Source organism: Caretta caretta, chromosome 4 (genome assembly GCF_965140235.1).
Source record: "Caretta caretta isolate rCarCar2 chromosome 4, rCarCar1.hap1, whole genome shotgun sequence".
Classification (NCBI taxonomy): domain Eukaryota; kingdom Metazoa; phylum Chordata; order Testudines; family Cheloniidae; genus Caretta; species Caretta caretta.
The window spans coordinates 150,423,202-150,495,027 of record NC_134209.1 but is presented as its reverse complement, the minus strand read 5'-3'; the positions used below and the strand labels follow the sequence as shown (position 1 = coordinate 150,495,027).

General features: G+C 48.4%; 1 long non-coding RNA gene across 1 annotated transcript; it reads left to right on the top strand.

Annotated features, from left to right (window-relative positions):
• The first annotated feature begins 12,886 nt into the window (after window positions 1–12,886).
• Window positions 12,887–20,906, top strand: LOC142071797 (uncharacterized). The gene is made up of 3 exons (XR_012667990.1): window positions 12,887–14,031; window positions 20,019–20,129; window positions 20,823–20,906. It is a non-coding gene; the product is annotated as an uncharacterized LOC142071797 (long non-coding RNA).
• The last annotated feature ends 50,920 nt before the right edge of the window (window positions 20,907–71,826 follow it).

The following is a 71,826-nucleotide window of genomic DNA, read 5'->3' as shown; positions in this document are numbered from 1 at the left end:
CACACAAACACACTTTGCTGGGCTACTCTGAGATAGATCTTACACAGAGCCTTACAGGTGGCTGCCAATGGGCAGGACATACTAGGGCAAACGCATATAGAGCTCAAGGAGCTCACATTAGGCCCACATTGGAGGTCCACCCGGAGATCCATTGGTAGGGAATTCCATAGCCTACAACCAGAACTCACTCCTTAGCCACCCTGAGGAAGGCTGCCTACAACAAGTCTGCTGAGAGAGAAGCATCTTCTGAAAGAGCTAGGCCATGCAGCACGGAGAGCTATACGGCGAGAACCATGACTAGAGCTGGAGAGGGACCCAGTGCAGAGCACCAGTGTCACAGGCTGCCCTTTGCCTCTCCTCCCCACTGCACATGGACCCACAAGAGCTTCCATGTGCTCTTCTGGGTCAGTCTCAAGTAGAGGGAACTGCAGCAAGTTCTGGAGCAGGAGGGACAAAACTGGTGACTTTGAGACAACCCAGACAAAATTAGAAGCTGCAATACCAGACCTTAGTTTCTGGAGCCACTGCTATATTAAGGGGAACTCTAGGCTCCAAATCAGGCATTGCATTGAACAAAGTGGTTTCCTATATTTTAAGGCTAGAAGAGAACATAAGAACAGCCATACTGGGTCAGACCAAAGGTCCATGTAGCCCAGTATCTTGTGTCCCAACAGTGGCCAATGCCAGGTGTCCCAGAGGAAATGAACAGAACATGGAATGATCAAGTGGTTTTTTAGGTCAGGCTTGACAAAGTCCTGGCTGGGATGATTTAGTTGGGGATTAGGTCCCTTCCAACCCTGATATTCTATACTTCTATGATTCTAAGTGATCCACCCCTGTCGCCCATTTCCAGCTTCTGGCAAACAGAGGCTAGGGACACCATCCCTGCCCATCCTGGCTAATAGCCATTGATGGACCTAGATTGATAAACATTCTGATCATCTAGTTTGGCCTATATTACACAAGCCATAGATCTGATCCGGCGATTCCTGCATCAAGCTCAACTGGTTGAACTACAGCAGACCTTTTAGAAAGACACCAAGTGTTGATTTAAAGACTTCAAGTGATGGAGAATTCCACTGCATCCCTTGGGAATCTGTTCCAACGGTTAATAACCCTCACTGTCAAAATGGACATCTTTGTTCCAAGTTTGAACTTTGCTCTTTTCAACTTCCAACCACCGCATCTTTGTATGCTGTTGTGTGCTTGGGGGTTTTAAACTAAAACAATGTAAAGTATGAAAGATTAATTGAAAATATTTTCATATTTTTTTACTTTTTTAAAAAATTGGACAGAAAACAGGATTTTCTTTTCATGTCAACATTTTCCTCCAGTGTTGGAAACACCCAAAATAAAAAAAACCCAGTGGCCAGAAGAGCAGGGAAGGGATATGAAGAAAGGACAGGAAATCTCCTACAGCTAGTTACAGCCTGCTCTACACAAATGTGACTATTTTGGCCCAGGGTGTGATTTTTTTTTTTATTCTGATCAGTACTATCCCTAGGGTGAACACAGTTATACCAGTATAAAGGTGCTCATACCAATGTTGCTTATTCCTGTAAAAATCATGCCCCTCACTGAAATAGTTAAATCAGTATAAAAAATGTATAAACAAGCCCAGTGTGAAAATACTCCCATGTTATTCTTACCTTGTTCACGCATCCCCAACCCCCTGGTTTTAGTCTTATTCACCTCTTGCATTATCCAAGACTCTTTGCGTGAGGGACTGTCTCTCCGACTGCATGCTTGTGTAAAATCCACAAAATCCATCGGAGCCTCTAGGCACCATGATAATTATTACAATTTGTCATTATTATTAGTGAAATTGACTAAGCTAATATCAGTGTCCAAGCTGAACAAAGTAAATATGCTAAACAAAACACCTAGGTGGTGAAAATTCCTTAATTTTAAGCAATCTTGTTTAGTTTTAATAAGGTTTTAGTAGCACTGACAAATGCTCGTTGTCATCAGGTACTGAACCCAGCACCAAAACACAGAGCAAAGAGCTACCTCCATCAGGTACCAGCAGTAGTCAGCTGCAATTTAGGTCCACAGAGCTGCCGCTAGAATGGAGCCATGACATAGTCTTTACCAGTGTATTATTTTGGCAGCCCAAACATTTCAGCATTGAACTCCAATAGCAGCTGAAAGCTAAATTGATTAGAAATGATCGATGAACAAAAAGGAAAGTGAGTAATTTGTCTCCATTGCTCAAGTGGATTTAAGGTGCCAAAAGTAAACTGAAAAGTTGGAGGGAGTGCAAATTAACTAGATTATAAGCGTGAAATCCTATTGCCGCTGAATTCAGTGCCAACGCCCCCCCTTGACTTGAATAAGATGAGGATTTCACCCTAAAAGTCTTTAATTCATGCTGTTGTGAGCAACACAGATACGGACTTTTTAAAAAGTATCCAGGCACTGCCTTACTCCAATTGCCCACCGGTATAACTCCCTTGAAATTAACAGGGTGGTACTTATCTATGTTACCCTTTTGCCAAGTGGTGTCGGCAGCAACAAGGGCCAGGTTCAATATCTCAGGGTTCCTCTTAACAAGAGATAAACAAACTGTCTTGAGCCTCCACCCGATAATCTGGGAAAATTTAACACCGCCTCCGGGTGCCTCCCCGAGGCAACACTTCCCCTTTTGCAAGCACTGAGTCTGTGTATAACAAAGGAGAAAGTCATTATAAAGCAAAGGGAACCCAGCATTAATTTGGGAAAACACCACAACCGCATTCAAAAGTGTGCGACCATAAGCAAACCTGACCCCACAGCGCAGTGGGCAGCGTCCTTTGCCTCAGTTTCCCACCTTGTGGCGGGAGAGTCCGACAAACCAACATCCCTTTAACACATCACTCCCCTCTCCCTCCACTGCACCCCACTCACAGTTGCTGGTGTTGGTTAGTGAAGACTCAGAGTTCAGAGGTGCATTCACAGGGCTCACCTCCCACCCCGGGTGGGGGTTGCTGAGCAATGCATCTGCTGCTGTTTCTCCACGGCTGGCCGCTATCTCTCTGCTGCCATTACCCACTGCTACTTACTGCTCCCAGACCAGGACGTTCTCAGGTTCCAGCACACAACTCAGCACTGAGTGATTTCAGCAAACAGAACCTCCCAGCCAGGATAATAGCAGTCACCTTTCATTGTCCGCACACAAGGTCTGAGGCTTAGCTCCTATAACAACTCCAGAGCACTATCAAGCTCTAGACACCAAAGACTCTCAAGTTAGTCTAATCAGCTCTGCCATCAACTGCTAAAGATGAGCAGGTCAAATGGTATCCAGCACTTTTTAGAAAAACTCCCCACCCACTCTCATCTCAACTGGGATTCGGCATCCCTACCTGCTTAGCAAGTGACATTCGGTTAGGGTGACCCCCTCAATCAGAGCATGCTAAGCACTGTTCTGCTGCCCTTTACTTGTACAATAAGGATAGCAACACTTTGTTACTCCTGCATCCAAACCCTAGAGTGATTTATCACCCCAAACCAGGCAAAATGGATCATTTTGGCAAAGCAGCTCCATCAGCATCAGCTGCACACCTACGGCAGAGTAGGCGTGTCTATGTAAATATGGTCTGCTCCTGAAATCTTTTCCCCCAGCTCAGCACTAGATGTCAGAGGAGAGCTCATTCAGACCCTGCTTACGCAGATCCATAGATTTCATAGCCAGAGGGGATCATTAGACTTCTTGTGTCCTGCCCTCGCCCGCCATTATGCACCTGCATAAAGGCCATGCACAACCAGACCTCATTTCAACTGGTGTGTCAAGACCATAGGTCGGGACCAGAGAACTACAGAGACACCATCAGGGTGTGAGCCATATATTAGGATATGCCCATCCTGGGTTATTACCACCACCCACCCCTGCCCCGGGCTATTCAGGAGCAAGGATATTTAGAAAAAAGAAGTTGGGTGACTTCTTCCATGAGGGACTGAAGCAGCAGCTGAAAGCATCTGCTTGAGCAAAGGTGTCCAGGCTCATGCCCACAATGGATCAGGCTCAGAGGGGGATGAGTAACAAGCCAAACAGAGGGATAGATCTATTGTTCACCAACTGGATGCTGCTTGTTTCCTCACTGCACATCTGACTCTCCTTGGGAGCTGAATCTCCCTCCCCTTGTACCCAGGCTTAGCATGCCCCGTGGGCTGCTTGGAGAATGAGGGTATGGCATCTTCTGGGAAGGAGCAAAATCAGGTCCTTAGTCATTTCCACGCATATCAGGGTTTGAACCTGAAATGTTTCTGTAACCCCCTGGTCAGTGTGTGCTGGTTGTGCCTCACTGGGTCTTGTCAGGAGAGGGTGTGGTCTGCTGGAGGCCCAGCGAGGCCACTTGTGACTCAAGCTTTTAGCTCTAGAAGTACCCGGTTCAATCCCTGTTGTGTCTACCAAGATGGAGGTTGTCAGACAAACCAATAGCATACCATCAGAACGGCCATACTCGGTCAGACCAATGGTCCATCTAACCCAGTCTCCTGTCTTGTTCTGGTCTGTTCATTCCCTTTTTTAGTCTGCTGTTTAGCCACGGTAGCATTTTTTTGGTCCTCTGACTTTTTTTTTTTTTAATTAGGAATATACATTTAGTTTGAGCCTCTATGATGGTGTTTTAAAATAGTTTCCATGCAACTTGCAGCATTTCACTCTTGTGACTGTTCCTTGTAATTTCCAGTGAACTAACTTCCTCATTTTTGTGTTAAAAGCTACTACGGTGGGTTTCTTTGGTATTTTTCCCCCTACAAGGATGTTAAAATTTAATTACTTTATGGTCGTGATTACCAGTAGTTCAGCTATAATCACCTCTTGGACCAGATCCTGTGCTCCACTTAGGACTAAATCAAGAATTGCCTCTCCTCTTGCGGGTTCCAGGCCTAGCTGCTCCAAGAAGCAGCCATTAATGGTGTCTAGAAATTCTACTGGTGCATCCTGTCCTGAGGTGACATGTTCCCAGTCAATATGGGGATGGTCGAAATCCCTCAGTATTATTGGGTTTTCTCTTTTAGCTGCCTCTCTAATCTCTATGAGCATTTCACAATCACCATCACCATCCTGGTCAGATGGTCGGTACAATAACCGTACTGTTATGCTCTTTTTGTTCCAAGATGACATTTCTATCCATAGAGATTCTGTGGTATGGTTTGGTTCAGTTAAGATGATTACTATATTTCACTCTATACTTTTACATACAGTGCTACTCCCCCACCAGCATGACCTACTCTGTCCTTCCGATATATTTTGTACCCTGGTATTACCGTGTCCCATTGACTATCATCATTCCATCAAGTTTCTGTGATGCCTGTTATATCAATATCCTCATTTAAAACCAGGCATTCAAATTCACCCATCTTAATATTTAGACTTCTAGCACTTGCATACAAACAAACATAAAATTTGTCAATATTTACTTGTCTGCCTTCATGTGATGTAACTGAATGGGGCTCTGTTTCATTTGACTGTCTCTCTTTAGTTCCTATCCGTACTTTATCCACTTCCATCCTCCCCTTTTTACTAGCATAAAGAGTATCCCCTTTAGCAAATCGTCTCCTCAGGGATACCTTTGTCCAAACTTTGTCGGCTTTGCTCCAGCCTTTAATTTAAAAACTCCTTTATGAGCTTTTTAATTTTACATGCCAGCAACCTGTTTCTGTTTTGGTTTAGGTGGATCCCATCCTTCCTGTGTAGGGTCCCCCTTTCCCAAAAGGTTCCCCAGTTCCTTATAAACCTAAATCCCACCTTCCCAACCTCATCCACCCAATGAGACTGTGCAGTTCTGCCTCTCTAACTAATCTTGCACGTAGAACTGGAAGCATCTCACTGATTGCTACCCTGGAGGTCCTGGACTTTAATATCTTATCTAGAAGCCTAAATTTGGCCTTCAGGACCTCTCTCCTACCTTTCCCTAGGTCATTGGTACCTATATGTACCTTGACACCCAGCTCCTCTCCAGCACTGCTCACAAGCCTGTCTAGCTGTCTTGAGATGTCCACAACCTTTGCACCCTGAAAGCAATTTGAATTCCCCATGACTATTGCCTGTCTCTTCCTATTAACTGGGGTCCCCCCCTTCCCTCAGTGCGAGGACACCATGACATCATCTGGAAGGAAGGTTGCAACTGTGGGATCATTTCCCTCCGTTCCAGCTTGATGTTCTGCTTCCCCAAGACTTTCCTCCTCCTCCACAGCCCAGCGGCGGTCAGACTGAGGGAGGCGCCGCTCTGCCGTGTCCCTGAAAGTCTCCTCTGTGCAGCCCTCCGTCTCCTTTAGTTCCTCCAGTTCAGCTACTCTGGTCTCCAGAGTCGGTCTCTACAGGCCATAAGTTGCTTGCACTGAATGTACACGTATGCCACCTGCTCACAAGTAGCCGTACAGGCTGCATTCAGTGCAATAAACTCGCTAGCCCCCACCCCGCCGCTCAACTTCTGCTGGCGTTATTTTTCACTTGTGCAGAGCTTTTTTTGTTTATTTGTTTTGTCTTTTTTTTGGAGGGGAGTTACTGGCCTAAGTTTAGAGAATGGTTATTAGGTATCTAATGCCCTTTGCACTCCCTCGCAAAACTCCCCCGTTTGCTAGCTCCTCTCCAAGAGGGGTATACATCACCCTGCGCCACCCAGACAGCTCATCCCACTGAAATAGGCCTCTTCTGCTTTGCCCGTTACCTTCATTTGGGAAGAAACTACCGAGAGTTTCCCAAAAGCTCCCTCAAAGGGAGCCTCCAGGACGAAGCAGAGAGAGGCCAAGCAGTGGTCCTGCCCTTTTCCTTGGGTTGCCAGCCCCTTCGCACATGCCTTCAACCTAGCCCTTGGAGAGAATCCATTTATACTCAGACAAAGCAGGTCCTTGTTGGGAGCCGGGTGCGGGGGAAGCCGCGTGGAACTGGGTCCGCTACCAACTCCCCCTCTTGTTCATTGTGCCCTGAGGTGGGAGCAAGTTTAGTCCTGTGATACCTCTCCGATTGTCAGGGTCACAGCGCTGCATCTGAAGAGAAGATGCTGCCCTCTCTTCTCTAAGTGGGTGGCTGCATTTTTCAGGCAATTATTGTATTTATTTTGCCCCTGTCAAAAGGGAAACGGGTCGCCTTTTGCCAAGTAACTTTACACCTAAGTATTTCCTTCTGCTTGTCTTAAATACAGCTTTGCCTGGATGTTACCTCTGGGTCGTGGGGTCGCTGGGGATTGGCAGAGTCTCTGAAGTGCTCCGAGAAGTGCAGCTCACTTCTGCAGGCCTGTTCCTAATCGGCCAGCGGAGACAGGGGGTTAGGGAGTGAATCCAAAAACCGCAGCGGTGCAGAGCCAGGGTCTGTCCACTCGGCAAAATAGGTGAGTGGTGATGTCTGTTCAGCTGGCTGGATCCCGAGGCAGGCGCAGGCTGGAGGAGACGCCCGGGGTGCCTGGCCGTTCACTTTTGAAAATAAGCCCTGCTTTGCAGAATTGGGAATAAAACTACACGGCGCAACAATGCTGCCTTTCAGAGTGTGGCAAGATAAGGGATCGCTCCTTTCCAAAACCGCTGTCTGTTTATTTGAAGGGAATTTAGTGCTGCTGAAAGGTTCTGGGTTGACAACCCCGGGGAACCAAGCGCTGTTTATCCACAGGACGGATACAGCCTGTGTGACCAGGTGGCCAGCGTGTGTTGTGTGTGCCAAAACCATAGAGGGTGTGAGTCGGCTATAGCTCATAGCCGTGGAGCCTGGCTCTTTAGTGGTGACTTACACCTTTAGCTCTAGAAGTTCCCCAGCTCAGTTCACAGAGCGGCCTAAGATAGCAGCTGTCACACATGGACAGCTCGATAAAGAGTGGGAGGGGAAACTGAGGCACAGAGTGGGAAAGTGACTCACTCAAGCTCACACAGGAGGCCAGTGGCAGGCAGGTCTGCTGAGGTGCAGTCTGGTGTCCTACCCACTAGGCCATGCTGCCTCTTTGAAGCCTGCTTTCTCATCTCCCCTTCGCCCCGTTTTGGAAAATGTCCCTCTTTGATCTTTTCTGCTGTCAGATTCGACCACAAAGTGTCCTGAGTGTTTGGAGGACAGAGAAAAGATTTCAGATGCAGCCCTGAAGGACAAACACACCAATGTAACAGTCCTACAGCCCCAGACACGGCTGCTAGCCAGCCCAAAGAACCGTGACAAACAGCTGTGTTCAAAGAGCCACCAATCCCAGATGGGAAATTTCCAGAATAAGGTTTTTAGATACAGATGGGCTCAAAGCAAAACACTGCATCTATACACAGTGGATTTGGGGATAGGGTGAAGTTTGGATCTCAGGTGCATTCAGATCTGAAGCGCTCACAGAATGTGCATAGAAATTACACAGCAGCTAATTTGTAACTACCTGTGCCTCGTGAAGCTTTGTCTCTTCAGGGCCAGGATTGCCTCTTGCTCTGTATTTGGACAGTACCCAGTCAATGGGGCCTCTAAGCAGGTGAGAGGCTATGTCTAGGCACATTCCTCAGTACGGAAATCCCACCTCATCCCCCGCCCCATGTCCTGTCCTTGTCAGCTCTCGTGAATAGCGCTGCGTGGTACTTGGTCATTTACTCCCTGGCTGTCAGGAATCAGGGCCAGCAGCAGATCCAGGCTCTGAGTGGCCTAACGAGCAAGCGCAGCTGGCCTGATTGGCTACGCTGCCTGATTGGTGGGCAGGGTCAGCAGGCCTGCTCTTAAGCCCTGCAGGAGCAATTCAGCGGCTTCTCAAAGCCTTTGCTGTGATTACTCCTGTGCCTGCGTTGGTGAAGCCCTGCCTCGCTCCAGGTAACCCGGCTTTGACCCTTGGCTCTGGTTTTGACCCCTGGTTCTGATTCCTGGTGACTGACTTCTGCTCTCCCCACTAGTCCTGACTGCTCCCATCCAGCTCTCTGACACCAGTCCTCATAGAAGATGAGGGTTGGAAGAGACCTCACGAGGTCATCTAGTCCAACCCCCTGCTCAAAGCAGCACCTACATCAACTAAATCCTCCCAGCCAAGGCTTTGTCAAGAAGGGCCTTAAAAACCTCTAAGGATGGAGATTCCACCACCTCCCTAGGTAACCCATTCCAGTGCTTCAGCACCCTCCTAGTGAAAAAGTTTTTCCTAATATCCAACCTAGACCTCCCCCACTGCAACTTGAGACCATTGCTCCTTGTTCTGTCATCTGCCACCACTGAGAACAGCCGAGCTCCATCCTCTTTGGGATCCCCCTTCAGGTAGTTGAAGGCTGCTATCAAATCCCCCCTCACTCTTCTCTTCTGCAGACTAAATAAGACGAGTTTCCCTCAGTCTCTCCTCGTAAGTCATGTGCCCCAGACCCCTAATCATTTTTGTTGCCCTCCGCTGGACTCTCTCCAATTTGTCCACATCCCTTCTGTAGTGGGGGGACCTAAACTGGACGCAATACTCCAGATGTGGACTCAGCAGTGCCGAACAGAGGGGAATAATCACTTCCCTCGATCTGCTGGCAATGCTCCTACTAATGCAGCCCAATATGCCGTTAGCCTTCTTGGCAACAAGGGCACGCTGCTGACTCATATCCAGCTTCTCGTCCACTGTAATCCCCAGGCCCTTTTCTGCACAACTGCTGCTTAGCCAGTCGGTCCCCAGCCTGTAGCGGTGCCTGGGATTCTTCCTTCCTAAGTGCAGGACTCTGCACTTGTCCTTGTTGAACCTCATCAGATTTCTTTTGGCCCAATCCTCCAATTTGTCTAGAATGGTCAGGGATGCAACCATCCTAGGATAGTGAATTAGCAAAGATGGTCAGGGACGCAATCCCATGCTCTGGGTGTCCCTAACCGCCAACTGCCAGAAAACTGGGACTGGATGGCAGGGCGTGGATCACTTAGTAAATGGCCCTGTTCTGTTCATTCCCTTTGAAGCACCTAGCATTGGCCACTGTCAGAAAACAGGATAATGGGCTAGATGGACCATTGCTCTGATTCAGTATGGCCCTCCTTATAGGGGAGGGGGGAAAAAGAACCTACACCTTTGTCAAGGGGCCTTTTCCCAAGAAGGCAGGAGAGATGGTTACAAATACCCTGCCCCTCCTGTGGGAGGACACACACTAGGCAAGGAAACCAATCACTGTGCTGTGTACATGGATGGCGTTACCATCAGAGAAACACCCTAGCTGGCTGGGGACACACCGAACTCTGGATCCATCCCCTAATCACCTTTGCATCCTGTAATTGGTTTCTTTTTCCCAGCGAGGACATTGGTGGTTTTTGCATTCCACCCCTCATTTCGAGAGCATATTTGTGAATTGCATCTAGTCTCCTGTAAAGTGAATTTACTGCTGGTTGGGGCTGGCGGGCCAGGATCAGTAACAGGGATATTAATTGACCTCCCCTTGTTAGATAACTAGAGTTTAGTCCCAGGTGACTCCTAGCATAATTTCAGGTTCTAAGAAGGAAAGGGTATAACTTGTTTTTGTCATGGTTTGTATGTGAGCTGTGACTGTCTGCTGGATGGAACTGAAACTGCTTAACTGGGTGTAACAAGCCCTGCACAGCCGCTCGCGATTCTCTGTTAGCTCAGGTGCTAGGGGTGCTGAGCTTTTTATCTATGCTGCTGCTATGGATAGCTATAGTTACAGAACAGTGATGTCGTAGACGGCCAATGATTTGCTACAATATGATAAATCCTGTGGGCCTGGTGATCTTTCGCATTTTTCATTAAGGGACCACTAATTATTTACAAACATTAGTTAAGCTTGCACCTGCCACCTGTGAGGTATAAACCCTAGTTTATAAATGGGGAAATTGAGGCATGTGGGAGGTTAACACATGAGTTACCTATGGTGAGACCATCAGGCTGAGCAAAAAATAGAACCCAGGAGTCCTGATTTCCAGCTTCCTTCTTATCTAAGCACTCTGCTTACCAAAATGAGATGTGCATTCTGTTAATCTCATAGTCTCAACTGTACGTATGTATCCTCCCAGCACCCCTGTGAGGTAAGGCAGTGCTGTTATCCCTAATGTACAGATGGGAAACTGAGGCACAAAGAGACTTGCCCCAGGTCACCACTGACAGTCTGGGTCAGTGCAGGGAATCAAATCCAGGTGCTTGAGTCCCAGCCTAGTGCCCTAATCATGCCCAAGTAGCCATCTGTCCCTGTTCCCTTTTCTTTTTCAGTCTCTGTGACATTCACCCCTAGCATGTGTTGGTCCCACTGAAAGTTCAGAGGGACAAGGTGAATTTAGCCCTTGTACATGAGCCAGTACCGTTTTGCACCATACGCCGGTTTCCGAGGTTTGCAGCATTCACCTTCTGCAGCCAAAGAACTCCAGCAGACAGCCCTGAAACATGGTCCCAGGGCTGCAGAAGAGATCACCATGAGCCGAGCGAGCCCAGCGTTTTTGCTACATTGCTTCCAGCTCTGAGCTTGAAGGCCGCTCCCGGTGAGCTGCAATGGAAGCCGTCCAAATGCCATCCAAGACCCAAACAGCATTGGATTTGGGGTCAGGGTCTGGCTGCGACACATCAAATCCTGTGGTGCTGGGATTTCTAGGACTGCCCCAGCACCGTTACACTGTTTATCAGAGGGCAAATATGCTCTAGCTCAACCACGAGGTATGGGCTGAATGCAGGAGTTGCTGGGTGCAGTTCTCTGGCCTCTGTTATGCAGGAGGGCACCTAATAAATGATCACCATTAGCCTTCATAGCATTACAGTGTATGACTCTGTGAAGTTTCTTTCCCCCCACCCCAGGGGAGGGGTGTAATTACCTATTCAAGGGACACCCTTGGCTGGGCTATGTAGGAGCCCTACCCCGCCCTGGGGCTTGGCTGTATAACAAGGAAAGACAGATGAGCAGGGGGAAGGGATTGGAAGCTGAGCTGGCTGTTGCAGGCACCAGGTCAGCAGCCTGCCATGGGCCTTAGAGACTTAGCTGTTCCGACTGTAAGTCTGGTTGCTCTGAACTAAGAGCCTTTAGTGGGTTAAATGGATTCCCATCCCCACCCCACCGACCTGACACCCTGGGGGAACGGGGAAAAGCCTGCCTGTCACCTCGAATGTTAAGGAAACTGCACTCTGCTGGCTGGTTTGGGGGGGCTTCTGAACGGGGATGTGTTGGTTTGTTGGTCTCCCCTTTCGCAGCTGCTGTCCACTGTCCCGTTTAGTTTATTTCCCTGCATGTTAGTTCGGAGTCACCAGGTGTGAGAGCCGGTGCCTGATGACTGGCCTCTGCAGCCGTTTTGAGGGTGCAGCGAACAAGCCAGCGGGCAGCTGTGCTTGGCTCTTTGTTGGGGGCATCTCCTTTAACTCCGCTGAGAGGTGTGTGTGTTTGCAGCCCCTCCGGCCCTTTCCACCCTGCCAATACATGCTGACTTGCGGCACCTCGCTGCTCCAGCCAGGAGGCCTTAACCAGGCTTACCAGCGCCCTATGACTCTGTCCTCCAGCATGCCCTGCTTGTGCAGTCCTGAACCTGCACGCGGCTGGGCCAATGCACCTGGGTCCTGACCTGCCGTTCCAGTGCTGGGCTCTGCCAGTGCATTGCAGTCTCAGCCTGCAACCCGCTCCCCAGCCCTATTTCCCTCCCGGGCTGCCCACACGCAGCTGTACGAGTGCCCCTGCCTCAATCCTGACCTACATCCTGTCTTCCAGCCCTGGGCTACCCGCACAACCTTGCTGTCGCGGCGTGGGCCCCAACCCCCTTCATGCCAGATCTAGGCAGCTCTGTTAATGCACCTTAGTTCTGATCTAGGACTACCCCTCTTCTCTCCCCCCTGCAGCTCTGCGCACACGCACAGATCTGCTTACTCTCCTCCTCCGCCTTCACCAGCAGCCAGTTGCTCTAGTCCTGGCTTCCTGTTGCGCAGAGTCGGAAGGCTGTGCTGAGCCGTTTTCAAACCACCACGCGTCTTGTGCTCGGCCTCTGCCCGTTCTCCTGATGGGAGTTTCAGGTGATTGTACTCCAGACTCGCAGGCCCAGACCCTCAAAGGTATTTAGGCTCCAAACTCCCACTGAAATCAGTGGGACAAAGCTGAGTGAGGATTAACTATTGGACTAACTTCTCTCGGTGAGAGAGACGCTTTCAAGCGAGACGAACTCTTCTTCAGGGCCTGGGTAGCTCGAAAGCTCTTGTCTCTCACCAGCAGCAGTTAGTCCAATAAAAGATATTCTCTCCCCCACCTTGTCTCTCTCATATCCTGGGACCCACAAGGCTGCACTAACTGAAATCAGTGGAAGTTATGAACCTAAATAAATTTCCCAGATCTGGACCAGTCTCCTAAATAACAGCGAATGTGACAAGGAAAACCACCCTTTTTCCCTGCATTTCTGTCTTCTAGCATAATAATTTTGTTTGGTGCTTAGCTACCAAGGTGTTGGGCATCTTTATTAAACAGCTCACTAGGAATACAGGCCAGTGAGGCCCCTCCTGGGTCCTTGCGTCCAGTCCCTGCTATTGCAGGCAACCCAGAAACTTGGCAAGCTTCATCTTCAAACTAGTCCGGTTGTTTGCTTCCACTGCTGCTATGCAGAGGCTGTTCCCGACCCTCTCTCCTCTGATGGTTAGACACCTTTTAATTTATAGCTTCAGTTGACTCCTGGCCAGTTTATCCCCATTTGTTTTTGTGCCAGCATTGTATTTTTTTTCAGTGTATGTCTCCGTGTTTTCTAACTGGCCGGAGGGTATCAAAGAAGGCCAGAATCTGCTCCTAGTTACACTGGTGTAGATGTGGAGTAACTGCACCTGAGAACTGAATCGGGCTCGGGAGTCAAATTTTGCCGCATTCACTGTTGCCTCACTAGAGAAAAGTGGGAGTCGAATGATTTATGCCTGTAAACAAAGGCCATTGTTAGAATGTAGTTAACGATTTTCCTGGAGGCAGCATCAGGTGTCCGGCTTCCTGCTACTAAGTAAATGCCCTGCGCTCTGCAGAGGCTGCTGCTGTCTCAGAGTGCGCCGAAAGAGGAATTGTTAGTAAGTTAAAAATGTAACCATGATCTTCCCTCCTTGCGGTATCCACTTGCCTCGAACCTGGGTCCAACATGGGAACCAACCGAAGAGAAACACAGATGCGAGCTCCGTGGGGTGAAGACTGTCTCCAGGCTCAGCGATCCGGGTAGGTGTTCCCGGCACAGATCCCCATCCACCTGGGCTATGTGGGCCAAATGCAGTGGGGATGTAAATGGTGGTGTGAGTTACTCACAGCGTGTAATTGGACAGGAAATGGGTGTCGGTGGCAAAGAAGAGTAAATCGAGCCTTTTTGGCATGCAGTGGCCATGCAAAGTGAGCCAGTGGGGGTTGTGTCCATTTGCACCAGGGTTGCATTTGGCTCCAAGACTGGGGAATAACGCCAGCGCAAATTAAAGTCGGGGTGGGGGGAATCTACCTACAGCCTCCTCTGAGCTGCTTCTCTTGCTAGACCCCTCTCTGCCCCTCTTGGTGTGTAAGATGTGCACCTTCCCCCCTCGCCCCCCCAATGCCCTGTTAGCACAAGCTGTGGTAGGAAGGGAGGCAATGGAGAAGGCGCATCAGGGTGCAGGAAGGACTTAGTTCGCTGTGACTGGGGGGGTCCGGAAGGCAAGGCCAGGCTGTTGCTGTGCAAACAGTAGTAACACGGGCCTCTCAGCGGGCTCAGTAAAGATCTCTCTCCTCCAACGCTGCTTGCCGGCCCCTGCGCCCACTGCTGATGAAACACAAGTGACACCGCAGGGCTGAGAGGCCTCAGTGGGAGTTATGCCACATTTCCCCCCTCCTCCCTCGCTGTATTTCACTGCTCCCAATGCATCTGAAAGACCCCTGTGCACTAAACCCAGAGCGGCCGCATCCCTCTCTTAAATCCGCTGGATTTAGGAGCAGCCTAGCAACAGCCGTGAGGTCACACATTTGTGCTGGAAATGGCCCAACTTAATGATCACTTTGGATGAGCTATTACCAGCAGGATAGTGAGTTTGTGTGTGTGGTTTTTGGAGGGGGGTGAGGGAGTGAGAGAACCTGGATTTGTGCAGGAAATGGCCCACCTTGATTATCATGCACATTGTGAAGAGAGTTGTCACTTTGGATGGGCTCTTACCAGCAGGAGAGTGAGTTTGTGTGTGGGGGGGTGGAGGGTGAGAAAACCTGGATTTGTGCAGGAAATGGCCCAACTTGATGATCACTTTAGATAAGCTATTACCAGCAGGACAGTGGGGTGGGAGGAGGTATTGTTTCATGGTCTCTGTGTGTATATAATGTCTTCTGCAGTTTCCACGGTATGCATCCGATGAAGTGAGCTGTAGCTCACGAAAGCTTATGCTCAAATAAATTGGTTAGTCTCTAAGGTGCCACAAGTCCTCCTTTTCTTTTTGAGGTCACACATTGTTACACTGCTTACCTGCCTCAGGGGGATGGGATGAGGGTTAGTGTTTGGAAAGCACTTTGAGATGCTTAGAGGAGACTCTACAAAAGGGCAGTGTGCTGCTATTCTTTGTATTACCATAATTAGATACCCCCACACAAGATTGGGACCCCCATTATGTGGGGCACCGGCCATAAACTGAGTAAGAGACAGTGACTGCTTTGAAAAACGTACAGTCTAGACAGACAAGACACAACCAGAGGCATTAAGATGTGACCAAGGTAACACAACTGAGCAGCAAAGCTGAAAACAGACACACACCTTCCCTCCCCTCTCCCCCCAGCCTCTGGGGTGCCAGCTCTGTGCCCTAGCCACTAGGCTGCGCTGCCTCTCAATTCATTTTCCCGCGTTCGCTGTACTTTCTCCTCGTCTGCTTGCAGGCCAATATTTTGCTCAGGACTGCCATGTTTTCCTGTTGATTGCTAATACTGACCGTAACCTTCTGTCAAGGGTACTCACTTGTGGCCTCTGAGCAAAAGGCTCTGTACAGCTAATACGTCCACTCAGTTCACAGATGCCATCACGCACTAACAGGCCTGCACTGTGGCACAGCAGGCGATCTGCCTCTGAAATGATTTCCTGAGCTATCCCTTATTAAGGGTCTGGTCCAACACCCAACGCAGGCAACAAGACTCCCCCTTGACTTCATTAGGAGTAGATCCAGGTGTTATTTTTACGATTATTTATAGTATAGGAGTGCCTGGAAGCACCAATGGAGATCAGGACCTCATTGTGCTAGGAGCTGTACAAAGACGTAGTAAAAAGCAGTCCCCAGAGAGCTTACCATCTCAATAGACAGGAGGTAGAAGCGGTTATCACCCGTATAACACTGATGGGGAAACAGAGGCATATAGCCATTAAGTTAGTTGACCATGGTCAAAAAGGGAGTCCGGACTAGATGCAGGAATTGAATCAAGCACTTCTGGGTTGTAGTCCTATGCCTCTCACACAAGACCATCCTTTCTCTCTTGCCTTGCTTAGCTGTTTGCAAGTCTGCCCGTGACACTACTTTGTACAGTGCCTGGGAGAGGAGAGATTTCGGGCTGTGTAAGTGACACATCATCCAATGGTGCTTAATTTCCCATGCTCGCCACTGGGTCATGTGTTTAGTTTCTCCTGCGGTGCAGCTGCCGGTCAGCCCGTGACTGTCTGCCAGTCAGAGGAAGTCTACACTTCCAGTAGACAGCGAGAAGTCTCCTGTTTGCTAGTGTAACCCACACACCTCCTGGGTGTGGTGTCTGTCCCATCTAGTGGCACCGAGACCACTTAGAGAGAGAGATCAAATGAGTCTGCTTTACTGCCTGAGCTAACGGGCAGTTGGCTTTTAGCTCATGCGGTGGAGGCTCACGCACTAAGCTTCAGAGGTCCCAGGTTTGATCCCACCTGCTGACGACCGGGGTCTGTTGGTGTTACACTTGGATGGATTGTGATTTATTTCACTTCTACTTGAAATATAAAGTGAAAGTTGATGTGGGGGTGAAGTGCTGTTCTGTTTGTCTATGTGTACATCACCGGCAGAGGCCCTGGACAAACTCAACAGCCTGCAAAGTTGTGTTCACAGGTCACACTGGGTGTGTCGTTGTACATAGCTTGACTGAATTTTCGTGTCTCGTAACTGACCGAATGGAGCTCTCCCTGGGCCAGGTGCATGGAAGAAGCCAGCGCGGTCTGTAGCATGATGCATTGAAAGCGAGCAATGGTAAATATCAAGGTTAGGGTTTATCTTGCTGCTCATCACAGGATCTGTGTACCTTCCATGTAAAATCAACAGCAAGAGCGTGGTGGGCTTCAGGAAATCTCTGGCCCGTCTCCTGCTTCAGGGCCAAAACTTTGCTTGGGTAGGGTTTTCTCGGGGGAGATGTAGAGGGTGGGTAGGGTATTTTGGGGGAGGAGAGTGGCAGGAAGTCTGAGAACAGCAGAGCGTGTCTGTATGGTGAGCGTGACTTGTGGTGGGAGGGCGCTCTCAAAGGGGAAGGCTTTGCTGTGTTTCTTAAAGTGGGTCAGATTCCAGGTTTGCCTGATCTGCTCGAGAGGGGGCTCTTTGCTGCCTGGTTCCGTTCAGGGCTTTGCAGTCTTCATTGTCCCACAGGTGTGCAGCTGTCACTGAAGGGCTCAGAGTTAAAGCTTGGTCTTGGATGTAACCGGGGCTTGACCCAAATGAGCTGAAGGGCCAAGTTCTGCTCTTGTTTGCCCCACAGCAATCTCATGGGTAGTAATGGGCATGGGGAGCAGACCCTGTTACCCTAACACTGACGTTGTCTTGTGATGCAGTGGATGGGAAGCAGGGGCACTGTGTCCTTGAGTTCAAACAATACATGATTTGGCCTTGAAAGAGTCTCGGCCTCTGAAGAGAATCAGGGGTGGGTGGACACGGGTACTTACTCGTTTTCATTAGGAGACCCACTAAAGGTTGTAGGGGAGAAGGCTGAGAACAAAAGGTTTTGACAGTCTCTTATCCTTAGCACGGAGAGGGCCTAGTGTCCCTCTTGCAAGCAGCACAGGGAAGGAAACCACAAAGTAAAGCCAAAAGAGGCAAGACAACATCCCATGGTTGGGGGCTGAAGTGTAGCTTGGTGGTTAGAGCACTGGAGTGGGATTCAGGAAACCCAGCTTCTATTCCCAGCTCTGATATTGGCCTGCTGGGTGACCTTAGGCAAGTTGTTGCTTGTCTTGTGCCTCAGTTTCCCCAATTTCCCCCAGCAGATTGAGGGAAGTGATTATTCAGCACTGGTGAGGCCACACCTGGAGTACTGCATCCAGTTTTGGCCCCCCCACTACAGAAGGGATGGTGACAAATTGGAGAGAGTCTAGTGGAGGGCAACAAAAATGATCAGGGGGCTGGGACACACGACTTACGAGGAGAGGCTGAGGGAACTGGACTTGTTTAGTCTGCAGATGAGTGAGGGGGAATTTGAAGGCTGTTATCAACTACCTGAAGGGGGGTTCCAAAGAGGAATAAAAATTATTAACATTAACCCCTAGAGGCTCCAATGGAAATCAGGGTCCATTGTGCCAGGCGCTGTACGCTCAACTAGTAAGACACACTCCCTGCCCTGAAGAGCTTGTAGTCGAAACAGGCAACCCATGGGAAGGCAAGGCAAGAAGCACAGACAGGACTAGAACCTGAGTCCTTTGAATGCCTGGCAGTGATCTACCCACTGGCCCACCTTGCCCCTCTCACTAGTCTCTGAAGAACAAGTGGGTGACGCTTGTTATGCAGGGAGTCAAGGTGTGAAAAATAAGAACCAAAACACACCTTTGCCCAAATCTCCAAATGAATCCTGAATCTGTTCTGGGGTCCTTAACTGATAACAAAGCCCAATGAGGGGGGAGTGTGGCATTATTTGCCTTTACACTTACCATGAGATTTTTTTTTAATGCTTCTGGGACCGAATTATGGGATCAAACTAACTTGCAGTCCAGTCTTTGTGGCAGTTCATGGATGGTGGAAATACCTCATGCAGACCAGACCTCGCATTTTCTGTTCCATAAGTGGCTCTGAGGCAAGACAGTCTCATGAAAAGACAAAAATGCATTTGGGCTCATGCACCATGGAGTTGCAGCCACCTCCGGGGTGGAAATCAGCAGCTGTCTAACAGTGCATTCCAAAACCGCACAGCAGCAAGGAGCTGTGAAATGAATTGTACGGTCTCCAACTCAAATATCAGGGGGAAATTTTAGGGGGGCCAACTAAAATGCCTCAAGGGACAGTGGGACAAATGGCAATGTGCTTGTGAAAAGCGCCACACCATCTTTAATAAGGGGCATCAGTGTTACATCGCTTCTTCAAGCTGGTCAGCATTTCCAAAATAGCACTTGGAGACACTTGAGTGTGCATTGATCCAAAGGGAAGAGCGCTGCATGCTGGATCCCCCATACAGCTTCCTGCGGCACCCAGCTGTTTCTTGGACATGTTCCATGTGACTGCTCCTGCAGCCTGATTTTTGCTTATCCAGAGGAACCTCAGGACAAGTATCTAAGTGCTTAAAGCAAGACAAAACTGTCTCTTTAAAAGCCCCATCAGCCCTGATCTAAACCACATTGGCTGCTAAGACATGAAAGTCCCTACTCAGTGAAGGACAGCATGAGCAAAAGTGGTGGCATTTTTTTTTACTGGTTCTCAACATTTGTAACCCGCACCTGTGCGGGGTTAGATTCGATCCTGCCTGCTTAACAGCCCCTGGATTTGTGCAGCCTCTTTCACAAGGGGTTTAGGTTTCCCAGTGTCTTGAAAGGCACCATCAATCATTCCCCAAGAAAACACCCCCTGAATCCAAACAGTGTCCATAACTGCAGCTGGAGAGCTCATCCATTAACCCCCCTCTGCACGAACAGAGATTCTGTTGTATTTAAAAAAAAAAAAGCCCCAAACCCAAGATCCTGCGAGTTCAGTCAGGAGACATGCTCAGTCTCGTAACATGCATGTGGCAAGCGTCCAAGTCAGTATGACCTATGGACCACTCCCTCAATGGGACTAACCATCCAGTTCCTTCCAGACGGCACCATTACCGCTTGACACCCATTGATCATCCTGCCAGCTCGCCCACCGTGTGCTCTGTGCTCTCCAGTCTGGTTGTTCTCGACGCCGGCAACCACAGTTCCCCCTCCCCTGCTTCATTGCTCCAGCTCCAAACTCTTCTCCGCCGGGCATGGAGCTCATCCCTCTTTCATTACACGGTTTATTTTCCCTTTTCCTTTTTGCTCCCAGGCTGCTGACGCATAGATTTATAGCCAAATGTCAAGTGCTCCGAGGCTTGGCCCAGGTCTACTGACCCTGGGAAACTTCTGGAAAAGAATTCATGGCTGAAATTCATCCATGGTAAGTTCAGCTCCTCGCTGTTAGCACCCTTCAGAATAGTTGAATTCTGGCCGGTTTTGGGTTCCGTCCCCCGCTTTCTCCCCAACAAAAAATATTCAGCCTCTTTAGGTTTTCATTCTGTTCCTTTCATTGTCAAATCACAATCACTTCTAAATCCTTCCCTTCCCACCTTGGACAGCCTCCCTAAATAGGTTCTGTTGCTCCTGTGACTTCTCTCCCACTGGGTTGATGGTGGGAACGGCTGATAGCCATTCCTAATCCACTCTTGTTTAGGCAGGTCTCAAGTCCTGGCAACTGTCATTTGATTCTCCCTGGCCTTTGTGGAAGTTCCTTCAAAAGCCAAAGAGTGAGGGGCTCCCAGCTGTCAGGGTAATGACCCAGAACTAGAGTCACCATGTTCATGGATAGTTTATTTTGTTTCCAGAGTAGCTCTCTCCTGCACAGCTTTCAGAGATTCAGAGAGCGTATCAGTTCATTTTAACCTGTAGGGAAAACGGGGTTATTTTTCCCCCCAATGTCACTGCCAATAAAACCTAGGCTGTGCTCAACCCCCCCCCCCCCCGACCTTTTCACCTACTGGAAAGATGTGAATTAATGTATTTAAAGATTCTGGACCCAATTCTCCATTTCCCTGCTCCTTGTGCTGTCATTGGTCCCTGTGCAAAGCGTGTGTTGTGTGGTGTTCATCCTTAGAGTTCGAAGATGACCACGACATCACTGATGGGTTTGGTTTCGGTGAACACGTGAGTGGCAGATCAGGCCAATTGGAGCTTTGAACTGTCTGTGGCATCCTGAACAAGAGCTGCCGCGATGGTTAACAGCGGACAGGTACTTGATATCATGACTAGCGCGGGAATTGGATTTAAGTGAGGGAAAGTTGTGCAGAGTCTCTCTCGTGCTCTCTCACCCAGGCCTGTCTGAATCCAGTAGCCTGAAGACGTCAAGGTGTCTGGAGACAGGTATGGGTGCAGTGGAAGGCCAACAGGTCCTACTGCTCCTGAACTGATTTCCTAGGCTGTCCACACAGCTCTTAACATCCACCTTCACAGCCAGGGAGATAAGCCTATCTGCTTGACTGCCTTGTTCACCAGAGAAGACTTTCCAGAGGGAGCCAGGTGTCACTCTGGTCAACAGTTGCAAGTAACAGTCTACTGTTACTTACGGTAGCGGGAGTAGCCTGACCTGTCTTCAAGACCCATGCAAAGTAGATGTTACTTGCTATCCATCAGAAGGGTAGAATTTTCCACTCAGTTTGCATTGGTGCTCATGGCCACAGAAGGAAACTCCGGCTCAGAGGCAATAACAAGACCCAAGGCTTAACTTCTCCATTCCACCATATTGCTTTTGAAGTTTTAATTTTCCCTTCCTTTGGCCAGATTCTGAATCTCTGACTCTTCTTGGTGAGCAGCTACTGGCATCATCCTGACTCACATGAATAACTGCTCATCGGCAGGAGTAATAGGTTCACTGTCTGGCCCCTTGTTTATATGTTGGCTCTTTAGAGCCAGATTTTTTCCCCTTTCACTCATGCTGAGTAGTGTCTGACTCTGCAGATAGTGCCTTCTGGTGTCTCTGGGAAGCAGTGTAGCCTAGCTGATAGGGCAGTGACCTGGGGTATTAAGCACTGTGGGTTCTGTTCCTGCTAGTGGCCAACTGAGTGACCTTAGGCAAGCCATTTTGCCACACTGTGCCTCAGTTTCCCCATCTGTAAAATAGGGATAATACTGACCACCTTTATAAAGCCTCCTGAGATCTCCTGATGCAAACCTCTGTATGAGAGCTAGATGCCATTACTTTGGATGTGGGGTACTACTCATCCAGAGTAGGGGGCCAGAATCTGGTCCTGGGGTGGGTAAACTTTTTTTGGCCTGGGAAGCACCTGGCATGCTGACAAGACAGGAATAATAGGTAGATTTGGGTTCACAGATAGGATTCACTGTGTGAACTGAGCCTTTAGCACATGCAGGGACAAACAGGTTCCAATAAAATAAGAGATTTGAGCCTTTGCCCCAAACTCAACCTGAATTGAACCGTTAGCCTGCTTTGAGTCAACCAAGACTGAAAATTCAAATCCTTTTAAAATGTTCAGCCCTGGTCTCCAGCAGGAGTAAATCAGCATAGCCCAATGGGAGTCAATGGGCCAGATCCCCAGCTGGAGTCCACCATCATCCCGATGTTGACCTCACTGGAGTTATGCTGACTTACACCCACTGAAGATCTGTCCCTGCATTCTCCAGTGCACCTCTGCATTTTCTGCCTCTGGCGGGGAATGGAAAGCTATTCCTGTCCTGAGGGTGTAGGAGGAACTAGATGCACAGTATGGTCACCATAGATTGGCATTGACGTGAGGCTGACATCATCATTTCAGGAACGGCAAGAGTGAAGGTGAAGGGAAAGATAGGACACATGGGCCACCTCTCCCTCTAGCCACTCACGGATCCAGGGATGATACCTCCGCACCTCCAGGAGCCCTAGAAACCATCCAGCATCCTCCCCACTCCAAATCTGTGGCCTTGAGGAAGAAGGAAATTCCACAGAGGAGCCAGCCCCAAGGGACAAAAGAAAGCGAAGAAGCAAGAATTGGCACAGAAGCAGCCACGGCAGGTTCTGCAGCGGGGGCCACCAGTTACTGAAGGTTACTTCATTGCCCTCCATACACATGACCATTGCACTGTCATTGCAAAATGGCCTCCATGGCTTGATGCAGTATTACAGTCACCTTAATGTTATTTGTGTTGCTGGAGTATCTAGTAGCCTCCATCATGAAGCAGGCCCCCACTGCTCTGGGCACTGTACAGACACAACAGACAGTCCCTGCTCCAAAGTGCTTACAAGCTGAGCATAAGACAAGGCACTAGATGGAAACAGACAGGCGGGGAATGCAAGGAGATAATCAGACCAGCATGATAGGCTATGGTCTCTGCACACGAGCGCTCTAACCATTGGATGTGAGCAGGACGAGCTGGCCTGGGTGAAAGTCTGTGAAAAGGAGACACTGGTGATTGAGATGCAAGACCACCACCTGTACAAGCGTTTTAGCTGTGTGGCTGGATCAGAAAGGCCGTATCTTAGAGGCGTTATGTAGACGGAATCTGCAAGATTTAGACATAAGCTGGATGTGAGGACTAGAGAGGGGTCCAAGTTGAAGATGGCACCCGGGTTATGGGCCTGAGTGACAGATCGGATGGTGGTGGTGTCCTCCAGTGGTTGAGGAAGGAGGTAGCAGGGAGGGCTTTGAGTGGGAGGGGAAGACTGAGAGCTCTGTTTTAGCCGTGTCGAGCTTGAACTGATGACTAGACATCCAGGAGGAGATGTCAGAGACAGGCTGAGATTTTAGTTGAGACGGAATTCAGAAACACGGCTGCAGTAGAGAGGTAGATCGGTGAGTCCTCAGCCTAGAGATGTTAGTTGAATTTGTGTGTGTGGATGAAATGACCCAGAAAGAAAGTGTAGAGGGGGAAGAGAAGAGGACCAAGGACAACCCTGTGGAATCACCACAGAAAATTGGAGGGGGAATCCTAGAATATCAGGGTTGGAAGGGACCTCAGGAGGTCATCTAGTCCAACTCCCTGCTCAAAGCAGGACCAATCCCCAACTAAATGAGGATGGATCCTGCCAAGGACATGCTGAGGGAGTGATTAGAAAGGCAGGAGGAGAAGAAGAGCCTGGCTGAAAGAGTTGAAGGTGGCTGACAAGTCCAAGGATGATACGCATGGAGTGCTGGTTCTAATCTTTGGCTAGGTAATTGGTCACTAGTGACTCTGAGAGCTGTCAGTTGTATGCCAGGGACAGAAGACAGACTGGAAAGGGTCTGGAATGGAATTGGAGGAGAGGAACTCCAGACAGCAATCCCAAACAGTGCATGCAATGAGCTTAGAGGTGGAAGGGAGGTGGGGCAGTACTTGAAAAGGCAAGTGGGGCCCGGGGGGTGAGTTTTGTTAAGATGGCAGAGGCTGAAGAATGCTTGTATTGTGAAAAGCAAGAGTGACCACTTCAGGAGAAGGTTAAGGGAGGGGAATGAGAGTGGAGGTGCGGGAGACTGGAAGATGGGATGGGGAAAATGGAGGGGTTAGAGGAGCAGAGTGGATGAGAAATTTCGGTGTCGGTGACAGGGAAAGGATTCCTGATTTGTATCTCACATCACTCTAACAGTGTCAGGTGGTCACAACATAGTTAATTTTCCCCTTGGTATCGGCCATTTGGATCAATCAGGAACGTACCAAGTGAAGAATTAAAAAAAAAAAAAATAGTCCAGCATTTCAGCTGCATTATAAACCCTCCTGAGGGCAGAAGCTGATGGCTACTTAATGGAGATCAGGAAGAAACGTAGCCTGTAGGCAGGCTATTCTGTAACTGCAGGGTTTCTTGCACCTTCCTCTGAAGCTGCTAGTGCCAGCCACCGTTGGAGCCAGGACACCAGGCTAGATGGGCCTTGGATCTGATCCAGTCTGGCAGTTCCCATGTTCCGAAATTCATTGAATATACAGATCTACAGCTGAGGTGAATTGACATCAGGAAGGTCCCACAAGGTTTTGAACGGAAATTGAACCATGTTCCCCATCACCGATGGAAGTTGCACTAACTTTTCCTTTGCAGCAAAAAAAAAAAAACGTGGGTCAGGTTTTTTGCTGGTTTTGTGACCAGTTCACTTTTTAAAAAATCAGTTTCCCTTGATACGGTTTCATGCGTTTTTGCCACAAGCCAAATGTATTTATCTGCCTGCAGATCTCTGGAAATGGTTCATTTTGGAAAAAATCATCAAAAATCTGGGAACAGGAGCATGAAATACCCAAGCTGTTTTCAACTACCTGAAAGGGGGTTCCAAAGAGGATGGCTCTAGACTGTTCTCAATGGTATCAGATGACAGAACGAGGAGTAATGGTCTCAAGCTGCAGTGGGGGAGGTTTAGATTGGATATTAGGAAAAACTTTTTCACTATGAGGGTGGTGAAACACTGGAATGCGTTACCTAGGGAGGTGGTAGAATCTCCTTCCTTAGAGGTTTTTAAGGTCAGGCTTGACAAAGCCCTGGCTGGGATGATTTAACTGGGAATTGGTCCTGCTTTGAGCAGGGGGTTGGACTAGATGACCTTCTGGGGTCCCTTCCAACCCTTATATTCTATGATTCTATGATTCTAAGAGGAACACCACCGACCAGTTGTACTGTGGTTGTGTTACGCTTAGCACAGTGGGACCCATGACTGGAGCCCCTAGGTGATAAGGCTATATAAATTAATAATAATCCTCTATTAATCTCGGCTAACTTTGTGCCACTTAGCGGGTATAAAGAGACCGAAAATGGGCTGGATCTCCTCTGTGGCATGGAGGAGTCTTCTGCTGGTGTAGTTCCCATGCTGCCCCTCTCCTCCCTCACCTAGAGCCAGAGTAGGAAAAGGCATCTGAGGGCAAAGCCAGAACGTTACTTCACTCTAGCTACTCTCAGCTGATGGCCGGACCCTAAGGACCGATACCAGCACCCTGTTCTAAACTACAACTGTGCTGGGACTGGTGAATAAGGGAACTGCAGCCAGCTCTTCTGCACTGGCTCATGGGTGCAGCAGAGAATCCGGACCAGAATGCACAAGAAGCAGCTGAATGTGCTCCTTTTACAGACTGTGGCTAAACTCCCAGGCAGGATTGATCCCTTCAGCGCTTAGCTCCTCCAAGGTGTTTGGCTTGTCCATCACCAAGGACAGTATCTGTCTCTAAGAAATCAACTTCAAATCGATTCTCCTCCTCCTCCAAGCCAGGCCTTGGCTGCTGAGCACTCGGTGCAATTCCAGCCAGGGTTCTGAACACAAACAGCTGTTCTCGTTTCATCCACAGCTGAGCTGTTTCAGCCTCTCGAAGGGAAGCAGCAGGCTTTGAACCAGGGCCACATTTCCATCCACAGGGAGACCAGGGGCGTCCCGTACCATGTGCATGTTACATTTGTGCTTTTTGATGTGTTCAGATACATTCGGACCAGCAATAATTTCCACCCCCCTCTTCTCAGGAACCACAATGAACAAAATGAAAGGGAACCAGGCATTTGACTTCAGCTGATGCTGTTCCATCCAGCCCGCATCTGTCTCCACATCTGAGGCAAGCCTGTCTGACTGGAACGGGCCTTGGTTCCCCAAGCGACTGCGTCCAAAGTACCAGCAGCCACTACCTGCGTCCTCTGTGATGTGTTAATCGATAGCCCAAGTGTGAACTGATTGATTCCTAACGACAGCCCTGTCAGCATCCCAGCCAGCTTCCACAGAGGGAGCCGGCTTATTTCAAACCAACCCACACTTGCACTTCCGCCCAGTAGCTGTTGCTAATGGCGGTGCTTGGCCTGAGCCGCTGGGCTTGATGGATTGATTTTGTATTTATTTATTGCTGGGCGCACACTGCACCCGGTTCGGCTTTCCCCTGCCCGCTTTCACCCTCTGCTGAATCCACCTTTCATTGCGCTGACATCCAGAGGCGAATTTGCTCTGCCCGTGACCTTGCTCTTTCCCCTCCTGATTTGAAATTAGCTTACTAAAACATGTTTTCTTTTAAGACTCCACAGCCTAATCCAGAACAAACAAAACACATTTTTTTGCAAACCAACTGCATGAACTTCTGCCCTGGCCTTGACCGCACATATGCGCACACTTCCCCACCCGCTCCCCAACCCTCCCTCCTCCCTGCCCATCACCATCCAAGTGCACTTTCCAAGGCATTTTTTTTGCCTGACGAATACAGTTGCAACGACTCAGAAACTGGAATTTTTTGGCAGCAGCCAGAGAGCTAACTTTATTTACTTTCCTTCTGCGTGCCTGGAGCGGGGGTTGGGATCAGAGACGCGCAGGAAAGGGGCGGATTTGCACTCCTCTGCTTTATTCCAAAGGCTGCACTGCATGCAGGATACAGCCAAAGGTGGCATATCGTGTGTGTGGGGGGGGGGCGGGGAGCTCTTCATTCTTATTCACGTTAGGTCTTAGGTGGTTTGGGGCTTCAAGCACTGGATTGAGACTCAGGTGAAGTCGGTTGGATAATATCCAATATTTTAGCAAGAATTTGCTGTCTTTAGTTGAATTTTTTTTAATTTCCCCTGATTTTTACTCCTTTTTTAATGGAAAAAAGCAAAGTCAAAACTCCAAAATGTTCAGTATTTGAAAACAAATTTTAGTGCAATTTTTTTGGTTTGTTTTCAATCAAAATTTGGTTTTTTGAAATCCAAAACTTGAAAAGTGGTACTGAAAAACTGAACCGAATCCCACTGTTTTTTTTTTTTAAACCAGAACTCCGGTTTTCTACTGAAAACAGAACCTTTTCAGTAAAAGTGGAATTTTTTCATTGTAGTCACAAAGGTGCGCATATGTGTGTGTGTGTGTATATAATCAAAAGTTTTAACAAATAAAAACAAAAACTCTAGGCTCAGAACACCTGAGTTCAGTCTTGGCTTTGCCAAAGAACTGCTCAAATAACAACATATTTTTAAAAAATCAAGGTTGGATTTTTTTAAAAAAAGGATATGCTCTAGTTCAAACAGGAATTAATTCCAGGAAGTCCTAAGGCTGGTGTTGTATTAATTAAGTGGACTATATGATTCCAAAGAATCAAAGACCTGTCACTGTCCAACATTAAACTGCTTTAAACATGGGTCAAGGTTCGGTATACAGAGACATTGGTTTGCTGAATTCCATGGCAAACATGAGCAAATTCATGCCAAAGTTTGGAAATTTATTGGTTAAGGATATGCAAGGGCTAAAACAAGTTATACAGCAATTTAAAATGGGTGTTAAATGATCCTATCCAAACCCAGTCAAACTCCCCTTTGAAAGAGAGGAAGGATATCCGTTCAAGTTTCTTATTTGTTGGACAACTCTTCTTGGTGGGCAGGAGGTTAGTTTTGTTGCTCAGGTCTGAGATGTGAAGGATGGTCACTTTGCCTGCTCTTGACAGACAGATGCAAGGGGGAGAAGGGACGGGATCATAAAGGTGTGGGAAATGCAGCTTTGGTTGACATTCTCAGGTCAGTTCCAGGTGCTCAGGGTTGGCAGGTCAGTCACGTCAGCAGTTCCCCTGGCCTGTAGCTCATCTCTTGATCTGGGGTCTGGGATCAACTTGATCTGGTCCCTCTCCTTTACTGGTCTCTCTCACGGAGGCACTGGAGGGGCCATCTTGTGTCATTGTACAGATGACCTCAGGCTCAAATGAAAAGCTGAGAGAGAGAGGATAGGAGGAAAAATGGGTGTGTGGAAGACAGGCAGAAAGGAACACATAAGGCAGGGGAAACAGAGCAGGCTCTTGCGTGTGTCTGGTGCAGTCTCGGCTGGTGTGGGCGGTGATGGTCAGGTGTCCCTGCCGATGTGCTGAGGACTGCACGTCATGATGCAATGACTTTTGGGATCCACAAACGAAGGATGAAGTCCCTGGAGCAGAGCAGGGGCCTGATGCCCTTTCCCCTCTTCCAGGAATCCCTCAGTTGGTTTGAGTGCACCTCCCCCTAAAAAGTCTTTTTAAGGGCCCTGACAGAGTGGAGCTGGGCAGAATAGTTCCCTTCTAGCCTTGGAATCGATAAATTTATTCACTTAATGTCTCTGCCTCAGTTCCCTATCTGTAAAATGGGGATCATAATACTTCCTTGGCCTGTTTTCGTTTATTTGGATTGTGAACTCTTTGAGACTGGAGCACGCAGCACAAGTGGGCTCTGATATTGGTTGAGGTCTTCAGGCACCGCTGTAAAACAAGTAATAATAATTATATAATTGATCCAACATGGAGTTTTTCTTACCTGAAGAATGATTCATAGAGTGTAAGGCCAGGAGGGACCATAGCACAGGCCGGAGAATTTCAGTGATTCTTGCATCATTGGCAGCCTCTGACGATGATCTTTGCACCACTACACTTTCTCTATAATGTCTGTCTTTCTATCTGTCACCGTAGCCAGTACAAAACCAATGCATTGCAATGGAGAAAGCTCATGCTCAAATAAATTGGATAGTCTCTAAGGTGCCACAAGTCCTCCTTTTCTTTTTGCGAATACAGACTAACACGGCTGTTACTCTGAAACCTGTCAATGGAGAATACAGTTTCTGTTGCTACATAACTCTTAAACAGACTGTTTATCCATCTACGGTAATGGGATGATAGCACAACTATGATTAAGGTGAAGACTGGTTTGCTGTTTCACAGGTGATGGGGTTTTTTTAAGTGCTCTAAAATTGACAGCAGGTCACTTTGGCCATAGCAGCTGTATGCTTCACTTCTGCAGAGTATGGGCTGAAGATCTAAACCAGCAACTCACAGCCTAGGTGGCCAGCAATGAATGAATGATTTAATTAATATCTCAATCTCCCTTTACAATATAAGGACACAGGACAGTGGCCAGCACCGGATGATACAGCTACTAGCATCAATAATAACAGAATGCTAATGTGGGGACGTAACAGTCTACTCTTGGGCAAAGTCTGGCTAGAAGAGGGAATGCAGTGTTCCAGAAGCTGTTGTACCCGAGCTGTCTAAGGAGAAATTATTGGTAGAAGTAAAAAAGAAAAAATGTCAACCCCCTCCCAAAAAAATTTTCAGCAACGTTTATTGCAGAAAATATCAACTTTTAATCAAAAAATTAAAACCTTCATCCAAACGCCCAAAAGTTCTTTTCTTTCATTGGCACAAATAACCAAGGGAGCGGTGGATTCTCCATCTCTTGACATCTTCAGATCAAGATTGGATCCCTTTCTGGAAGGGGATTTTGCCGAACAGAAGTTACTGGGGTCGATACCGGGGTAAATGGCTGATGTTCTACAGCCTGTTATAGAAGAGATCAGACGAGATGATCTAATTGCCTCTTCCATCTTTAAAATCTAGAATTTATGGGGAAAAAATGGGTTGTGAGTTTTTGGCTTTTTTGATGAAAGCTCGGTATTTTCTGGGGCAAGTGGATGCTTTTTGCAAAAAATATTATTTTTGTTGGAAATCCATTTCTGTCCAAATGGAAGGAAACCCACCCTAATTATTATCACCCTCTTCTATACTGTGGTGCCGCTGAAGATGCATTGGGGTTTTTTTGGATGACATGTTGCATTGCAAACTCCTGTCTAATCTGCTGTCAACTACCATTCCTAAAGCAATTTCAGAATTGCTTTCCAGGTTACTGCTCTGTGCTGAATAGCTGTTTCCGATAATTCTTCAGGTGCGTTAGCTTTCATTTTTCCAAGTGGAAGATATCATTGAGTTATTTCCTGCCTATGTTTTTGATTTTAGACCTCATTTTTCTTCCCTCATTGCTATTGGCCCAATTGTCCATGAATTTCATTGATGAGAGTTCCCTCTCTTGCTTCTAAATCCTTAATAAAGATATTAAATAAGAACAGATCAAACATCTCTTGCAGCTTCTGGCGGAGTGGAACTGACTAGAACACTAGATCGAATTAGGACAGCTGTTGCCAACTCAATAGGTTGATTTATTGGTATTACCCTTTGAAACGTGGTGAAGACTGGCTGGGGGAGATGTGCCATAAGAATCCTTGATATAGTCAGCATGTTCCCATATGGGAATAGCTATACTGCTATAAGCCCCTTTATTATCAGTATAACTTCTTCCACATGTGGGGGGATTGTACACATTTAACTATACAGGTGTAGCTAAAGCCGTACAACTTTTGTCTGCAGGTGAGTCACAGATAGAAGCAGGGAGGGAAGGAGGGATAAATTAGTATAAGAACAAATGCTGTAAGGAATTGAGGGCAATGGAAACAGTGGCAAAGGGATTTTGTGGAGATCACTTGACATCCTTCCACTAGGGATGATTTAGGGAGTCTGGCCTGAAATCTGTTACACTGAGGCCCCTTTTCACCGCTCTGGTAGTATAGTCCTTAAAGGGGATGTAAATGGTTTACACTGCCAAAGTGGTGAAAAGGCGTTTCAGTGTCAATGAGAACCAGGCCCAAGGAGTTTGACCCTCCTTGCACTTACACCAGCATAAGTCTAGAGTAAGGGCCCTGAACTCAGTGGTGTTCTGCGTGAGCAGCGATTAGTTGTCTGAGAGCATTCACGTAACCATGCCATGAAAAAGTTCACCCATCCCAAAAGCTGAACACACTTTAATGGCCATATTAATGGTCCTTCATTATATCCCTCTTTCATAAATTTCAGTCCTCCAGTAGGGGAACAGAAACAATCCGTGTGACTCAGGCAACCAATCACAAAACACAGACAATGACTAGTGAGTGTGTAGTCAACGTGAGCCCTTAAGGGACGCGCCATAAGCTGGGCAGTGCCTCAGCCAAACTATTTGACAAGTGCTTGCGAATAACGAATGTGCTCGAAAACCATCAGGATTGGTCGGCCAGGGGTAATGCTTATCATAAGCGTTTTCTGTAAAGGATATTTCAATCCACCTTTGTTGCAGGGCAGGTATCAGAATGTGGCGCCATTTGAGTCTTCACCATGACATCATGTTTGTAACTACTCTGTCCTCAGCATCCATTGTTGTTGGCAGTGTTGTAGCTGTGTTGGTCCCAGTCTATTAGAGAGACAAGGTGTGGGGGAGGTGAAAGAGACCTGCTTTTGAGTTTACACAGGCCTGAAGAGCTCTGCCTAATCTCCGAAGCTTGTCTCTTTCACCAACAGAAGCAGGTCCAATAAAAGACATTATCTTGTCTCTCAGCACCTATAGGAGGCAGAATCAGTAGGCAGAAGTATTCTGGGTGCAGTGAATGTGGTTTTAATTCACTCAATGGGCAAAAAAAAATGCCCAAACATGACTTAAGCTTGGTCTTGCACAATCCAGTGTGATCTCTAAGGCTGTGGAAGGAAATGAGAGGTTTTATAACTACTCCAAGTCCTGCTCTCAGAGAGAATCTGTGTCCTTTTGACCTCAATATTGTGTCATTGCCTTTCTTTGCATTTAGAGGAAGCCTGTGAGTCATCTTATCAACTGTAGATCACTCAGCAGTTGGGATGGTAAGGTCACCACTGCCTGGGATTTTTTTTTGCAGCAGAGGGATTTTTGGGGGTGAACACATTTCCTCGGTTATAATATACCAAAGGATGTGAGTGAGGGGAAACTTTGGAGAGTGGTTCCCAGGCTCAGATTCACACAGTTACAAGCTTGGATGATTTTGACACAAGCAATCCTGCATCTTGGCAGGGGGCTGGCCTAGATGACCCTTGCTGTCCTGTCTAACCCCATGGTTCTGTGGTAAACTTCTCTGCAGGCCATGGGAGTTTTTATGTACCACTTGTCACCCCCAGCTGCATGGGCATGCCCAGCCATGTCTGTCGTCTTTGTGCTCAGACGGGAAATGTCTCTCTCAGCCACTGGGGATCTGTCCTCTTTCTTGAAACTCAAACTACTCTGTTATGGTTATGTATTTGTATTACAGTGGAACCAAACCAAGATCAGGGCCCCAGTGTGCTGCATGCAATACACCCCCATGGCGAGGGCAAGTCCTGGCTCCAAAGAATTTACAATCTAACCAGACAACAGGTAGAAGGGGAATTGGCTCAGTGTTTCCTTGGATGTCCCTCTGCATATCCACCTGGTGCCTCTTGACTGCTACCCTCAGATGAAGCTCTTTGGGGCAGATGCGGTGTTTTGATTTGGTGAGGTTGTGGCGAGCAGGAGGTAGGTCGTGAATCGGACACCTCCCAGAGGGTCAGTGTTCCCTCTAATTTTTCCCATCCCTGTGCGGAATGAATTTTGTTATGTGCACCAATATGAAGGTGATGTGTGGCAGGGGTGGGGCCAAGGAGTTTGGGGTGCAGGAGGGGACTTGGGGGTGAGGGCTCTGGGGTGGGGCCCGGGATGAGGGGTTTGGGGTGTAGGTTGCCCCGGGACTGCAGCAGGGAGAGAGGACTCCCCCAGGCCCTCTCTCCCTGGGCTGGGGCCAGGGGAGAGGCACCTCTCCTTGTCTGCGTGGCCCTTGGTAGGCTGCTGTGTGTCTGCGCAGCTTAGAGGAAACTTAGGTCTGGGCTCTTGGATCTCTATTGTGCTGCTAGAAGAAAAGGAATACTTGTGGCACCTTAGAGACTAACCAATTTATTTGAGCATGAGCTTTCGTGAGCTACTGTAGCATGAGCTCACGTGAGCTACTGTGAGCATGAGCTCACGAAAGCTCATGCTCAAATAAATTGGTTAGTCTCTAAGGTGCCACAAATATTCCTTTTCTTTTTGCGAATACAGACTAACACGGCTGTTCCTCTGAAACCTGTTATTGTGCTGCTGTCCCCTTGCTCCAGTGGCCATGTGGACAATCAGCAGTCTAAGCATCCTTTAATGGAGATAAGTCCATTAACTGTCACTGTTAAAAATTTACTCCTTATTTCCAGTCTGAATTTGTCTAGCTTCAACTTCCAGGCATTGGATCATGTTAGACCTTTCTCTGCTAGATGGAAGAGCCCATTATCAAGTATTTGTTCCCCATGTAGGTACCCACTGTGATCAAGTCACTCCGTCACCTTTTCTTTGTTAAAGTAAATAGATTGAGTTTCTTGAGTCTCTCACTATCAGGCATGCTTTCTAACCCATTCATCATTCTCCTCGCTCTTCTTTGAGTTCTCTCCAGTTTATGAACGTCCTTCTTGAATCGTGGACATGACAACTGGACACACTATTCCAGCAGCAATCACACTGGTGCCAAATACAGAGCTAACATAAAATCTCTATTTCTACTTGAGATATCCATTTATGCATCCAAGGACAGCATTATCTCCTTTGACCACAGCGTCAATCAGGGAACTCATGTTCAGCAGATTATCCACCATGATCCCCAAACATTTTTCAAGTATCAGGGAGTAGCCGGTAAACATTTTTCAGACTCTCTGCTTCCCAGGATAGAATACCCCATCCTGTAACTAGGGCCTGCATTCTTTGTTCATAGATCTATAGAAGTGTGGGACTGGAAAGGACCTCAGAGGTCATCTAGTCCAGTCCCCTGCACTCATGGCAGGACTAAGGATTATCTAGACCATCCCTGACAGGTGTCTGTCTAACCTGCTCTTAAAAACCTCCAGTGATGGAGATTCCACAACCTCCCTAGGCAATTTATTCCAGTGCTCAACCACTCTGACAGTTAGGAAGTTTTTCCTACTGTCCAACAAAAAAAACACCCTTGCTGCAATTTAAGCCCATTGCGTCTTCTCATTAACCTCTGAGGATAGGACAACATTTTTCACCCTCATCCTTGTAACAACATTTTAAATACTTTAAACCTGTCATAATGTCCCCTCTGAGTCTTCTCTTCTCCAGACTAAACAAACCCAGTTTTTTCAATCTTCCCTCACAGGTCATGTTTTCTAGACCTTTAATCATTTTTGTTGCTCTCCTCTGGACTTTCTCCAATTTGTCCACATCTTTCCTGAAATGTGGGGCCAAGAATTGGACACAATACTCCAGCTGAGGCCTGATCAGCTTGGAGTAAAGCAGAAAAATTACTTCTTGTGTCTTCCTTACAACACTTCTGCTATTACATCCCAGAATGATGTTAGCTTTTTTTCTTTTATTTTTTTTTGTACAGTGTTACACTGTTGACTCATAGTTAGCTTGTGATCCACTATGACCCCCAAATCCCTTTCCACAGTACTCCTTCCTAGGCAGTCATTTGCCATTTTGTATGTGTGTAATTGATTGATCCTTCCTAAGCAGAGTACTATGCATTTGTCCTTATTGAATTTCATCCTATTTACTTCAGACCATTTCTCCAGTTTGTCCAGATCATTTTGAATTTTAATCCTATCCTTCAAAGCACTTGCAACCCATCCCCAGCTTGGTATCCTCTGCGAACTTTATAAGTGTACTCTCTATGCCATTATCTAAATCACTTCTCAAGATATTGAACAGAATTTGACCCAGGACCAATCCCTGCAGGACCCCACTCAATGTGCCCTTCCTTCTTGACTGTGAACCACTGATAACTAATCTCTGGGAACAGTTTTCCAACCAGTTGTGCACCCATTGTGACACTGCACCCCATAATCACCACAGTGATATTATGATTATGACAGAATTATGAAGCAAATTGTATAAAATGTGTCATGAGGTGTCCATGGAAAAATTGTTTGCTGAATACAATCATCCTATTTGTGTGCATGTATCATTTTTGTATCTGAAGTCATGAATATTGACTATGTATCTGTATTTCAAATGTGCTTGCTCTGGATAACACCCACAACTAGCCTTTCAGGTACAACAGTGAAAAAGCTAGACAGTGCTAATGACCCATCAGCAAAGACAGTGGCCGTGGAAAAGGTTTGTCCATACCTGGGAATGCTTCAGATGGCCTATACAGAATTGCTGCTATGACTCATCAGGCGCATGCAAGGTCATGTGACCAGATCACATGATACTACACTCCATTTTGGAACCTGTATTTTTCCACAATCTGGGTTGGGAATTTAGCTTAGAACAAAGGAATTCCCGCCATATGGAAAGGCAATAAAAGATGGGGAGTGACCTCATTTCTTGGCCTCACTCCCCACACAAGAGAACACCTGGAAACGCCTGAGGAACAAAGACTGAACTGGGGGAAAGTGCTGGTCCCAGGCTAACAGGATTTCTAGCCTGTGTATGGAAGCTTGGTGAACTGCTTGTGCTATCTAACAGGGTGAGACACTGTTTAATTCAAATCCTGTGTACTAGGTAACCTGCTTTGATCTGTCTGTTGTGACTTAATCTATCTTTCTGTAGTTAATAAACTTATTTTATGTTTTATCTTAACCAGTGTGTTTTTGAATGAAGTGTTTGAGGGAAAAATCTCAGCTCAGTTAACAAAGGTTCTATGCATATACCTCTTTACATCGAGGGAGGGGTGAATTGGGTAATGGTAATTTATACTGGTCAGGTTTTTGACCAGGGCAGGATGGTACACTTCTGGGGTCCTAGGCTGGAGAGCTGGGTGTGTTTTTTGTCTGTAGCCTCTCTATTGTTTCATGCAGTGGCTGGTCAGAGCCTCCATGTAACTACAGCTGGGTGTGTCCCTCGCTGTGTGAATGATGATGGGAGTGTAGGACTGGGAGCAGTCTGCAGCTTTTAATAACAGCACAGTGTGAGAGGGAGCCCAGGCTGGTGAGTCAGAGGGCTCGCTGTACCCCAGTTCCAGGTGGCACCCCGAAGGGGACCCGTCACACCCATCTTATAGTAGCTCCATTTAGGCTGTATTCCCCTAGCTTGTTGGAGAGATTCATGCAACACAGTATCAAAAGCCTTACTAAAGATATACCACAAGGTTTGTTATCCTGTCAAAGAAAGCTGTTAGGTGCATAGATGCTTACAGTTAGCCATATAAAAATGCACTTGTTTTCTTGCACCCATCTTACCAAGTGATCCAGATCACTCTGTATCAGTGACCTGTTGTCTTCATTTACCATTCCCTACATTTTTGTCTGTACACTCTATCAGTGACTTTATTCTTCCGTCATTGATAAAAATATTAAAATAGCATAGAGCCAAGAACAGATCCCTGTGGAATCCCACTGGAAACACAATTTACTGTTATGTTTTTGAGTTCTCAGTTCACCAGCTTTTCATCCATTTAACATTTTCATCCATTAATATGTACCATGTTAATTTCATATCGTTCTGATTTTTAATTAAACGGCTGTGTAGTACAAAGTCAAATGCCTTACAGAAGTGAAAGTACATTACATCAGCACTATTACCTTTAGCAACCAAAAGTATAATCTCATAGAAAAAGAGATCAAGTTAGACAGGATCTATTTTCCATAATCCCATGTTGATTGACATTAATTATATCCCCATCATTAATTCTTTATCAGCTGTTCCATTATGTTGCCCAGAATTAATATCAAGCTGGCAGGCCTATAATTGCCGGGGTCATCCCATTTACCCTTTTAAAATATTGGCATAACATTAACTTTCTTCCAGTTTTCTAGAACTTCCCCAGTGTTCCAAGACTTTTATTGTACATCAGCAGTAATGGTGCAGTGAGCTCCTCCACTTTTAAAACTCTTGGAGGTAAGTTATCTGGAGTTGCCAACTGAAAAATTTCTATCTTTTAGAGCTGCTCTTTAACATCCTCCCAGGATACTCGTGGAATGGAATGTTGTATGATATGAGTACACAAAGGGTTCTAGCTCAAATACAGAACAGAAATATTTTTGAACACTTCTGCCTTTTCTGCATTATTATTCTACCATGTTCATCTAGTAATGGACAATACCATTTTTATGAGTCTTTTTTTCCCTAATATACTTTAAAACTCCTTATTGTCCTTATTGCTACTGGCCATAGATTTCTCCTTGTGTCCCTTATCAATTTTCTACCATTCTTCTTACCCCATCTCAGCACAAGCATATTGGGGGCTGAACAGCTGCCACATTGTCTCAGTTATGTCACTGACAAGCTGTGACCATGAGCGCTCCCCAAACATTTACTTCCTTCTCTTTGTATGTGTATTTATTTCTCACTCAAGCCTCAGCTCCCTGATCCATTGCTGAAGGCAGTTAGGCTCTGCGCTAACAAAGGGCCAGGTTATGCCGCAGTCTGCAATAGATCAGAAGCCCATTCAGATACCTGCCACCATGGGTAGTGTAAATACCTAGATTAGGCAGTGCAGTGGCAGAAGCATCCATGGCAGAGGCTGGTGGTATCAGGAATCAGGGCCAGCAGCAGAGCCAGTGTCTGGGCGACCTAATGAGCTCAGCTGACTTCTAGTCAGGTCCCTGATTGGCTCCACTGCCTGGTTGTTGAGACGAGTCAGCAGACTGGGTTTTAAACCCAGCAGCATCAGTTCAGTGGCTGCTCAAAGCACTCACCCACAGCTGCGATACCTGCTGCATCTGTTTGTTCCTAGCCTTCACCCATGCCAGTTAAACCTGGTTCTGACCCTGGGCTCCGATTCCTGGCTACCAACTCCTGCTGTAACCACTTGGCCTGATTGCCCACATACTAGCCATGTGACAGGTGGGGCTGCTGCCTCTCCTTAGGAGAGGCCAGGAGGAAAGCCGGGGCAGTGTCATTCTGGCTAAGTTGCACTGAGGCCTATATACATCCTCCTCAGATGTTCTAGTCTGACATTCAAGTGGTAGATGAACTTCAGCCCAGAGCGAGGCAGGGCAGTGGGGTGAGGGATGTTTTCGTGTATTGTCCCCGCTCTGCGGGTGAGGCACAGGGCCCCAGGCCTGAGCACTCTCCATTCGGGAGCAACGAGTGGCTGCAATGGGATCTGCTATCTCTAGCAATGGCCCATTCCAGAGCATCGGGGGGGTGTACAGGACATGACAAGTATGGAGTGACCCACCGTCCCGGCAAGCCTGGGGTTGCATCCCTGACTATCTTGGCTAACAACAATTGATGGGCCTATCCTGCATGAAATTATCCAGTTCTTTTTTGGCCATTACACCATCCCATCGCAATGAGTTCCACAGGTTAGCTGTGCATTGTGTGAAGAAGTACTTCCTCTGGTTTGTTTCAAACCTGCTGCCTATTAATTTCATGAGGTGACCCCTGGTTTCTGTGCTGTGTGTATTCTCTGTTCACTTTCCCCACACCATTCAGAATGTTTTCAATCTCTATCATCTCTCCCCTGAGTTGTCTCTTTTCTAGAGACCGCTAAATGTGCTGGGAACAAGTGCAAGAGTGGGGATGAGTGCCGGTGACTGAGAGGAAGGATGGCCTAGTGGTTAGGGCATTAACATAAGACATCAGAGACCTGGGTTCAATGCTCTGCTCTGCCACAGACTTTGTGACACCTTGGTAAAGTCATTTAAGCCCCTGTCCGCAATAATAGTTAGGTTGCCAACTCCCACTGAAATCAGTGGGTGAGGATAAATGCATTACAGAGAGTGAAGTGCCCAGATAGGATGGCCATGGGGGGAATCTGCCTTGGGGTCTTTAATGGCTGTGGTGGGCCAGGGCCTCAGTTTCCCCCTTTCCCTCGTTGTCTCGTAAGAAGCTGGAGCAGTGATGCCCTGCATATGTGTGCGTGAGGGGGGAGTACGGGGGGGAGGGGAGGGCTGGCTATACGTTTGTCCTCGAGCACATCTTCTTGCCAGCTGACAAACTGCTTTGAGGACTGATCCTGGCATCACGTTCCCCTCCGTCTGTCACAAGCCGCCCGGCCTTGCACAAGGAGCGCTCTCATTCATGTCTCCTCTGTCTCCAAATTGCAAACAGCTGGAGCCCAGCTTGGTTGTTTGACGGAGCGCTGAATCAGCGGGAAGGTTAGCATTTGGGAGCCCTGTGTGCGCAAGATCCTGTCTCTGCCGCTTCTGGGGGGAGCGGGGCGGTGAGGTGGGGGAACGTTCGTCACATCAGGGCTTTGTCATTCGTCTGTACCGATGACTATTTGTCAGGCGATCGGAGTGAATGACTGGGAAATCCCAGTTCTCAGAAAAGCAAGGCAGTGGGATTTGACAGGGGACAGGACTTGTCATTCCGGGGACACCATTCAGGAGGGGACTTTTTGAAATGCCAGTGCGGACGTAGCAGAAAAGATTTATATTCAGAACCACCCTGTGAACATGTGGCTGGCTAACTATTCCTTCCTGTCCCAACTGTGGCTGAAATCCAGGCCTCGCTGAAGGCCATGGCAAAAATTCCATGGGGCCAGGACTTCACCTTGGGCTGGGAAGGAGCTGGAGAGCTCTGAGGACTTGCAGTGGGCTTTGGGGCCTCCTTGATGGACAGACTGTCAGTTTGCATCCAGCCAGTTGGAATGAGTTGGGTGGGTCTCAGTCCAGCTTCTAGGTTACAGGTGTCCACACTGGAAACCCTGACATTGCACCAGATGGCCCTTAGTGGATGGTCTCAACAGAGGCCTTGGAGGCACGCTCATCTCTTGAGGTGCCCGGGGAGGGTCAGCAAGCAGAGAGGACCTTGCCCCTTGCTCTCCTGTGACTGGGGAGCTTCTCTCCAATGCTGCCAGGCTGGTGCCAGCATGAAAAGAAAGAGAAAATGATACTAACGTGTGTTCCAGCTGTGCCCTAGGTTTGTGATTTCTGTTCAGGGAGAGGCAGGCTTGAGGCTCCTGAGCAGAAAGGCCCTGACACCCCACCAGGGTGCTATCAGGGCACACTGCAGCAATGCCGGCTGCCCTGATCTCCGAATGCCTGGGTGCACGAGGCATCCTAGACACACGAAATACTCCAGGCATTAGCAGTTGGCAACCCCCTTCTTTGGTACGGTCGGACCTTGGGAGAGGTTTGAGCTCCCTGCTAAAGAACCCTTTCCCTGCTTTTCTCAAGAAGTGGAACTCCTTGGTGGGAGTGACTGTATTGATCCTGGGGTGTCTTTCCTACTTCCCCGTACCCGGCTGGGGAGGATTCATCCCCGGTCTGTGTCATCTGTTAGGGACTAGAAGCACTTTCTCTGTTCCGCCACTAGAGGGACATCCCTTCTTTATCAGCCTGCTTCAGGGATGGGCAGCAGAAACTGCAGGGGTTAGCATCTCCCTCCCTTCCCATGAGCCCTAAGCGGTAACAGGACAAAGTCTGCTGTCAGTGAAGCCTGTGGGGTTCCCTGGGAATCGGAGCGAGCCCAACGTGGGCCGGTTTATTGCTCAAAGCTCTTGCTCAGTTTCCTCTTGGTCTTTACTCAGGCCAAACGGCCCTGGGTTGGACTCCGCTGGCAGAGCGGAGGCGACAGGAGCGGGCCCCAGGTTGTACGGTAAAACTCAGGGCCGGCATCAGGGCAGCTCTCCCAGCTCCATTGCAGCTCAGAGATGCAGGCCCCAGCCTACCAGGACCCACTGGATAGTTTGCAAACACATCTTGGCCGGGCACAAAAGAGTGTCCGCGCTTTTCGCTATGTACCAAAAAGAGCAGGAGCCCTTCTGGCAAATGGCCCAGGCTCAGCACTGCGCTTCCTCTGCCCTTCAGAAAACCACGCCAAAGCCTGGCCCACATCCCCCTTCCTTGTCAATGACCAGCTCCACCCACCTCGCAGAGCTGCTTTTTGCAGCATAACTCCAGGCAACCCAGCACGCCATCCCGAGGCAGAGGTTAGGCAGAGCTCCTGAATTCTCTCCTAGGCACATGGGTCAGTGTGGTGCGTGGTGCTGTGCAAAGGGGCATCTCCTGGCAGAGTGTTCAGTGACACTGCCTGGGGTCACAGGGGGTGACGGGAGAAGAGCGTGGGGCATGGGCTCTGAAGGTCCAGGGATGCGGTAAAGGGTGTTCAAAGAGCCTTCTTGATGTGTTGTGTTAGATTCCCACAGATGCTCCGGCAAATGAGTCTCCAGGCACGAATGTTCATATATGCAGCACTGCTAAGTGAATTTCGAAAAAGAACCGTGGAAATGGGGAATTTGGACTTCCTAGACATAAGTTGTCCTCCCCCGGCCCAGAAGCCTGATTCTAAGAATTACCCTGTCCATGGTGTCCAATCGGAGCGGTACTGTAGCATTTAATTTCAGAAAGGGGAAGTACACAAGATGAGGAAGTTAGTTAAACTGAAATGAGAGGGAAAAGTGCCAAAAGTGAAATCTCTGTAAGCTGCATGGAAACTTTTTAATGATACCATAATAGATGCTCAACTTAAATCTATACCCCAAATTAAAAAACATAGTAAGAAAACCAAAAAAGAGCCACTGTAGCTGAACAACTAAGTAAAAGAAGCAGTGAGAGACAAAAAGGCATCCTTTAAATGGTGGAAGTTAAATCCTAGTGAGGAAAATAGAAAGGAGCATAAACACTGGCAAATGAAGTGTAAAAATACAGTTAGGAAGGCCAAAAAAGAATTTGAGGAACAGTTAGCCAAAGACTCAAAAAGTAATAGCCAATTTATTTTTAAGTTCATCAGAAGCAGGAAGCTTGCTAAACAACCAGTGGGGCCACTGGACGATCGAGGTGCTGAAGAAGAACTCAAGGACTATATGGCCATTGCGGAGAAACTAAATTAATTCTTTGCATCGGTCTTCACGGCTGAGGATGTGAGGGAGATTCCCAAACCTGAGCCATTCTTTCTAGGTGACAGATCTGAGGAGCTGTCCCAGATTGAGGTGTCATTAGAGGAGGTTTTGGAACAAATTGATAAATTAAACAACAATAAGTCACCAGGACCAGATGGGATTCGCCCAAGAGTTCTGAAGGAACTCAAATGTAAAATTGCAGAACTACTAACTGTGGTATGTAACCCATCATTTAAATCAGCTTCTGTACTAGATGACGGGAGGATAGCTAATGGGATGCCAATTTTTAAAAAGGGCTCCAGAGGTGATCCCGGCAATTACAGGCTTGTAAGCCTGACTTTAGTACCGGCCAACTGGTTGAAACTATAATAAAGAACAATATTGTCAGACATATAGATGCACATAATTTGTTGAGGAAGAGTCTACATGGTTTTAGTAAAGGGAAATCATGCCTCACCAATTTACTAGAATTCTTTGAGGGGGGTCAACAAGCATGTGGACCAAGGGGATCCAGTTGATATAGTGTACTTAAATTTTCAGAAAGCCTTTGACAAGGTCCCTCACTAAAGGCTCTTATGCAAAGTAAGCTGCCAGGGAATAAGAGGAAAGGTCTCTCATGGATTGGTAACTGGTTAAAAGACAGGAAACAAAGGGTAGGTATAAATGGTCCATTTTCAGAATGGAGAGAGGTCAATAGTATGTCCCCCAGGGGTCTGTTTTGGGACCAGTCCTATTCAACATATTCAGAAATGATCTGGAAAAAGAGGTAAATAGTGAGGTGGCAAAATTTGCAGATGATACAAAATTACTAAAGATAGTTAAGATCCAGGCAGACTGTGAAGAGCTACAAAAGGATCTCTCAAAACTGGGTGACTGGGCAACAAAATGGCAGATGAAATTTAATGTTGATAAATGCAAAGTAATGCACATTGGAAAACATAATCCCAACTATACATATAAAATGATGGGGTCTAAATTAGCTGTTACCACTTGAGAAAGAGATCTTGGAGTCCCTGTGGATAGTTCTCTGAAAACATTCACTCAGTGTGCAGCGGCAGTCAAAAAAGCAAACAGAATGCTGGGAATAATTAAGAAAGGGATAGATAATAGGGCAGAAAATATCATGTTGCCTCTATATAAATCTACGGTACTTCCACATCTTGAATACTGGGTGCAGATGTGGTCGCCCCATCTCAAAAAAGATATACTGGAATTGGAAAAGGTTCAGAAAAGGGCAACAAAACTGATTCGGGGTATGGAACGGGTTCCGTATGAGAAGAGATTAATAAAACTGGGACTTTTCAGCTTGGAAAAGAGACGGCTAAGGGGAGGTCTATAAAATCATGACTAGTGTAGAGAAAGCAGATAAGGAAGAGTTGTTTACTACTTCTCATAACTAGGGGTCAACAAATGAAATTAATAGGCAGCAGGTTTAAAACAAGTAAGGAAGTATTTCTTCACACAACACACAGCCAACCTGTGGAACTCCTTGCCAGAGGATGTTGTGAAGGCCAAGACCATAACAGGGTTCAAAAAAGAACTAGATAAATTCATGTAGGATAGGTCCATCAATGGCTATTAGCCAGGATGGGCAGGGATGGTGTCCCTAGCCTCTGTTTGCCAGAAGCTGGGAATGGGCGACAGGGGATGGATCACTTGATGATTACCTGTTCTGTTCATTCCCTCTGGGGCACCTGGCATTGGCCACTGTCGGAAGACAGGATACTGGGCTAGATCGACCTTTGGTGTGACCCAGTAGGGCCATTCTTATGTTCTTATGTTATGTTCTTACCATAAGCCCTTCATGCCTCTGGAAAACCACCCAATGCAGCTGGAGTTTTGGATTCTCACTATTTGAGCTGCAGACCAAGAAATACTGCTGTTCTGGGAATCATTTCCAGTAACAAACGCGAGCAAATCCTTTGTTGGTGATTTGAAAAAGCAGTGACATTTCTCTGAGATAATTATTCACTTAGTTCTGCTAATCAGAGAGTGACAGCTTATTGTCAGAAACAGAGTAGGCAGCATGACATAGTGGTTAGGGTGATGCACTGGAAGACCTGGGTTCAAGTCCCTATTCTACCCCTGTGACACCTTGGGCAAGTCATGTAGGCTCAGATTCCCACAGGCATTTAGGCACCTAACTCCCTTTGAAATCAATGGGAATTAGGCACTTAAATACTTCTGAGGATCTGGGCCTTAGTCTCTCTGTGCCTCAGTTTTCCATCTGTAAAATGGGGATTTAAATACATTAAAGACTGTATAGTTCTTAAATGCTCTGGTGATAGGTGCCACGTACCTCCCTAAGGTTGTGAGATACATTGGAAGCTCCACTCTAGCAATTCAGTTCTTCTTAGTCGTCTGGGACACTGCTTTCAAATACACTCTCTGGTCTATCTTGATAACTCCTATGCACCCTCCCCTCTAGGGTTCACCTTGACCAGTTAACATGGGTTAAAACTACACCTGCCTTGCCTTCGCTAGGATTTGAAGACAGCTTTGTTAACAGGTTAAAAACACACTTTTATTCCTAGTGAAGACACATGTTTCTGTGTACACAGCAGTAGCTTATGCATGGGTAATGTGATGCATACAACGGTTTGATGCTTGCTGGACTACATATGCTCTGCATGATCCTTTATCACATGTGTTCTTTCCGTCCTCCATGTGCGTTTTCGCACAGAAGCCCGGAGCAGATACTTTCTCTCCTCATTACTGGGGAAGTCTGTCTAACGACAGGCAGCTACCTGAAGAGGAAGGAAATGCATAGCCTCTGGGGTAGATCGAATTGTACCGAGCTCTCCACTGCTCTGATGGAGCCTCTCGGAAGCAAAGTCCAGGAGGAAGAGACTGTAAGTGGCTCTCCAGCCAAGTGAGTTTCCTGTCAGTGCCTCGTTAGCTCGTCCAGCATCACAAATGATTTCCTTGTGGAAATGCACAAGAAAATGTGTTTGATCCTAAACCTGACCCCTCCCCCTCACTGCAAAATCCAAGTGGCAAGAGACTAGACTAGACCGGAAGCTGTCAAAAACTGGACATCATAAAAACTCAGCGATGTCCCTGGGGCCAAGACTCTACCCTCCATGTTTGGAATTTAACAAGAACTGGGCTTTGTCTGTGGTTCTGAATGGGAAAGAGCCAAAATATCAGGAGACAGGCTGAGCCCAGGCAGGCCTGGGCAGAACCAGGAAGCCCTGGAAATCTTAGGAGAGACCCAATGGGAGCCCTAGATAAGGATGTTAGGTGTGGCCCCATGCGTCTCCTCGGTGCCGTGCCTTTTGCAAGTGGCTCTCGGTTCTTTGCTGTAGCAGCTGGGTTCTTCAGTGTGATCCTGTTGTTGCTACTGTGGTTGTAGCAAATCTCGTGGCTTTAGAAAGCGCCGGACGTCTGGAGCACGTGGGACTGAAAGGTGGGAGTCTTTCCCAGATCACGGCCAAGCCTGGCTGTAAAACGCTGGAAGGACTTTGGGTGAGACATGAAAGTATCTGGTTAAGTAAGTCTGGGTTCTAGAACCACGTGTTATGGTTTTATTTCACATCTAACCGTCTGGTTCCAACACGTCTCCTCGCTCTCACTCGACTCTCGCTACTTGGTTAAAGAAACTTTTGCTGGTTTTCATTAGGAGCACGTCTAAGGGCGGTGGGTTCAGCGGAGCGGGGGAGCTGAGGTGGGCCCGATGAACTGGGTCTTTGGGAGCAGCGAATCTGTGCAGACAGTGAGTTTGCAGTGTTGTGGCCGTGTCGGTCCCAGGAGGTGAGAGAGCTAAGGAGGGTGAGGTCATCGTTTTTCCCTTGTGCGGATGCTGTGGATGTCCAGTGCAATAGGGGCTGGACCTCCAGGGACACACTTTGAGGGCTCAGGCCTTGGAGTGTGCCTAGTGCTAACCCGCAGAGAGACAGCTGGACCTCGGTAGGCCTAGAGGGAGGTGCTTGTGTTCTCCGGGGCTGGTAGAGTTGGGGAGCTGACCCCCAGCGGGCACAGATAAGGCTACATAACACTAAGGGTGGGTGCTCACAGCCCTGGGCCCCCCTGGAAAGTATCACAAAGGGCAGTGGCAGGGTTGTGACGGGGACCAAGATCTGGAATAATAGTGGGGCGTGGCAGGCAAGAGTTAGGTGCGTTGGCAGAGCAGTGCGGGGGAGAGGGTGGGCTTGCATTGTGCTGGCACATCCCACGTCTAGCATGCTAGTCTCTGACATCTACTCCCCTTCCTTTCACCCCCAAATACTTCACAGGGACGTAAGGGGTGCCGTGCCGAGTCAGACTGAGGCCCATCTAGTCCTGTGTCCTGGCTCCGGCAGGAGCCGGAACCAGCTGCTTTGGAGGAAGGCCCTGCAGCAGGCAGGTATGAGATAACCTGGGGAAAGCACCTCCTGTCCCCCAAGAGGTAGAGACTGACTCAGATCCTGATGCAGGAGGGCTTACAATCCCCTTTCCAAACTCCTGCTAGGAAATACCCCAGGGGGATTTTCAGTGGCCTCACCTAATGTTGGGGGCAGGAGGGGCACCAGCCTCAGCTTTGTTCTCATTAGCAGGGAGCAATTTGGTGGTTTGGCCTGGCTCCTCCCCACATTCTCCAGCCCTTTTCAAACAAACATCTCTCCCCTCCCAGTGATGCTTGTATCCCAGATCCGCCCCCCTCCAACTCTCGCCAAGCCAGTATCACAGGCGTAGCCTGAACCATCCTTTGTAGGGGAGCTCCTCTAAGCCCTGAAGCTCCTCACACTTCCCCCTCCTTTACCCACCAGTCCAAGCCCCCGAAGATTTGAAAGGTCCTGGAACAGCCTACCAGTAAGAAGAGTGGGAGCAAACAACGTAACTAGCTGGAAGACGGAGCTTGATAAGTTTATGAACAGGATGAAATGACAGGGTCGCCTAAAATAGCAGGGTACTGGACTCAGTGCCCCACAGCTGTGTTCCTATGAATCCTGCCTATTTAAATGAAGCCAATGAGCAAGGTTTAGTTGCAAAACTTCTGCCCCGTTCTGTTCCCTTGGATTTGAGTGGCGGGTGGCAAGGAACCTAGGTCTCCTGATTTAGGCTCCTCTTCAACATGGGAGTGTACTTTCCAGCATGGCAGGACAAAAATAAAAGCCCTCGCCCCATCGTTTACTGGAAGAGCACCCAGCAAAAGAACAGTGTGTTTCGGAGCTGGATTATCTTGGGCTCGCAATGAAACGTCAGATCCAATGTCATTTCCAATCTCCGGTCCCTGGAAAGTTCTAACCACTAAGCTGTGTTTGTTATTGGTGCTGTATCTGTTTCCTAGTGAGGTGCACTAGCTAATGGGTCCTGGGCTGGCGGCCTGCCAAACCACAGAGTCGCTAAACATAACTTGGAGAGAGACATTTGAAAAAAACAACCCCCGTCTTCAAGGCTCCTGGCTGCCTGCGCATTGTGCAGCATGTTGAAAATCAAGCCCTCAGCTAGATCTCCTTGAAAGAAGTCCAACCTGTATTATGGACTCTGGAATATGGGGATAAGAGCACTTCCCTGCCTCACAGAATTAAAGCTTGTGAGATGCTACGATACCATGGGAGTGGGGGTTATTTAGGCTTGTTATGGTGCTCATCCCTGAAGCATCGGAGCTGTTCAGTCATTGGTGGATTTATCCTCCTAGCTAGGGTTGCCACCCATCCGGTTTTTACCTGGACAATCCCATTTTTGCTTCTGTGTCTGGGTGCCATTTAGGGTTACGAGGTGCCCGGCTTTCAGTCAAAAAGGGGACCTGGCAGGGCAAAAAGGGGATCTAGCTAACTCAAACACCAATGGAAGGGAAGTCGCAGCAGCATGGGCTAGCCGCTCGAGTACCTCCCCCAGGTCTTCGAGCCATCGCTGCTAGGGTTTGTGCTAGCTAGACCAAAGCTAGCTCAGGTAAATGTCCACCTGTTGCAGTCACGCTTCTGCTTGCAGTGTAGGCCCACCCTCCATCAGTCTCTTGGTTGGTTCCATGGGGTGCTGAATGAGGCCTACAGAGATGATGGCCACCCAGATTGCAGCAAAGCCAGGCATTGAACACAGATCTCCTGGCTTCTAGTCCAGCCCCTTGACCACATGACTATTCTTCCTCAGCATCTCAGCACAGAGCCAGCAGACCTGTGGGATGCTCAATCACCATGGCAATGCGTACGAGATAAATGTGTATGCAGGGAAACTCACAGAGCCAGTGCAGCCAATCAGACACTGCAATTAATGCAGCATCCTTAGTTCCCACCCTTGCCACCTCCAAAAGTGATACTTAAGTCAAACACGAGCTATTGGGCTCAGTACAGGGGTACTGAAGGGTATTCACTGGGTGAAATATTCAGTCCAGGGGTATTCACTCAATCTGGGGTGACATTTTATGGCCTGTGCAATGCAGAAGGTCAGACTAGATGATCTAATCATCCCTTCTGGCCTTAAACTTTATAAATCTCTGAAGCAAAGCTGTTCACCAGCTGTGCTAACCACAGTGATTTTCTCTTTAAACTCTGGGTTTAAATGGTAGATGGAAGCGTTTTACCGTGCGCGCACGGCTCTCAGAAAGCCTAAAGGGGGCGCTGCGTTGTGGAGTGCTGTCCCCGGGTACGGTCCCCAATCTCTCTTGCATCGGCGTGCATTCAGGTACTCTCTCAGCACCCAGAATGGTGCATGCGTATGTATGTCGGACGTGTGTGTGTGCCGACATGTGTGCGGGCATGTGCGTGCCTCTTTATACATGTGTGTTCATTTGTGTGTCCATTCACGCGTGGACAAGCTTGTGTTGATGCTGGTTATAAACTAGACATTTTTCAGTGTGAAATTTTTTAGCAGATTCTTTCCCCCCCACTATTTTCCACTGGAAAAACTTGCAGAATGATTTTTTTTTCCTGATCAGCTCTGCAGCCTGCCCAAGACAAAGTCTGACACTAGTCGTTGTTAACAGCCCATCACTGTCACGAGCACCAAAGGGAAACGATCTACTCCCACTGAGACCTACTGAGTTTTCACAAATCCCAGCAGAGACCCAGTTGCTGAACTTGATGCAGCTTGCTACACGCTGCAGAGCAGAGACTGTGGAAACATAAAGGGGAGAGAAATCAAATGTGCTTGGGTCCCTTTTGATTGGTTTTTTTCCCCACTTTGATTCTGTAGTCGCCAGTTGAGGCCAGTAGCAAAAGTAACCCCCCCCCCAAAAAAAAATACCATGAGAAAGAACTGTTCTTGTGGAATTTCTGGCTCCCTGAATCCAGGAAGTACTGGACGTTGCAAAATATTTCCTGCTTGATTTCTTGATAAAAGAGGTTTGGATCCAATTCAGTTGCACTCTGATAAGCGTTCAAAGTGGATGCTTATCTGAACTCGAAACTCTGAAATTTGCGAGATCCACACGGTGCCAGCTTCAAGACTTTAAACTTAATCTACACTTTTCTTAATCCAGAGAATAATATGCATTAGACACAGAAAATACATATTAGGGTATCCTGCTTTTTCCTCCACGTTACAAGATTGTTTGCTACGGTGTGTTCAAGAGTGGTTGGATTTGGGTTTTTCATAGATTTGAAGGTCCTCTGTGATCTTCTAAGTCTGACTTCCTGCATAACATAGGCCATAGAGTATCATCCAGCGATTACTGCCTGGAGCCCAATAGCTTCTTTGTTTTTTGTGTCTTTCAGAAAGACATCTGAGCCAGCCTTTTGGGTTGGTTCATGTTAAAGCCAGGAGTCTGTCATGAAGGCCACACCCAACTATAAACTTTTTTCCAAATTCTGGGTTGGTTGGATCTGATGTTTTGATCCTTAGTTTCTTAGTGGTTCGTCCTGTCTTGTTTTAAATGTGCTGGGTTTTCCAGCACTTCCAGTGGAAGACTGTTCCACAGGCCAACAGAATGTGTCAGGAAGTTTTCCTTTACATGCCGACTAAACATCTCTTCCCTTGGACCCACCCTAGAAGATCCCCATTTGGGATGTCCCTGTAGGTTGGGATCTTCAAGGAGGCCTGAAAACCTCAACTGGAGGTGGGCACTTTTGCAAACCCCAACCACCACTGTTTATATGTGGGTGTCACAAAATAAAATCTCGAGTAACACTGGTTCGGCAAGAATCAGACCTAGGAAGAGAGGCACCAGCAGTATTTTGGTTCCAATGGGGCAGATATGGCTGTCCTAACCGTAGCAACAATGGTTGTCACTTATCTAACTCTGACCCACCGCTGAGTGTGTGTTGCCTAGCGCTAGGCAAAACCCCATTGCTACTCAAGTCAACATTCCTCCAGCTGGAAGAGAGGCAGGGTAAAAATGGCCCCTTCTCGCCCATCAGACCTGGGGCATTCAGTCAGAGATGTTCATGTTGGTGGTAAAAATTATTCCCTGCCTCTTTTGATTCCTGTGAGTCCCACAAAGTCAACCTCGCAGTGGGAGAGGGAACACATGCCGAAGGCAATAGGCTTTCACGAGGGTATAGTCTGAAGAAAGTGATATCATGCAATAGCCTAATTTAGGACCTAATTAGCCCCCAGAAGCTTTAACGCTAATGAGAAGGCACCAGAAGGAAAGAACTAGAGGCAGGTTGAAAACAGGACATTTGTGAAAATGTTCATGAACATTTCATCCCTTATTTTTGGGTCAAAATTCAACGTTTTGATTTAAAAAATGCCACCACGCTTTGCCCGTTGGAAACATTTTCCAAGAGTTCTACAGCTGATTGAGAAACAGCACGAAGATTCTGGGCGTACTGTTTCCCCTTGAATCATAGAATCATAGAATATCAGGGTTGGAAGGGACCCCAGAAGGTCATCTAGTCCAACCCCCTGCTCGAAGCAGGACCAATTCCCAGTTAAATCATCCCAGCCAGGGCTTTGTCAAGCCTGACCTTAAAAACCTCTAAGGAAGGAGATTCTACCACCTCCCTAGGTAACGCATTCTAGTGTTTCACCACCCTCTTAGTGAAAAAGTTTTTCCTAATATCCAATCTAAACCTCCCCCACTGCAACTTGAGACCATTACTCCTCGTTCTGTCATCTGCTACCATTGAGAACAGTCTAGAGCCATCCTCTTTGGAACCCCCTTTCAGGTAGTTGAAAGCAGCTATCAAATCCCCCCTCATTCTTCTCTTCTGCAGGCTAAACAATCCCAGCTCCCTCAGCCTCTCCTCATAACTCATGTGTTCCAGACCCCTAATCATTTTTGTTGCCCTTCGCTGGACTCTCTCCAATTTATCCACATCCTTCTTGACATTTGGACATTTCAGTGAAACCTTTCATTCCCTCAAATATCCCATTGTGGAAGCTTTCAGTCAGTTCCAGAAGGAACCCGGCTCGACACCTGTGGGGGAATCTGCAGAGCTGGCAAAACTAGAAAAACCAGAGCATGCTTCATCGGGAGTCAGGAAGGGGCAATAAACACTGGAACGGACAATGCCGTTTTTACAGTCCTGTCACAGGGCAGAGCCATGGTTTAAAGGGGGTGAGTAGGAAGCGAAGCAGATAAGGGAGCTCAAGGGATAAACTTTGACTGGATAACTGCTGGCACTAAAAGAATGGATCAGACTCTGAGGTCTTTACTTAGATTTCCCTGAGTCCGTATTCAGGCAAAACTACCGTTATTTTGGTGAGAGGGTAGTGTTGGGATTGGTTTCACAAGCAGTCTGCTTTTCTTTCACACACGGCGTCGGGAAGCTTTCTGTCCTTTCAGGGAAACACTGATCGCACACCTATCTTTTTGACGGGAATTTTTGGGATGAACTCCAACCGCACTGCGAGCTGGCGGGATGCCAGTACATTACTAATGAAATCTGGCAAGAGGGCAAACAGGCTAGCCTAACAAATTAAAAAAACAAACCCTCTTGTGTTAGAACAATTCGATGTTGTTGGCGAATCGCAGCCTAGTTCTGGTGCCAAGAACATCCAAATCAGGTAGATCATTGGCTTTATTCTGCAGGCAGTTTTGATTGTATAAGAATTTAATACTAATGTGTTTGGAGCCGTTAGCGTGAAGCTGAATTTTCACAGTCCTCTTATAATGTCTGGGATCTCCAAGCCAAACACCACGTGATTGTATCAGGTAGAGTGAGGAAGGAACAATAGGATTACCTGGTAGGAGATCTTTTCCACCATGTGTGCCAAGGAGACCTGCCTTTTATCCCCTTGGCCTTCCCAAAGGAGAGAGATCAAACGCTTTGCTGTTTTAAGGATTATGCCGGGAACAGAGCATGATGGAACACTTCAGACAGTGGATGAGGTAGCCCGGTGGGGACACAAGCAGTGAGGAAGGGAGGCTCTGCTGAAAAATAAGAAAGGAAGGTGATACCATTGATGGTTTAAGGCCTGAGCCGTTTGGTCTATGCTCTGAGGCCCCACTCAGGTTCTGAGGGAAAGTGAGATTAGTGATCTTATCCCTGCTTCTCCACATCAACCCCCGCCCCCCCCCAGTGCTCAGGTTAGCACAATTCCAGAAAGTCTCAAGGCCCAGTGTCGTACAGAGAAGGAATTTACAACAACCCGGACAGAAGTCCGATCCTCCTGCCCCACAGGCACAGGATCCCTAAGTCTTGTGCTTCAGGAGAGTTGCTCTGAGCAGTATAGGGCCTGTGAAACACAGTTGAGCTCTTCTAAATCGGTCCAAAAGAGGCACATGCACCTCCACACTGTTCGCCAGTTCATTGCAGTGCCCTAACTGAACCACTGCTGGGTTGTTCTGTATGACGCTGTTGTTTTAGGTGGCTAGCTTGGCAAAAGCAATTGTGCAGTCAATAACAGCCATCATAGTCCGACAGAGAGCTCACCCAGCCTGGGCTCTAAGGTCCTGCACTGGAAGAGAAGGACTGCTCTGTGCAGCGAGTGCAGGTCAGGCCCCCTTTCCCACAGGAAGTTACAGGAATAGTGTTGTCTGACTGTTCAGACAAGCGGCTCTTACAGGCGTGGCTGATTTCTGCTTTCTGCCTAACTCTGTTTGTTCGACTGTTGCCTCATCTGCCCAACCCACAGCAGCCCAGTTTATCTGCTATGTCCCCCATTGCCTTTTGTCTGGCATGCAGCTGGTGGACCCCGTGGGGCAGGGCGTGCATTCCTTGTTATGGGTCTGTGTGGTGCAGGGCACAAGGGGGCCCTGACCCTGGGATGGGGTTCCTACATGCTGCTGTACCATCACAGAGTCAAGGTTTCTTCTCTAGAGCCAGATCTTTGAGAAATGGCAACCACATTGAAAATACTCAAAAACTTATTCTCCTATAGACAAACCTGTCAACCCAGCCTACACCCCCCACCCTAGCTCAGCCCCCATGGTCCCCTCCATTCAGTACCCACCCCTAATCCCGCACTCAGAAACATCCCCGTCTCCCCCCACATGTACGTGACTCCAACCCACCTCCCTCACTGAGCTCAAAAACTCCCCCGGGCGAGGCTCAGAGCCACCTGGCCCACCCAACGTCCCTCCAGATTAGACCCCTCCAGGTTGAGGAAGTCCCATGTGTCCTTCCTGGGCTCAAATCCACTCTCTGCCAATTGGGCCAACCCCCGGTCTCCCAGCTGAGCCAGCCCCTGGTGTGCTGTATTCCATGCTATGATATAGGGATTCACTTTCTAGAGACTTGGCTGAGACCCCATTCCCATCCCAGGCTTTTGCACCTTCCACAAGACCCACAAACAACTGGCAGCTGATGGTCCGCTGGTTGTCTGTCTCCACAGGGAGTCCAAGGACTGAACAGGAATGGAGACTGGCAGAACTATTCTCTCTACCTACTGATTTCCATGTTTACTTACAACTATTATTATTCGTTATTTATTATCTGTTAGTACTGAGGTAGCATCTAGAAGCCCCAGTCCTGGACCACAAACCTGCTGTGCTCATTGTTGTACAAACACAGAACTATCTCTCTGGACCCGTGGTTCTCAACCCGCGGGCCACTTGTGGCCCAATCAGCACACAGCTGCAGCCCAAGTGACACCCTCAGGGCCACACAGGTAGTGTGATCTATATATTGTGTGGATGCAGCCCACATAACACATAGAGAGCTGCATACACGGCCCACAGTGGTAAATAGGTTGAGAACTGCTGCTCTAAACACGTCCACCTCACCCATCACCAAGATGTCTCAGAATGGCTGCAGATGCATCTTTCTCTCTGCCAGGAGTGGGTAACTGAATGCGGGGCTGTCTCAAAACGGGTGTGTCGAGGGGGTTTCAGAGCAGAAGGGGCCAATGGTAGGCCTAGAAAATCAGCTAGCACATTCAGTGGAGTAGCTGAGCGGTGGGAGGTATATCAATATTCTGTTATTTTTCCGGCAAAAAATAAACTGCCTTCCCACCAGGCGTGAAAGTCCCCTCTTCCCAGAACGCCCGGCGGATGGAAAATCTTTTCCGAGCCACGCTGATGCTCTTTAAATATAAATACCATTTGAACGGGAGGAACGGGGAGACAGACAGAATGTCAGTGAGTGGAAATGACCTTTCCCTTCTGTGGCTCTGTGTAGCTGCTCATGCCTCCGGATGCAAGGAGAGCTCCGATGTCTTGTTAAGCTGCGGCAGAGAAAGAAAGCGTCCTCCTGTCCAAAATATCTAGGAGGCACAGAGTTCTGGCCCCGGTCTCCAGCCTGGAGTTTGTTTATGAGACACTGTGGCACCAGGATTTTTGTGTGTATTTGTGAGAGAGGTTTTCCCTTTTGGGGTGAGGGGTAGGGAGGCCAGTTGGGGGTTTTATTAATGATTATTATTTATTTATTATTAGAACAAAAGGGGAAACCCAATTATCTTCTGAAATCAGGGAAGTTTTCCTGGTTATTTCTGGCCCAGGGCTGCTTTCCAAGGTATTCAGTCTCAATGTGGAAAAATGCAGACTCTTTTGTAATTTCGTTACAATCTCTTATACTGGCTCAGAGAGGAAGAAGAAAATGTCAGCTTGCTGGGTGGAATTGACCCTACCGGTTAAAATGGAAAGCGTGTGAACAAACTGCAGGGCGTTTCAGGAGGCAGCGTTCCTCCAGAGAAGGAGCTGCTCCAACCGATCCGTCCCCCCAGCCTAGTGTGAGGGGGCGCTGTGCTCCGTGGGGTGCAGTAGGGGGCGCTCTTTACTGAGCGGCTGCTAATCTCAGTGCCCCAGGGCGGTCCTAGGGACAGGGTGATGCGGGTGATTCATCAAGGGGTGCTCTTCACCGAGACGCTACTGTCCCCCAGGGGGCTGGGTGGGGCTGATCAGGGGAAGCAGTGAGCGGTCAGCGCTGAGCAAACGCCCTAACGTGGTGCTGAAAGCAATGTGATTTTGCAGGGGCATTCCAGGCCTTCTCCACCACGGGCTGGAGGAGCTGCTGCCTGGCACGCTCGGCCGAAGGAAAAAGGTCACCTAGGAAAGAGGGGCAGGGAGGGTAGTCCTCCGAGGGATGCCTAGAGAAGCCACTCCAGCTCCGGTACTGATGGAACCAACCAGGCTCAGTGGCTAGAAGCACGGGGAGCAGGGCTGGATTTAGGGACAGGTGACCCCCGCAACTGTCTGGAGTGCCGAGCTCAGCATGCTGCTTTTGTTGCTGGCGACGAAAGGGAAAATAGAGCTAAAATTTGAACTAACACGTTGCAGGTATCCCGTAGGTGGATTCATTGTTCGCTGACCTCCTAGAATGCTCTGGATCTCTATGGAATCTCGTGGAACCCTCCAGACGCTGAGAACGACATTTTCCTCGACTCTCCTAGCATGTTGTCAGCCAGGCCCTCGCGGGTATACGCGGGGGCGGGGCGTCGCCAGTCCGTCAGTGAGACGGAAGAACAAAGTGAAGTGAAGGGAGTGCCCAGCTGCGACAGTGTGAACCTTGTTTCACTGTGCAGTTGTGAAAGCGCACCCGTGTTTTAAGACTTGAAGAGTGTAAGTAGCGACTCGCGGAGGACATATTTAATGAGACACTGTGCTTCATTTCGTCAGGGCAAAGGTGAGAAAAGTGACCGGTTGAGTTAAAGGGCTCTAGGATTAACATTGTAAGGCTGCCACCTACTGTAACCCTATTTAATACTGGTCCGACCAATGTCGGTGCACAGTTCACTTTCTATACGCTTAGAGGAAACGATTTTTGAAAAAAATGTGCTTATATATGGCCTGAATAACTACAGTTTACCCATCCTAGCGTGCAGTGTATCGTCTAATATGGCAGGGTTAAATCATGCATGCAAATCGTGCGTCAAAGTCTGCATTGAAATTGGCTACAAATGCAATAAAAAAATAAAGTATTCAAAAGCTTAACCAATGCAGGGGGCCAAGACTCTCCTTACCTGGGATGCCATTTGGTTTAGAGCTGGCACTGAGAGTCAGTAGCCAATCAGGACCCACCAAGCGAGTTTAAAAGGCTTACCTGCTTATTCTAAGGGGGAATGTTGGGTGGAGCTGGGTCAGGGGAGCCACTTTCCCAGTCTTCACCCAAAACACCCTGCTCAGGGCCAGGGCCGGCTCTATGTTTTTTGACGCCCCAAGCAAAACAATTTATGGTGCCCCCCCCCCCCTTTTTTTTGGCTTTTACACACGTTTGCACTTTGCAATGGTTTTTTTTTGTTTTTTGACTGTTAAAATTATTGACTGTTAAAATTGTTAAAAAAAAGCAAACAGAGAATTTGTAGTTAGTGAAATAACACCGTTTCCTACTACTTCATTTACTCACCGGGCCAGCCATGGCGTGAGCTGGCCTGTGTCTGCCTGGGGCTGCCCCTGCGCCAGAGGCCTTGGCATAGGCAGGACGTCAGCGCTGACCCCCAGGGCTCACGTGGTCCGCGTGGGTCGGACCAAGTCACGCTGCTGGCCGGGTGCCCAGCCTGGCTGTCGCTGCCGAGTAACCAGAGGGGCCTGGAGCTGCGTGGGGGGCACCAAACAGCTCTGCCTCCTGTCTCTCCTTCCCCGCGAGCACGCCCGGGGGCTTGGCACTGCCCTCCGGAGCTGGGCGTCGCAGCCCCGTGCCAGCAGGAGCAAGCAGCGGGTGTTGCGGGGGGGCTGCCCGGTCCGTCCAGCCAGGGCACAATCACCTCCGCTCCCTCAGTGCCTGGGACTGGCGCCAGGACATGCTCCCGCCCCGTGCTGCATAGCAAGACGTGGGGCCGTGGGCAGGGCTGCTACAGCCATTTCAGACTGGGATTGGTGCCGGGGGAGCGGAGGTGATTGTGCCCTGGCTGGAGGGACCGGGCAACCCTCTCCCCAACACCCGCTGCTTGCTCCTGCCGGCACAGGGCTGTGACGCCCAGCTCCGGAGGGCAGCACCAAGCCCCTGGGCATGCGCGCAGGGACGGAGACAGGACCGGCTCTAGGCACCAGCAAAGCAAGCACGTGCTCGGGATGGCCGGAACGCCACCCCTGGAAACGTGCTGCCCCGAGCACGTGCTTGCTTTGCTGGTGCCTAGAGCCGGTCCTGGTCAGGGCCTTGTAATCACACTCCACCTTCGGTTAAAGCAAGCAACAAGCTGTTTGTTTTTCTTGTGGCGTTAAGACACCCAGGCGGCCATTTCTGAGTTAGATTTTGATTAACTATAGCAGGACTGGCAATGAGACAATGAGGGGTTTTTTTTGACACCAACCTCCAGGCCAGTCATAAATATAAAGGGAAGGATAACCACCTTTCTGTATACAGTGCTATAAAATGGCCTCCTGGCCAGAGGCAAAAGCCTTTCACCTGTAAAGGGTTAAGAAGCTAAGGTAACCCCGCTGGCACCTGACCCAAAATGGCCAATGGGGGGACAAGATTCTTTCACATCTGGAGAGGGGGGAACAAAGGGTTTGGTCTGTCTGTGTGATGCTTTTGCTGGGAACAGATCAGGAATGCAGCCTTACAACTCCTGTAAAGTTAGTAAGTAATCTATCAGTAATCTAGCTAGAAAATGCATTCGGTTTTCTTTTGTTTAATTGCTGGTAAAATAAGTTGTGCTGGATGGAATGTATATTCCTGGTTTTGTGTCTTTCGTAACTTAAGGTTTTGCCTAGAGGGATTCTCTATGTTTTGAATCTGATTACCCTGTAAGGTATTTACCGTCCTGATTTTACAGAGGTGATTCTTTTAACTTTTCTTTCATTAAAATTCTTCTTTTAAGAACCTGATTGCTTTTTCGTTGTTCTTAAGATCCAAGGGTTTGGATTTGTGTTCACCTGTACAAATGGGTGAGGATTCTTATCAATCCTTCCCCAGGAAAGGGGATGTAGGGCTGGGGGGATATTTTGGGGGAAGACATCTCCAAGTGGGCTCTTTCCCTGTTCTTTGTTTAAAACGCTTGGTGGTGGCAGCATACGGTTCGAGGACAAGGCAAAATTTGTATCTTGGGGAAGTTTTTAAGAATAAGCTTAGGGGGTCTTTCATGCGGGTCCCCACATCTGTACCCTAGAGTTCAGAGTGGGGAAGGAATCTTGACAAGGCCAAATTCAGTCTGCGTAACTGCATTCTGCCATATTTGCTGATGGAGCAAAGCCTAGAGCAATAGTAAAGGAAGGAGAAAAAAATCAGTAATCAGAAAAGAGAGATAGAGAGAAGAGCTTGATACATAGAGGACTTTCCATGTGAGGGACGAAGTCCTCCACTCCGGTTGAGCTGTGCTCAGTGCAGGGCTGGGGAGAGGGGCAAAGGTGGATTGATGTCTGATTCTGGGGCTAACTCGAGCTGGTTTGGACACTTAGAGGAGCCTCAAGGCACTTTGGACACTTCGAGCAGCTCTAAGTTGTGCCCAGCTGCATATGTCCCCAAAGGGCCATTGCAGCAGCCAGGGATCACCAGGGCATAATGACCCAAAGCTCCATAGATGTTAAGGCCTCAGTTAACCATCTAGTCCACAGGTGGGCAAACTACGGCTCGCGGGCCACATCCGGCCTGCAGGACCGTCCTGCCCGCTCCTTGAGCTCCCGGCCGAGGAGGCTCCCCCCCGGTCCCTCCCCCGCTGTGCCGTGCCACCAGTGGTCTGGGCGGTTGGGCTGCGAGTTCCTGCCGGGCAGCGCGGCTGCCAGTCCTGGTGCTCTGAGCGGCATGGTAAGGGCCAGGGGGCCCCAGGGGGAGGTCAGGGGACAGGTAGCGGGGGGGTTGGATATAGGGGTGGGGTCCCAGGGGGTACAGTGAGTCCCAGGAGGGGGCAGTCAGGGGACAAGGAGCGGGGAGGGGGCGAGATTCTAAGGAGGTCAGTCAGGGGGCGGGAGCCAGGCTGTTTGGGGAGGCACAGCCTTCCCTACCCAGCCCTCCATACAGTTTTAGAACCCTGATGTGGCCCTCAGGCCAAAGTTTGCCCATCCCTGATATAGTCTGACTTCCTGTATAGCCCAGGCCACAAAATTTCATAGAATATCAGGGTTGGAAGGGACCTCTGGAGGTCATCTAGTCCAATCCCCTGCTCAAAGCAGGACCAATCCCCAATTTTTTGCCCCAGATCCCTCAATGGCCCCCTCAAGGATTGAACTCACAACCGTGGGTTTAACAGGCCAATGCTCAAACCACTGAGCTATTCCTCCTTGCAATTACACCTGCGTTGAACCCATTCATATGCGGTTGAGCTATTACTCATCTTTTAGAAGGACATTGAGTCTCAGATTGCACATGATGGAGACTCCCCCGCACCCCTCGGGAAGCTGCTCCAGTGGTGAATTACTCTCACTGTTCAAAATTTGCACTTTGTTTGTCCACCAGCCACTGGCTCCTGATGAATTTCAGTGGAATCCCTTTTAATTTCCTGGGTGGCCTTGCTAGCCCCACCCAGGGGAGAAGAGAGCAGTGAACCCATCCTACACACCCAGCAGATAGACCCCAGCAGCTGGTAAGTACCAGGGACCCTCTGGCTGGGTCCCCAGATCATTGCACGAGCCTCTCCATGTTGGAGGATAGGTCCATCAATGGCTATTGGCCAAGATGGTCAGGGACATAATCCCATGGTCTGGGTGTCCCTATAACTTCCAGCTGCCAGAAGCTGGGACTGGACGACGAGGGCTGGATGACTCGATAGTTGCCCTGTTCTGGTCATTCCCTCTGTGGCATCTGGCACTGGCCACTGTCAAAGACAGGATCCTGGGCTAGATGGATTGTTGGTCTGAGCCAGTCTGGCCGTTCTTATGTAAAGAGTCACAATGCCGGACTATGTGGGGCCAGGGGCATGGTGTGCCTACGGCACAGAATTGTCTTAATCCAACCCTCACGGTGAGACTCAGGGATACTGGGGTCAGTCTGGAAGTCCAGCCCTCCAAAATACCCCCTCCCATACTGTAGGCTATTAAATCACTGCCCCACAGCACCCTGGGTTCCCATTCACGTACTGAGCAGACCTGGCCCTGATTAGCCTGCAAGACCTACCAAGATCCCCCGGCAAGGGGATATGACTACAGGGGAATGGGGGACATTTGTACAGGTGCTGGGGAATAGCCCCATGGGGGTGTTAAAAGGAAAGGGTGAAAAGCTAACGGGTCGCATCATGGCTGCAGAGACTGCAGGCAAGTGGTGGGACAAGGAGGCCCTAACTTCTATGGAGCTGAACAACAGGGCCTCTGGCCAGGGCCGGTATAGGGTGAGTTGAGGACATGATGCAGCATGTGTGGTCTGAATGGGCTTTAGCCCGATCTTGCATAAAACACCCCCAACCGCGCAGTCATTTGATGAGGGAGTGGAGCAAACGCTACCATAACCTTTCGACGGCTTAAATGCAGCTGGGCCAAGAAAGCAACTCTTACACATTGCTGACACGTTTGGAAGGGGGGTTTTCCTCCGGGGAGTTCGCAGTGGGAACCCAGCTGGTCTCCAGATGCTGGGGAGGTGGCTGGAGTGAGTCATGTCTTTGCAAGGCTGGGATCGGGAAGAGACGCACAAAAGGCTTTGTTGAGGACACGAGGAACAGGAGAGGGATAAGGCCCAGGTGACGGGGTCACCATATCTGGATGGATAAAGCATGTGACATATTCCCCATGAATGGGACATTTGCTTGGCAGGGTAAGCCACAGCCCATATGGCCTCTGCTTCCCATCCACAAACCACGTTGTCTGCTTTGGAAACACTGTGCAAAATTGTAGAGATGGTTTTCAGAGAGGCCAGCAAAATGAAATACCTTGCTCCTGCCGGCCTGGCCCTGTTATCACACTGCCTAGCTTTGGCCCCTATGGAAATGAGAAAGCCGACACAGCTTTCCCTATCCCAAAGGAAAGGCCAGTGACAGGCACGCACAGGGAGCTGGAATGGGGAGGGCGGAAAAGCCACTTCCTCTCCGGGCTGCTGTGCAATTTTCACACAGTTGCTCCTGGCCCAAGACAAGAGGCGAGCGCCAGGGATCCTGAGCCAGATGATGAAGTGTGGAAATGTGTGGGGTATAAGAGTGTATAGCAGGTTTCCATCCAGGGCCAGCATGAGAATGGGGAGGCAACATATGCTTACCTCTCATTGTCCCCCGGGCAGCAGGGAAGAGCGGCTTTCTTCTGTATGCTGTTTATGGCTGGCCTTCTTAGCAGATGTGGAAGTTGCCAGGGGATTTGGGGGCAGGGGAGAGAAATTATCCAGGCCCTTGTCTGCTGTGGGGCATTTCAAAGAGCAGCTTGCATTGCGTTCCCAGCACTGTCGGGATCATGGTCCAAACTGGAGCCGGCTGGGTGAAATTTAAATGCTCTGGGATTGTAAAGCCATTATGGTTGGCACCAGCTAATAAGTTATGTAGGCACCTAAATACAGATACAAAGGACAAACCATGGGCAATGAGGATGGACTATGTTGGCCTAGGTGATTCATTTTCTATCCCAGCCATCTCCATGATGCCATATCTCCTGACCAAACATGACCACCAAGCTCATCCAGTAGCTCCCAATCCCTCGGTCTACACTGCCCCCAGCCTTACTGCACTTTCCATTTCCCACTATGTGCACTCACTACGGAAACAAAGTCGAGGATCCATTCTCATAGTGGCCCATTGTCAATGTAGCTTCTTTGCAGCCTTCCAGGTACGTCCTCACGAATGGCTTTGTATCGCCGTCTGCGTCCCAGTGTGGCATCAGTCATCGATCTGGTTTAGGTGTCGGCAGGAGCAAAGAGCAGACAGAGGCATGTATGCTTTCGGCCAAGGAGTGTTCTTTATTAATGATAACTGGAGAATGACACAGAGAATCAGCATTACTTCTAGGGATAGCAAGATCGGCAGCTAATTCTCTCACTCTCGAGCAGCACGATATCTTGCATAAGAAGCTCCAAAATGTTAGGAACAATTTTAACTAATATGCCTGCCCTGTTCTCTGCGTCATTTCAGTTACTCTCAGCCTAGAGCAGTGGTCGCCAAACTGTGGGGCGCGCTTCCTTGGGAGGGTGCGGAGGAACATATGGGGGGATGCGAAGGGGCCCAGGCCAACCCCTATGTGGGGCGGGAAGAGAGCATCACTCAGCCTCGCTCTGCCCCCAGTTCTGCTCCGTCCCTGACCGCAGCTCTGCTCCCGGCCCCAATCCAGCGCCCGGTCTTGGCACCCAACCGCACCCTGGCCACGGCTTCCACTCCAGGACCCAGACCCTGGCTGTGGCTCTGTTCCTGGCACCAGCCCCACTCCTGGCCCCAGACCCGCCCCCAGCTGTGGCCCCAGCATCAGCCCCCTTGTCCCTGTCCATGCCCCTTCCTGCCCCTGGGAACCATGGCCCCGCTTCTAGCCCCAGCTTGGGGAGGGGGGGGGCGTGGAAAGGTGTAAGGGGGGCACGACCGTGAAAAGTTTGGGGACCACTGGTGTAGAGGATTAGACTGGAACACGCATGGACATTGAACTTATTTTCCATGCTTAGGTCAGACCCTTTGAGGCATGTTGGGCGCATGTGAGGTGAGGATGTTTATGCAGGCCAGACCTGTCCTACAATCAGTGGTTGTCAACTAGGGGTACGCAGGAGGTAAATCAGCTCCTCTAGAGATTTGCCTAGTTTTACAACAGGCTACATAAAAAGCACTAGCAAACTAAAATTTTAACTAAATTCAGTACAAACTAAAATTGTATACAGACAATGACTTGTTTGTACTGCTCTATATACTAGACACTGAAATGTAAGTACAAGATTTATATTCCAATTGATTTACTTTATAATTCGATGGTAAAAATGAGAAAGTCCACAATTTTTCAGTACTAGTGTGCTGGGACACTTTGGTATTTTTATGTCTCATTTTGTAAGCAAGTTGCTTTAAAGTGAGGTGAAACTTGGGGGCGCACAAGACAAATCAGGCTCCTGAAAGGGGTACAGTTGTCTGGAAAGGTTGAGAGCCACTGATTCAGTCTCCAGAGATCTCAACCCCTGATCAGCACTAAGTGCTGTTATAATAAAGGCAAGCCCAGATACCCTGGAGATGAGTGTGGTATAAAAGAGAACTTGCAGGCTGTGGATCTCTCCCGCCCCCCAGGTTCTGTAGCTTGACCTTACTGGAAAGCCACAGACCAACTCCCATTTCCTGTGGTGGAGAGAGGCAGAAGCTATGGGCTCTCAAGGGAAGGCTTTGGTACGTCTGTCTTGGGAACCATCTGCCAGCTGGCTGGCTCACTGCAATATACAAAAGAGCTTGGTGCCGCCTACAGAGGAGCTCTGAGCTCGCCTTATGCCGTGGTTGGACTGATGTCCACCTTGGCTCCCTCGGCAGAAAGACCAGGTTTCTTCTTGCAAGTGCCAGATTTAGCAACTTGCTTCTTCCCCAGTTTAATGCTCTGTCCTTCGATCTCGCCTCTCTTGGGAGTGTCTGACCCCTGCTCGGTGACACAACAGCGGCCTCCCCTTGGTCACATGCATCTTCTGGCTGACTCAGTGCATTGGCCCCCCGAGTAACCACCTACAGACCCTTGCCCCAAATCACTCTGCTCTAGTAAAATACAATGAAAGGCTCCTAATCCACCAACATGGCTAATCTCGCCTCAGCAGGGGATGGCCACTGCGATGGGGGGCAGTGGTGGAGATGACACTCAGTCTTTGCCCCCAAAGAGCTGGCAATTTAAATGGACAAGGGAGGATGGGGAAACTGAGGCACAGCGATTATGTGATTTGTCCAAAAGATCTCCTTGCCAGTGCCTTAACAACAAAACCATTCTTCCTCTCCAATATTCATGAATACTGAATGACAGAACCCTATAAAAATCCCCAAATCCAAACCGTTGCTCTTTAGGTCTGTCTCTGATTGTGTGTTTGTACAGCACCCAGCACAACAGGCCCAGATCTAAACTGAGTCTTTTGGGTACAACTGCAATAGAAAGAATGTATTATAATAATTGGCAAAATCATGGTCCAAATGATTGACCTTGGGCTAATACCCACTTGTCAGGGCTGGGGCTAAGTTTGGTAATAGTGGTGCAGATTCCTGAAGAGAAGGCGCTATCCAAATGCAAAGAGTTATTGAAATTAAATAGTATTTTACCATCCCTGATTTGAGTGTTGAGCCTGTAGCAGATTGGCAACAGCATGTGTGTTATGGCTTGAAAAATGCCTGCAACCATCCATGGGTTCTGAACAGGACTGATGAAAGGGCTGGTTTGAACTCTCTGTCAAGAGACACAAGTGGAGAAGTAAATAGCCCATGAGTGCGATTCTTTACTGAGCAGCTGCTAAGGAGTAATTGGAAACAATTCACACTGTCAAGGGGCTGCTAACAGGCCACGCTATAGCCCAGTACTCATAACCAGTCCATCTCCAAGCAAGCTGCAGCAAACCGTAATGGAAAACAGCAGCAGCTGATAAGTAATGGTGACCATGCTCATGATGATCCTGAACAATAGGAAGGCGCTCAGTCATAAGCTACTGGTTTGGCAAGCGCAGGTTCCCGGGAGCCCTAGCTATGCGTAGGTTTCAAAGGCAATGGAAGCATGCTGTCTAAACACTCATAAAGAGATGATAGATTCAGGGTCGAACTGAACCATGTGGCAGGATAACAGAAGCACAGAACGTTGTACATACAGGAGAGGATCCTGTCCTGTGGCTGGTGTTCAAAGTAGGAAGAATATAAAGAAATCAACAGTGCTGCTTTCAAATTAAAGTAAGTAACTAGGGATGGAAGGAAAACGCCAGGTCTGAACATCTCCCCCATACTTTGGCAGAGTTTGGGATCCACTTTTTGTGTGGCCTGGTGGCAGCGTGCCATCTTGTGGAGATATTTTACAGGAAGAGGCAAGAGATGGAGAAGCAAAGGCATGGATAGAGGGATGGGGTCCTCTGAGTTTCGTCTAATCTCATCCATTAAGTTGCTGGTGTAACAGTTACATAGAAACCTGGGATTCCCTGCTTCCCCCAGGAATAGATTCTAAGGCCAGCAGGGACCATTGTGACCATCCTCTTGTCTGACCCCTGGCATACCACAGGCCAGAGAATCTTGCCCAGTGATTCCTGCATGAAGCCCATATTTGGCGGTTGAAGTAGAGCTTCCTCGAATACTGCAGGCCCCGTCCCCCTAATGGACCAAAGCAAACCACATATCCAAACGTCCCACCGCTGGGCAGTGTCCAGCTTCTGGGTCTGAAGGGTGCAATTTAGGCACTGGCATCTGGGCTTACAAGACATCTTTACGGGTGGGTAAAAAGGTTCTGATCCCAGTCCCCATGACCCAAAACGGTGCACATAGCCCAAACTGAACTTTTGTTTAGACTAAAAAAATTCCAGTTAACTTTTCCCCACACCCCCTTATCTTGACTTCACAATACAGCTGCCTCTGTGCTACCTAGTTCTGAAGGAGACTAGAAGGGGTGGAGGGGAAATGCCGTGAGGCAAAATGCTCCCCTCAAGGTATTTGTGGCCAAGCAGCATCCAGAATCACTGGAGACTTCACCAGAAAGCCTGATCTTGTGGAATTTCCAGGCCAGTTTTTCAGAAGATTCAGATAAACTGCTCCTTGCATAGCAGGCCTGCTGGTGTTCGTGGGGAGTCCTGCGTGCAGAGCCGACAAAGGGTGCTGCCTTCGAAGTTTTGGGGTTTATCCCAAGATCTACAATCTCCAAATCTTTTGCGGTTCAACCATCACTTGATATTTTAACAGAGTCCGTTTGTGCCCGGTTACGATATCCACAAGTTGGGCAAATCCAGCTTCTCCATCTCCTCAGTAAGTCTTACAGGAAGAGCCAGATTCTGCCTCATGTTGAGTTGTCCCTTTCTATGCAGGTCGTCCCATTGATTTCAATAGGGCGACTCATGGAGTAAGGAGTGCTCAGCAGAAGGAAGGACAGCCCAGCCAGGACCTATAGATTTCCCTCTCCTCTCAGGTTTCAGAGGAACAGCCGTGTTAGTCTGTATTCGCAAAAAGAAAAGGAGTACTTGTGGCACCTTAGAGACTAACCAATTTATTTGAGCATGAGCTTTCGTGAGCTACAGCTCACTTCATCAGATGTTTACCGTGGAAACTGCAGCAGACTTTATATACACACAGAGAATCTCCTCTCAGGTATCATTATTCCCTGCATAGAAATGACCTGTCCTTTCTCCAGTTTGCAATCCAGAGCTCAAGGGAACGTAATCCAGACTTTGCAACGACTGTGAACTCTTGGCATTAACTCGTCCCCAGTTTGGTTAGCTAAGTCATGTGGTATTGGTTTTGCTCCCTAGTTGGATAGGTGAATAGAACATAAGAACAGCCATACTGGGTCAGACCGGTGGTCTGTCTAGCCCAGTATCCTGTCTACTGACAGTGGCCAATGCCAGGTGCTTCACAGAGAATGAACAGAATAGGGAATCATCAAGTGATCCATCCCCTGTTGCCCATTCCCAGCTTCTGGCAAACAGAGGCTAGGGACACCATCCCTGCCCAGCCTGGATAATAGTCACTGATGGACTTTGGATAGCAAATATCAAATGGCAAATCTCCTTGCTCATGCACAAGGTGTCTTGCATGTCCACACGTATATACAGGTGGATGTGAATACAGTGATTGATAAAGGGTGAAATTCACCCCATGCTGAAGATGTCGCATCACTCAAGTCCCATCTCAGCCCAGTTTAGAAGGTTGAAGTTGGTCTGAAGTCGTGTACTGGCCCTGTGCACTGGGAAATACAGAGCGGTGGCCTAGAATTAGGAGACTGTGGTTCTGTTCCCAGCTCTGCCACTAGCCTGCTGGGGAACTTAGGGCAAACTGCTTTACCTCAAAAAGCGGCAAAGAGTCCTGTGGCACCTTGTAGACTAACAGACGTATTGGAGCATGAGCTTTCATGGGTGAATACCCACTTCGTCAGATGCTTTACCTCAATTTCCCCAAAATTGGGTTAATGCTACTGACCTCCTTTGTACAGTGCTTTGAGGTCAACCGATGAGAAATGCTGGAGAAGAGCGAAGTATGATCATGACTCAGCGTCAATATTCTCCAATAAATTGGGGGCACCAATGACAGTCAAACCAAACAGCCTATGGGGACCTGAATGAATATTCACGAGCTCTTTTGCAGTCCTCAGCCAGCACTCGTTGTTAGACAGAAGTCCCCCCCAGTGGACCGTTGCTCATAGGAAAAGCCAGCTGGCAACATAATCAAAGAGGAAAAAAAATGGAAAGTCCCCCATGCTACTCCATTGGCCAGTAGCCAGCTGCACTAGCCATTTGCTTTGGAGGAATTTTTCAGCATGCCACAGATGCAGCTCCTCTCTTGGGTTTATTGGAACGACGATTAGGGAAAGGCATTACATCAACACAGGTTTCAGAGTAACAGCCGTGTTAGTCTGTATTCGCAAAGAGAAAAGGAGGACTTGTGGCACCTTAGAGACTAACCAATTTATTTGAGCATAAGCTTTCGTGAGCTACAGCTCACTTCATCGGATGCATATTGTGGAAAATACAGAAGATGTTCTTATACATACAAACCATTCTCCCCACCCCCCCGCCCACAAACCCACTCTCCTGTTGGTAATAGCTTATCTAAAGTGATCACTATTACCAACAGGAGAGTGGGTTTGTGGGGGAGGGAAGGGGGGAGAAAACCTGGATTTGTGCTGGAAATGGCCCAACTTGATTATCATACACATTGTAAGGAGAGTGATCACTTTAGATAAGCTATTACCAGCAGGAGACTGGGGTGGGGGGAGAGAAAACCTTTTGTAGTGGTAAACACCCATTTTTTCATGGTCTGTATATATAAAAGCATCTTCTGTATTTTCCACAGTATGCATCCAATGAAGTGAGCTGTAGCTCACGAAAGCTTATGCTCAAATAAATTGGTTAGTCTCTATGCTGCCACAAGTCCTCCTTTTCTTTTTACATCAACACACAGCATTTCAGATCTTTTCACTAGAGAGAGGGAGAAAATAGAATGGCAAAGAGACTACATACATACTTGGAACGAACAGCCTTTTCCGTGAAAATCCAGCCGGCTCACCGTTCAAGCACATACATGCATTCTAATACATTTCATCTGGGTGCCATTGGATTAGCAACCCCTGAGCTCTGCCTACTGGAGTTTCTCATCCATTTCAGCCCTGCACGCTGTGCAATATAATGAGCTTCCTTGAGTGTCTGCCTATATGGCCTGCAGGGAAGAGGGCCTTGACCCAGTGCTCGCCCACTATAGGAACAAAGGGATTGCCAGGTTGGATCAGACCCAAGGTCCATCTACTCCAGTATCCCTTCTCCGACTGTGGCCACCACCAAATTCTTTAGAGGACAGAGTAAGAACTCCAGAGTAGGCAAATGTGGGATAATCAGCAAATAACTGACTTCTTGGAGAAGTGGAAGTTCTGGGGGGAGAGGGGGATTGGTTCAGAATCTCATAGACTTTAAGAGTCAGAAGGGACCATCATGATCATCTAGTCTGGCCTCCTGCACGTTGCAGGCTATAGAACCTCACCCACCCACTCCTGCAATGGACCCATAAGCTCTGAAATGTTGGTGAATTGGAAAAGTCCATTTTAGATCTGTTCCAGAGAGACCTGGGTGTCCTGAAATGGGGCATGGGTAGTCATGTCTAGCAGTCAGAGCAGTAGCCGTCGGGCCTCATGCTCAGAGCCGGAGTTAGTGGCCAGGAGCAGAGAGGCAAGGGTCAGAGCTAGCGTCAGGCACCAGGCAAAAGAGCAGGCCTGGAGCTGGGCAGAATCAAGGCAGGATCAGGGCTGGAACAAGGCTGGGAACAAGGCAGGCAGAGGAGCAATTGGAGATGCAGGAGTAAGCCTTGACCAGGCACTAGCCTTCTGCTGCTACTGAGTTTAAGAGCAGGGCTCGTGATGCCTCTCAGTCAATCAGGGAGTCTGGTTGATCAGGGGGTTCAGCTGCAGGTCAGCTAGCTGGTCCCAGGCTCATCTGCAGGCTCCGATTCCTGACACCGAGTCTCCCACATCCCAACTGAGTGTCCTAACCACTGGAGTGTGCGTTATGAAAGGGCAGGGGGAGAGGAGAAAGGGGCAGCCGCAGCACCACCCCCCGCCTCCACTTTCTCCTCCAGAATGGCCCAAACTATTCCCTTCAAATCGGCAGATCGTTTCAGATCAAGGGGAATTGTCTTTTCCATTGAATGACCTGTCCAGAAAATGTCACCCAGCTCTAATTAGCAGCAGGCTGCTCTCCTGAGCAGCCCCCAAAGCAGCAGGAAGCCAGGGAAGAGGTTTGGGTCTGTAGCCTAATGATGCAGATTGACACATAACGGTAACGCTTGATATCGTGCATCTGCAGATCCTTTTGCAAACCTGAGCCTCTGCCAAACCCCGGTGTCTGCTCATGACTGTCATTCTTAGGCCCATCGTACGGAAGGGGAAAGCGAAGCATGGCAAGGTTAAGTGACCTGTCTGTGGGTGCAAGTCATCCCTATGCAGAGCTCCAGTGCAAGCCCTGCACCCCATTGAAATCCCATTTCAGGGAGATGATTAAGTGGTGCGTTGGCTTTTGTGAATCCCCCTCCCCCAAGCGTTCATGGCTCTGCCAACATTTTAACGTGGGTCTTCTGTAAATATTTCCCTTTTAGTCTCTGATGAAGGCTGAGTGTGCTCAGAGAGTGAAGAGGGGAGAAGGAGGGGGAAAATGTATTTGTTTTCCCATTTAAACCAAACCACACATTCTCATCCCCATCACTGAGGAGGGAGGCAGCGTCCTTTGGCAAGCAGGCACCTCTTAAAGTGCACTTCCCTGGGAATATTTATATCCTGTTATTGAGAAATCTACCGAGTGTGTTGTTAGCCTAGCACAGCGTTCAATACGTGTAATACGCCAGGGTTCCTGGCTGTGGCTAAGAGGCAAAACCCTGAGGAAAAGTGTAGAAAATGATCAATTTTTGGATTGGGTTTTTCCACCATTCTATTGGCTTCAATTAGAGCTGGCTGAAAAAAGCCAGTGAAAAATATCACAAAATCTGATCAAAAATTGTAAGCGGTTCCTTCCCGCCCCCGCCCCAACCCCCCCACCCCCCCACCCCCCCCGGCCCCCAAATCCTATGGAATTTTTGGAAAGTCAATTTTTGGAAAGCCAGTTACAGAGCTTCTCGGAAAGATTAAAAAATAGAAAGGGCAATAAACATTTTCATTCACATCTTTCAGGGTGGATGTCAACATGCAAATGTTTGACACAAAATCACTGAAAATCAAAATATTTTGACTAGCTCTAAATTCAGTATCTATTTATCTTAGACCTAGACGGGCTTCATTACTGTTGTATCTTAGCAGCTCCCAATCTTTAACGGATCCATCCTTACACCACCCCTGCGAGACAGAAAGGTCCTATTATCTCCGTTTTACAAATGGACAAGTGAGGCCCAGAGAGACAAAGGGCCAAGGTTTGTTTAAGGTATTTAAATGCCTAAAGATAGCAACAGGTGCCTGAAGTGGGCCGTTAAAAGCACCTGGGCACCTAAATCCCACTGAAATCAATGATTTCAGAGAGTTAGGTGCTTTAGAAAACCTCATTAGGCGCCTATCTGCACCTTCAGGCATCTAAATCACTCTAAAAATCTGACCCTAAGTGACTTGCCCAGGAAGTCTGTGATGGAGCACAGACAAACCTGAGCCCCAGGCTACCACCTTAACCACTGGCCCATCCTTCCTCTTGCACAGAATGTTATCCTCCAATAGGGAATTTAATCCTTGTAACTGAGTTCTCTAGGGTGGTTAAAAATAATCATTTTCTGTTGAACTCTCCAACTTCACAGAGTCATTTCTATAGAATCCTGGTAAATTTCCATAGAGTCCGATCAGTTTCATACTTATGATATTTTATGGGAATTCTCCACACGGGAAATTTTTTCCCAAAACCCGAGGATGACAACAGAAGCCCACCAGACTTATTGTGCTGTGTTTCCTGCAGACCCGTACTTAAGAGGCACTTAGAAGCATCTGGCTGCTGCTTAGAGAGGCACTTTGACAGTTTAACTCTTCTCGAGCACTTTCACAGTTACTATACTAAATAAATATGTGTTGGGGAGCAATTGTACATGTCTCTGCAGGACAAGATATTACCCAAAGGTCCAGAGCACCTGTGGGTGTTAAAGATCCCAAATCACTGTTCACAAGAGTAGGGAGAGCTAACTTAGAATCATAGAGTCATAGAAGATTAAGGTTGGAAGGGACCTCAGGGGGTCATCTAGTCCAACTCCCTGCTCAAAGCAGAACCAATCCCCAATTAAATCATCCCAGCCGGGCTTTGTCAAGCCGGGCCTTAAAACCGCTAAGGATGGAGCTTCCACCACCTCCCTAGGTAACCCATTCCAGTGCTTCACCACCCTCCTCGTGAAACAATGTTTCCTAATATCCAGCCTGGACCTCCCCACTGCAATTTGAGACCATTGCTCCTTTTTCTGTCAGCTTGATGTCTTGAGTATTTATTAGTGATGGATCTGGATCCAAGCTTTCCGAAAATTCAGGTGTTCAGATCTGAGTTTTATGGTCATCCCTTTATAGTAATGGGACCTGTCGTAAAGACCCTGATTTAGGCTTACAGTGGAGTGACCCATGTGCTCAAGTACCTTCCTGATTGGGGCCAGTGTTAGGATTTGGATCTTGAGTCAAACATTCTCAGTATTTGGGGTTGTTTGGATCTGCGGTTTGTTCCAGTAATTACAACGGGT